Source organism: Columba livia, chromosome 3 (assembly GCF_036013475.1).
Source record: "Columba livia isolate bColLiv1 breed racing homer chromosome 3, bColLiv1.pat.W.v2, whole genome shotgun sequence".
Lineage (NCBI taxonomy): Eukaryota > Metazoa > Chordata > Aves > Columbiformes > Columbidae > Columba > Columba livia.
Genome location: NC_088604.1, coordinates 1 through 67473, shown reverse-complemented (window position 1 = coordinate 67473; position 67473 = coordinate 1). Strand labels below are relative to the sequence as shown.

The following is a 67473-nucleotide window of genomic DNA, read 5'->3' as shown; positions in this document are numbered from 1 at the left end:
AAGGGGGGGCGCAGAGACGCCGATCGAGCCGCGGGGGTTCGCGGTCGAGTCTGTGCGTGCCGGTGTCCGTCCCCCCGACGGGGGTGAGGTCCCCATTGGTGTGCAAACGACACCCCTCCCTCGATGGCTCCTTAGGAGGGTTAATCCCAGTCCTCGTTCTTTTGGCAGCGGTGGGTCTGTGACCTCGCGGGAAGCCCAGGCTGCTGCACAGAGCTCGTCGGGAGCGGGAGCCGCGGAGGCGGGGGGCCTCGACGAGCCAGAGCTGCGGCAGACGGAGGGGGGCGCGCGCGCTGCCCGGGGGCGGCGTCCGGCGGAGCCGAAGTGACCTGCGGCGGCAACGAGCGGGAGCCGCTCGGAGCTGGAGCGGCCGTTGGCCGCGTCTTCCCTGGGGAGGTGAGCGCGGGGAGCGCCCGTCCGCGCCCTTCCCGGGGGCGGCGGCGAGGCGGGGTCCCCCGGCTCTCCCGGGGCGGCCCCGCTGCCGGGGGGCGCGGGCGAGGCGGCGGCAGCGCCTCCTCGGTGCCGGGGGGCGGAGGGGAGAGAGACCTGCCGGCCGGAGCCGCGGGGCGCGCGGCCCCTCGGGCAGGGCGCTCCCGGTCTCTGGGCCGCAGGCCGGGGGCGGCAGACGGGTTCAGGTGCTCTGGCCTGCTTTTTAGCCAGCGTGGCCTTCTCCGCGCCGTGAAGAAAATCCCGCGCGGTCGATTCCGCTCGCCGCTCGGGAGATGCCGCGTCTCTGGGGCCGTGGACTGGGGAAGAACGTTTGCGAGTTGGAGGGCGGTACAAGATATTCCGCGGGGAAGCCGGAGAAGAGGCAAATTGGCTGCCAGTGGAGTTGCGTTCCTTCGGTTTAGGACGTTCAGCTTGTCCTTCCAGAGAAGGAGCAGTCGTGGGTAGGGCCGAGAGAGGCTTTTAGGCGCGTGATCGGAACTGAAGCCAAATGGCACTTGACGTTGCCGCCGTGGGTCTTGGCTTTCAGTGGTTTCCCCGCGGCTGCCTGGTGTTGGGGAGCTCGGAGCGGGCATTTTTTTTCCCCCAAGGAGAGGCTGTGCTTGAAACAGAACTTGCTTGAAGAAGACAGACGAGGCGGGTGAGGATGCAGAGCGGGCCAATCAGATCGCTCGGGAGGGCTGGAGGGGCGGAGCGCCGATAGGCGGGGAGAATGGCAATTGATGTGCGTAGGCAGCCAATGAGGTTGCCGGGGGGGCGGGCGTTGCGGTCTCCGTACTGCGCATGCCCAACTTGCGCAGTCCTCAGTCAGGTCCGACGCTGAGGCGGGCACCTGGGGGCGGAGCGCGGGAAGGAGCATCCAATAGGAGGACGGCGCGGCGGGGTGGAAAGCAGCCAATCAGAGCGCGCCGTCTCAATCCCGTTTGAACAGCTGCCTCCCTGGCAAACGCGTCCGTGGGGTCCCGGGGCGGGTAGCGGGAGTTAACGGGGAAACGGGGGTCGGGGCGAGGGAGGGGAGGCTGTGGAGCGCTCATTTTGGCCTCTCCGTCCCTTTTGCCTCTCTCTCCCTCTCTCTGTGTCTCCTTGTCTTGCTCCCTGTCCCTGTCTTTCTCTGGTAAGCTGACCTGCTCTTTGCCCTTCTTTTTTTGTGGAATCACAGGCTCCTTCTGCTTGGAAAAGACACGTGCAGTTTTAAATTTGGGTTTGAATTCTAGGGTTTTTTTTCCCCCCTTAGCGTAAGTGGACGGCACGTTGTCCTGTGGCTCAGTCCCCGTTCTGTTCCGTGGAGCCTTCAGTTTAGGATGTTCAGGTAAGACAGTTTGTCCTTCCAGAACAGGAGCAGTCACCGGTAGGACCGAGAGAGGCTTTTAAGCGCGTGATCGGAACTGAAGCCAAATGGCACTTGACGTTGCCGCTGTGGGTCTTGGCTTTCACTGGTTTCCCCGCGGCTCCCTGGTGTTGGGGAGCTCGGAGCGGGCACGTTTTTTTCCCCGAGGGGAGGCTGTGCTTAAAAAAGAACGTGTTTCCTCAGAGAAGTGCAAGTCCGCGTGCGTAAGACAGACAAAAACCCCAGCCAGCCTAGTCAAGTTCTGAGCGTGCGTCTGTCAGGCGGCTGCTTTACGTTGAGGAGCGCACAGCCGTGCAATGGTAAGGGCGAAGGGCAACGCAAGACAGAAGGGTTTTTCCTGCTGCGGGTGACCAGCCGCCCCCCTTTTCCGCGTGAAGCAGAGGAGCGCGGTTCGTTGTCGCCTTTTAAACGCGGCGGCGGCGGCGGCAAGCCGCGCGGCCGGAGGGCGGGGGGGGGGGGGGGCGGTCCCGGCAGGGCGGCGAGCCGGCGGGTGAGGATGCAGAGCGGGCCAATCAGATGGCGCGGGAGGGCTGGAGGAGCGGAGCGCTGGTTGGCTGCCTAGGCACGTCAGTTGCCTTTCTGTCTGCCAATCAGATTGCCGGGGGGGCGGGCGTCGAGGGCTGGGTACTGCGCATGCCCCAAAGAGCGAGCGCTGATAGGCGGAGAGATGCTGACTGGCGTGCCGCCCGCAGCCAATGATGTTGCCGAAGGGGCGGGCGTTGCGGCGTCCCTACTGCGCATGCCCCAGCCGCGATCGCTGATAGGCGGCGAGAGGGGTGATTGACGTGTCCCGGGGAGCCAACCGGGATGCGGCAAGGGGCGGGAGCTGCGGTCTCCCTACTGCGCATGCCCCAGCCGCGATCGCTGATAGGCGGCGAGAGGGGTGATTGACGTGTCCCGGGGAGCCAACCGGGATGCGGCAAGGGGCGGGAGCTGCGGTCTCCCTACTGCGCATGCCCCAGCCGCGATCGCTGATAGGCGGCGAGAGGGGTGATTGACGTGTCCCGGGGAGCCAACCGGGATGCGGCAAGGGGCGGGTGCTGCGGTCTCCCTACTGCGCATGCCCAAACCGCTAGCGCTGATAGGTCCGCGGTGTCTCGGTGCCGCGCCGTGGGGGGAGACCGGGAGCGAACGGGAACGGGGGTCGGGGCGGCTGCGGAGCGCTCGCTGCGGCCGGCGCCCGGGCATCGGGAGGCGGGCGGCTCAGGACCGCCCTTCGTGAGGTTTCCCGGAGGCGGCAGAAGGGCGGGGGGGAAGGAGGGGACAGCCGGGGACCTCCCGCCGCGGGCGTCTTCGGGGTGCGGCGGCTGTCGGTGCCCGCGGAGCCCGGCGGGACGGCGGGGGAGCGCGAGGGGAACGGAGCGGCGAAAGAGGCGGCAGGTGAGTGCGGCAGCGGCGAGGGTGACCGTGCCGTTGGAACGGGGGGAGCGGGAGGGGCCGGCGCGGCGCGGAGGCGTTCGGTTCCGGTTTCCCCCCCCCCCCGCCCTTACGGCCGCGCTGGCGAAGCTGCTGGGAGGCGTGCGGTCCGGAGCCGCGTCTCCCTCCGGTGCAGCGCCCGTGCCCGGTGCGGCAGCCCCTCCGGGAGCGGCGCAGCCCCCGTCGGTCGCGGGGACGGTTACAAGCAGAGCTAAGGCGCGGTTGCGGGCGGGCTGGGTGGCGTGGCGAGCGGGGCGCCGCTTCGGCGGGAGCTCGGGGCGAGCCCCGGCGGGTTCCGTGTCCTGCGGGCGCGGCTTTCGCGCCGCGGCTCTCTCTGTGCGCTTTTTTGTTTGGTCGCGTTTGTTTTTTGGGTTTTTTTTGGCGGGATTCCCGCGAAACGCGGCACGAGCGCTCGCCCGGGGCTGCCGCGGCGGGTCTCAGTGGCGCCGTCCTGTGGGCAAAGCGCGGTACTGCACCCGGCCGCCCCAACGCGGTGCCGCGGCGCGCCTCGGTGCTGCCGCCCTGTGGCGAAACTCGGGTACTGCAGCGCACGGCAAGGGGGGGGGCAGAGACGCCGATCGAGCCGCGGGGGTTCGCGGTCGGGTCTGTGCGTGCCGGTGTCCGTCCCCCCGACGGGGGTCAGGTCCCCATTGGTGTGCAAACGACATCCCTCCCTCGGTGCCTCCTTAAACGTTTAATGACGTAAATATTGCTCCTGCTAACGTTGTCGGCGCGGCTTCTTTCCTCAGGGGATCCGTCCGGCAGTCGGTGGCCCACGGTTGCTCGGCAACAGCAGAAGCGGATTGAAGGGACCGGCCGCTGGAGGATGCCGAAGCCTCCCGGGTCAGCGATGGGAGCAGCTTTGCGTAAAGCGAGGGGCACGTGAAGCCGTGCGTGCGGTGCCGACCGCCCAGCACGTAAGGGAAGCTAAAGCTTTACCTCCAGGGACTTCTGCCCAGAAAGCTGAAGCAATTGCTCTCGCGTGAGCTGTAGAGTTACGCAAAGAGAAGAAGATTAGTAGCTGCACTGATTCTAAGCAGGTTTCTTGAAGGGTGCGGGCCCTTGAAGCCGTTTGAAAAGAATAAAGTGTATTAACGGCACAAGGGAGGCAGATTAAACGTGATGCTCCGGTTGCTGGAAGCTGTGCTGTTGCTAGGAGAGTTGCCGTCACGCGTTGCAACGGGCCTCAGAAGGGAAACGCTGCTCAGGAAACTGGCCATAAATTGGCAGGCGCCGCTGTCAAACCAGCCACCGAGAGGACAGAGACCGGTACGGAAGCCGCGTCTCTGAGCCCAGGTGGCCGTGTCCTCCAGCCAACGTCAGGAAACTGTAACAAAGAGGATAAGCAATTAATAGGAGATTAATAGCCCGATCAGAATTAGGGTCCAAAGGAGCCGTCACCGGCGACGGGAGAGCAGCGGCGCCTCGCGGCGCGAGGAGCTGAAGCGCTCTGTCGAGATGGGACGAACAGGTAAGAGCGAATTTAGAAGCTCTGTGCGAACGAGGCAATGGGAAACGTGCCTAGAAAACCATCTTGATGGTGCACGCGGGGTACAGACAAGAGCAGCCGGACGAGGGAAACGTACCAGGACAACGCTGGCAAAGGGAGTTCTCCGAGCTGCCTGGAAAAGGGGGGTGTCGATACCGGCCGGCACGAACGGCTCCCTTCTCGGGTCGGCCGGAAGCGTTGCCGTGCCGGGGGGCGGCTGCCGGCCTGCGGGCCGGGGCTGCGGCTGTTTGGGGCGCTGCCCCCGCTTTGTTTTCCTCGGGGAGCCCCCCCACGCTCGGGGGCTTGTGGGACGTGCACGTGCGAATGACACGGTGTTCCCAGCTGCTCTGTTCTCTGCCTTGTTTTTTCAGGTGCCGGTCCCTGTTTTCTCTTCCCGCTTTTGAAGAGAAGCTGCCGAGTCAGCGTACGCTGCGGTGAAGTTCTACAAGATGCGGCCCTCAGGAACCGGTTGACGTGAGGGAAATGCTTTCTGACCGCCTGCGCGGTGAGGGGACGTTTTTCACCTTTTAGCTCCTTCTGCACGACAAGAGGGAGACGGAAGGTTAAGTAACACGTTGTTTAGGAGCTGAGAGCTTAGTTTGTATTTAACTAATAATTAAGAGACGTGTTGTCAGCGAGAAACTAAACGATTACAACTAACCTCGTCAAATGAAGTAAAGACAGGCCAGCCAGGCGTGGTGGTGGAGTTGCTCTCTATGTGAGAGAGCAGCTACAGTGTACTAAATTCTGCCCAGGAGCGGATGAGGAGCGAGTTGAGAGTGTATGGGTCAGGATCAAGGGGCAGGCTGGCAGGGGTGACACTGCTGTGGGCGTCTGTTACAGGCCACCAGATCAGGCTGAGGAAGTTGATGAGGCCTTCTATGGGCAGCTGAGAGCGGCCTCACGGTCACAGGCCCTGGTTGTTGTGGGGGATTTTAAGTTCCCTGGTGTTTGCTGGAAGGACCGTTCAGCCAGCCAGCCACAGTCCAGGAGGTTCCTGCCGTGCATCGGTGAGAACCGCCTCATGCAGGTGGTGGAGGAGCCGACTGGGAGAGGTGCACTGCTGGATCTCATCCTCGCTAGCAAGGAGGGTCTGGTCGAAGCAGGAAAGGTTGAGGGCTGCCTGGGCTGCAGTGACCACGAGAAGGTGGAGTTCAGCATCTTGGGTGGCAGGAACAGAACAGCAAGTAGAATTGCAACCCTGGACTTTAGCAGGGCTAACTTTGGCCTTTTCAAGCAATTGCTGGGGGAAATCCCACGGGCAAGACTGCTTGAAGGAAAAGGGGCCCGAGATAGCTGGGTTGCATTCAGAGATTGCTTCTTCCACGCTCAGGATCAGAGCATCCCCACACGAAGGGAGTCAAGGAAGGGAGCCAGGAGGCCTGCGTGGTTGAATAGGGATCTGTTGGGTATGCTCAAGCAGAAGAGGAGAGTTTGCAGGTCATGGAGGCAGGGGCTGGCCACTTGGGAGGAATATAAGGCTGCTGTTAGAGGATGCAGGAAGGCAGCTAGGATAGCCGAGGCCCCCTAGAATTACAGCTGGCGAGAGGGGTCAAGGACAGCAAAAAGAGCTTTTTCAAATACATAGCAGATAAAACTAACACCAGAGGCAATGTAGGCCCACTGATGAACGGGGTGGGTGCCCTGGTGGCAGAAGATACAGAGGAGGCAGAATTCCTGAATGCCTTCTTTGTCTCTGTCTACTCTGCCGGAGGCCGTCCTGGGGAGCCCTGTACCCCTGAGACCCCGGATGAAGCCAGGTCAGTGGAGGAGTTTGCTTTAGTCGATGAGGACTGGGTTAGGGAGCAATTAAATAGTCTGGACATCCATAAATCCACGGGTCCGGACGGGATGCACCCGCGGGTGCTGAGGGAGCCGGCTGAAGTCACTGCTGGACCGCTCTCCGTCATCTTTGCCAAGTCTTGGGAAACGGGGGAGGTGCCCGAGGACTGGAGGAAAGCAAATGTCACTGCAGTCTTCAAAAAGGGCAAGAAGGAGGACCCGGGTAATTACAGACCGGTCAGCCTCAGCTCTGTCCCTGGGAAAGTAATGGAACAGCTTCGTCTGGACAACAGAGCAGTGAGGTGGGTTGCAAACTGGCTTAAGGAGAGAAGCCAGAGAGCGGTAGTCAATGGTGCGGAGTCCAGCTGGAGGCCAGTATCCAGTGCAGTGCCTCAGGGGGCAGCGCTGGGGCCAATGTTATTCAATATATTCATTAACGATTTGGACGAGGGAATAGAGTGCACTATCGGCAAGTTTGCTGGTGACACCAAGCTGGGAGCAGTGGTGACACTGGAAGCTGTGCTGCCATCAGAGACCTGGACAGGCTGGAGAGCTGGGCGGGGAATAACCTGATGAAATTTGACAAGGGCAAGTGTAGAGTCGTGCATCTGGGCAGGAACAACCCCAGGTTCCAGTATAGGTTGGGAAATTACGTATTAGAGAGCAGTGTAGGGGAAAGGGACCTGGGGGTCCTGGTGGACAGCAGGGTGACCATGAGCCAGCCCTGTGCCCTTGTGGCCAGGAAGGCCAATGGCATCCTGGGGTGTATTAGAAGGGGGGTGGTTAGTAGGTGGAGAGAGGTCCTCCTTCCCCTCTGCTCCGCCCTGGTGAGACCGCATCTGGAATATTGTGTCCAGTTCTGGGCCCCTCAGTTCCAGAAGGACAGGGAACTGCTGGAGAGGGTCCAGCGTAGGGCAACAAAGATGATTAAGGGAGTGGAGCACCTCCCTTATGAAGAAAGGCTGAGGGAGCTGGGTCTCTTTAGTTTGGAAAAGAGGAGACTAAGGGGGGACCTCATTAATGTTTATAAATATATAAAGGGTGAGTGCTATGAGGATGGAGCCAGGCTCTTCTCGGGGGCAAACAATGATAGGACAAAGGGTAATGGGAGCCGGAGGAGGGGATTGCTTTGGGGGCTTCATCAGGGGTCTGGGACATGCAGAGGCAGGGGGCCCAGCGGCTGTGTGCCCCCAATCCAGGGTGCCCCCATAGCCATGACCTGGGTGCCGACAGCTGCCTCTGGCCATTGATTTCTTCGTTATTTGCGTCCCCTTCGCTCTCCCGCCACGCTGCAGCGATGCTGGTGGGAGGGGGCGTTAAGAAACCCCCCCCACCCAGCACCCACCCCTGTGCTGCTGCTCCTTCTCTCTAGATTTATATATATTAAATATATATTTTTAAAAAATGAGGGGAGAAAAGACCATCTAGAGGCTCTCAAGGGCCAGTGCCCTCCCCAGCAGTGTGTGCCCCCCACCCTAGAAATAATACCTAGAAAATTGTTCCAGTGCGATTCTCAGGGGAGCCCCCGCTCCCAACACCCTGGCCCGGGACCCCCCTGACCCCCCCACCTCCGCCAACCCAGTCTGGTCTCTGGCTGTCCATGGTGGCCGTGGCTTTCTGGGGGGCAGGGGGTGGTGGAGGCCGTGGGCGGTGGGTGAGGAGGGGGCAGCCAGGCGGGCTGGGGGTTGTGGGTGAGGAAGCCCAGTAGGGACTGAAGCTCCCGGGGGCACAGGCCATGGAGGTGATGGGGCTGATGCTGCTCTGTGGCTCTCGGGGGTTCGCAGCTTGGAGAACGTGGCCAGAGCGTTGGGGAAGTTGGGTGGCGTGGCCGGTGTGTTGCTGGGGGTGCACATCTGCGGGGGTGTCAGATCGGCCATGGATGGTTTTTGGAGTCCCAACCTGCCAACTCCCCATCACTGAAGATCTGGCTGCATCCCGCACCAGGGGATGCTCGAAGCCGAGCTCTGGTGGGTATTGGGGTACCCAGCGCTGCAGGGTCTGGGTGGCACCCCCAGAACGTGGGGGCTGCCTGGGGAGGATCTCCAGCCCAGGCAGGGCCAGCTCGGGCTGCGAAGAACAGTTTGGACCATCCAGGGTGCTTAGAGCGCTGGGGTGCAGCGGGTTTGGGGAGGGGACACTGCTCTGATGCCAGCTGCCCCGGGCAGGGATGAGGTGATGCAATGAGGACCAGCACGATGGGTGGGGAGAGTTTTGGGGTCCCTCAGGACCCTCTTCACCCGGCTCCCTGTCCCCTGCTCCACTTCGCACCCCATTAGGACACAGAAAGTCAGGCAGGGCCCCCGGGACACGAGGCGCTGGCCGGGCCCCTCGCGGTTCCCGGCACGGCCCCTGCTTTCTGAGCACTGAGCTGAATTTAGTGCCCTCCCCACCTCCCCCCCGGACAGACCCGGCCCTTTTTGAGGCCAGTCTTGCCAAAAACCCCAGGAGCTCACGATGAAAATGAGAAGTTAAATGATTCCTCACAACACCATTCAACACAAGAACCGAGAGGTTTTTGACACCTGCTTCCTTGTAGGTGTCCTACTGAGCACTAGCACAAAGCCAAGAGTGTTGCTCAGCAGCACCAACCGCGTCTGCCAGGAATTAATCTTCAACATGAACCAGGGGCAGCAGAAGGCAATCACCAGCACCACAGACAGCAAAGGAGAAGTCTGCAAGATCCCGTAAGGCTGGAATAGACTGTTGGCATCTGCTCTCCACGGCAAAAGTGGAGGAGAGCGTAGAGGGAAAAGAAATGAAAGTCATTGACAGTGAAAAATGCGTGGCGAAACACAGGAGGTTCTGACACAAGAAGACCCTCCCAGGAGCAAGCCATGACTTCTGGAGCCAGCATCTCTGGCCCGGGATGAACGCTTGCCCATTGCCGTGCGGCCACTTGGGGTGCAAAACTGGGGTTTGAGAGGGGCTGTTGCCCCCGGTGTCTTGCTCTGCCTGGAGATGTCTGTGCAGAGGTCCCTGGACAGGACGCCTCTTCCTCAGTCAGCGCTGGCAAAAACCATCTGGGGACACGCTCCGTCCTCTGGAACTCTTCCTTGTGTGACTCGCAGCTCACGTGTGACAGCGCTGCTCCAAACTTGGCCATCTCCAAGGACCGGCTTTCTTTGGGATGTGGGGTTCACTCTCAGAGGAATCATGGCAGCCCTGCTTTCTGTGTTGGGGTCTCCCTTTCAGCTATGGAGCAGCTTCAGTTTGCAGTGCAAAAGGATCTTGCAATGGCTGTGTAGCTAGCAGCAGCGTTTCTGAAGCATCAGAGGAGATGTCAGAGCCATGAGGCTGAGGGACGGGACTCCCAGCACAAGATTGCCCGTGTTTCAAAAGGGAGGCAGCCGTGCCAGCTGGAGAACCTCTCTCACAGCTCCATCCCCAGCAAAGAGCTGTCTCTAGAGCAGTTTGTGCTGCTTACAGGCAAGATCAGCCTTTGCATTTGAACCACCTTCTTGCAGAGGTGACAGGAAACATCCTCTGGTTTATGTCGTTCCAGCTGCAAAGGCCAGAGCAGTGTTCTTGAGGGAGCAAGCGATGAGCACATTTCCTGGTCAGCAGCCGCTGGCTCGTGCCAACGGTCAAGAGAGGCAGAAGAAATCCCTTCAGAACAGCTCCCTCTCAAAAGACACCCTTCTGCTTGATGAACCGCAGGGAAAGGCGTCCTAAACCAGGCACTTTGACCTTGTTTTCAGCCCAGGTTCCCAGTGCTGGTGCACTCGTGAGCCAGTCGCTGCCCATCTGCCACCAAGGGGAATCGCCTCCGAGGCCAACTGTGCCATGGGGAAAGGAAAGGGTGAGACGTCGGGAGAGTTTCATTTAGTGCACAACACGGATAAAGCCATTCTTTCTGCAATTAAAACTGAGGGTATTTAATTGAGTGAAATGAGATTTCATTCCCCATGACCTGTCTGATTGTACTTTGAATCTGGGCACGGGCTGCAGTGACCTGCCACAACATTTGAGGTGTCACCAGCTGCATTGTAGGTGGTAAAGTGGGAAAGGCAGGAGGGAGCCTCAGCATCTCCCATCCCGTGGGTGACTTCATCACAAAGGACCAGGGCGGCGCCCGCTGGCTCCTGGGGCGGCTGTTGCCAGGCAACAGAGACACTATATTGTCCCCTGTCACCTGTGCCCCTCGCCCATTTGGTCACTGGCCGTGGTGGGATCACTTGCCGTGGTGGGATCACTGTGGTGGTGGACTCATTTTGGCAGTTGGATTGCTTTCGTGGTGGGATCGCTATTGGTGGTTGCACCACTTTTGGTGGTAGGATCGCTACTGGTGGTTGAACCACTTCTGGTGGTTGAACTGCTGTTGGTGGTTTTATCACTTTCGGAACTTGGATCTGTTTGGCGACTGGATCACTTTCATCACTCGGATTGCTTTTGGCACTTGGATCTGTTTGGTGACTGGATCACTTTCTGTGGCAAGGAGGAGGAGGAGAAAGGCTGCTGGCTGCCCATCCCTCCAACATCATCTCCGGACAGAAGAGCTCCCGTCTTCCCACATCCAGTTCAGTGTTTTCGGGCAGAGCAGCAGCGATGGCCACACGTGGACTGCTGGAGATGCTGAACGCCGCCATGGGGACACCCCATTTGGGGGTTGTCGACTTGGTGGCACTGCACAAATTGCTTGAGGCCATCATCGGGCAGCTGGGCCAGCAGGAGCTGTCTGTCCTGGAGCCAGAGCAGAGCCCGACCCCCGGCCTGGCAAAGGATCAGGACAGCAAGGCCCAGCCTGGCCAGGAGAAGGAGGAGGATGGAGCCCTGGGCACAGGGCAGCACCTCTGGAAACCAAAGCAGCAGCTGGATGAGAAGGACACGCTGGAGGGGACCGGGAGCAACTCCAAGGTCTCCTCCGTGGCCAAGGAGGCCATGCCAAAAACAACGGAAGAGGAGAAGAGAGATGTCCCCAAGGTAGATGCTCTTGCTGGTCCCTGGGTGCTCCCCCACGAGACGCCCCCTCCTCCGGGCTCCGCGCTGCCGTCGTGCCGCCCTCAGCCCAAGGGCTGGGTTAAGCCCGAGCTCCCGCAGCAGAGCACAGCGGGGCCCAGGTCCCCAGGGACCCTCCCCTGGGCTCACCCCCCACCCGCTCTCCCAGAAAAGGGCTTCGCTCCAGGACCTGTGGGAGGAGATCAGCAAGTTTAAGGAGGCGCAGTCCAGCCTGGAACAGGACGTGCGGGAGATGAAGGAGGCCATGCAGGAGGCGCATTCTGGCCTGGAACAGGACATCCAGGAGGTGAAGGAGGCACATGTCGGCCTGGCAGAGGACATGCATGCCCTGCAGGAGGCGCATTCCGGCCTGGCGGAGGACATCCAGGAGATCCAGGAGACGCTTGGCCTGGTGAGCATCCCCTGGTGCCCCGGGAGGGAGCTGGGCCCTCGTCCCTCCCCGCTCCTGCTGCCCTGTCACACTGTGCCCCTGCCCCACGGCCATCGGTGTCACCAGCGTGAAGGGCAGCAGGAGGGAAGATGGGAAGGGTGTCCCAGGAGTTGCTAAGGCACTTTTGAACTAGAGAGCCCTCAAAACAGAACCATGGGAGGGGCAGGAGGGGAGATAAAGTTCTGCCCATGCAATTCAGCCGCGGTCCCCAGGCACAGCCCTGCCCAGCGTCCCTCTGCCTCGTGCCCCAGTTCACTCGGGGATACTCTTTAAATCCCGCTCCCACATCTGAGCGGGTGTCCCTCTCCTCGCCCAGCTCCAGGGGAAGCCCCGGGACGCTGCCGGGCTGCGCAGGGACAGGAGGCGGCTGCGTCCCCCGCTCCCTCGGGGACACCAGCCCTCCTGCCTCGGGGCACAGCCTGTGGGCTGGGGTGCTGGGCAGTGATGCTGGGGGTTCCATCCCTGGGGATCCCATCCCTCTGGTTCCATGGCCGGGCTGACCCCGTGATCACTTTGCATTTGGGCTCTCGTTTTCAACACGAGTCTGGCCATGCAAGATGGTGGTTTGGGGACGGGGACTGGGGACATGGCGGGGGGTTCTGGGGTCTGTCCTCTAGGCTGCCCAGCTGCCAGTAAACCTGCTGCCTTTTGCCTCTTCTTCCCAGGAGGGTGGTGGGGGCCAGTCTGCCCCCGCTGAGCCCACCCAGGTGGCCATGGACAGCCAGGCCAGGAGGAGCTCAGCACTGGAGCCAAAGGGACGTGGGACACAGCCTGGGATGGAGACCAGCAAGGGGACTGCAGGGTCTGGCTCCCCGGGGATGCAAGCAGGGATACAGGGGCAACCAGCGACCCCTGTGAAGTTGTCAGGCGCTCCCTCCATTCACAAGAGGTCTATTGGTGCCAACGCCACCACCTCGGGGATGCAGCCAGGATCCCCGGGCACCCAGGCCAGCACCTCCCTGGGGACACAACCAGGGGCCCCTGATGCCCAGGCCAGCACCGTGGGGATGCAGGCAGGATCCCCTGGGACCCACACCACCACCCCTGGGGTGCAGCCTGGGTCCTCCAGCTCCAAAGCCACCATCCCAGGGGATGCCCAAGAGCCGGCCAAGCCCTGGGGCTCCACCAGCACCTCAAGCTACGAGTCGGAGATGCGGGAGGTGCTGTCACAGGTTGGGCAGCTCGGCCAGCTCTGCGCTGGTCTGAAGGAACAGGTGGAGCAGCTTAAATCTACAAAAGCAGAAAGCACAGATCTTGAGGACGTGCGCCGGCTCTTCCCAAAGGGAGGTGAGAGCACGGGGGGGCTGGCGGGGTTGTTTGGTGTGGGGACACCCTGGGTCAGGGGCTCGTCATGCTCAGAGCCTGGCCCCACGGGTGAGACCCCCTCACCGACAGCACATCCCCTTGCACCATGTCCCTCTAGGCCGGCAGAGCATCACCAGCATCCTGGCCGACCTCAGGTGCCAGGTGTCCTTCCTGCAGGACATGGCCAGGGCCCTCCACGGGGAGAAGGAGAAGGTGAGCCGGCAGCAGTCCCCGAGGGGCTGTGGGGACAGCAGTTTGGGCAGGGAGGGGGCAGCTGAAGGCTCCCCGTGCCAGAATGACACAGGGGGCTGTGCCCTCACCCCCCCCACTGCCGTTCCCAGATCAGCAAGGTGGAGGATGCTCCCAGAAAGACGAGGGGGTCTGGAGCCGGTAGGAAAGCAGACGGCAGTGGCCAGATGACCCAACAGCCACGGTAAAAGGATGGGAGAGGGTTTCCTACCTGCAGGGCTGTGAGGGAGCCTGGGGTCTGGGAACATCCCAGTTTGGGGGCCGAGGGACACCCCCACGAAGGCTAAGCCTGCCCCTGCCCCTGTCTCGCTGTCCAGGCCCAAGGGACAGAAGGTCAAGGCAGAGCGCAAGGAGCTGGGGAAGCAGCAGGAGCCAACCCAGGCCGAGCTGGAGCAGTTTGCGGCCAAGTACGTGAATAAGTTGGTGATGGAGGCAGCACAGCAGCTGCAGGCAGAGGTGAGGCCCGGGGGCAGCGCTCCCAGCCCCCGCTGGCTCGGGGGGGGTCCTGGCGGGGTCCCGGCCACGTCCCCTGGCTGGATGGGGCCATGGAGCCTCCACGGCACCTGGGCTTGTGGGCGGCATCCAGCCCGGCTCAGAGCTGATTCCTCCTCCCCTGCCAGCAGGTGGACGAGCCGAGGACGACGGCGCAGAGCGGGGGACACGAACACGCAGGGTGCCACGTCTGCAGCCCGGACACCAGGGTGCTGCTGGGGAAGCTCCTCCAGCGCTGCGAGAAGCTCGAGGAGCAGGTGGAGTCCCTGGTCCAGAAGGCGGGCAGCAAGGTGGAGAGTCATCCGAAGTGGAGGAGACAGGTAAGGAGATGTGGTGTAGGGGGCTTGAGCTGCCAGGACCCCTCAGACATTTCAACATGGGGGAGCCCCTCGCTGCCCCCCTAATTGGCTTGTGAGAGTCAGCAGCACGGAAGGGAACTAAAGCCTTGGAGCAAATGTCCTGCTTGCACTGAGGGCCCGTGGCCACCAGCCAAAATACCCTGGGTCTGTCCCCGAGGGGCAGCCACCCCCTTGCTCAGCACCGCCTTGTCCTCTTAGTCCCTGCAGCAGGACGAGCAACTCAAGTGCCTCCAGGCCAGCATCATGCAGCTACAAAAGGACTATGAGAAGTTGAGCTCGGCCCTTGCAAACCTCCAGCAGGATCGTCAGCAGAAGCAGAATGACATCAAGGTGGGTGGCTGTAACCCGCAGGAGAGCCCAGGCTGGGACCCCAAGGGGTCTGTCCCCCTGCCACCCTGCTCGCAGCCCTGCACAGCTTCCCCATGCCCTTCCTGGAGGTTTCTGATGGGGTGGGGAGGCAGGGGGTGCTCGGCTGGCCGGGGGGCAGCTCCGACCCTGCCGTGGCATCACGGGCTGCTGTCTGCCTTGGAAGGCTCTGTCCCAGGCCCTGGGGAGGCTGGAGAAGAAGCAAGCAGACAAGGAGGAGATGCTGGTGCTGGGAATCGATGAGGTACGGGCTCGAGGGGCCCTGGTGCCAGCCAAGGGTGTCCCAGGCAGGGTGACAAACACCCCTTGTCCCTTGGGTGCTGGCTGGCAGAACCAGCCAGGGGGAGGGAGGATTTCCAGCCCGGCTGCGGGTCCCTTGCCAGGTCCCTCTGTGGCCCCGAGTCCCTTCGGCTGGTGGGACCAACGCCACGGGGGTGATGGGGTGAACAGGACCACGTAGCCACTTCTCCCTCTCCCGTTGTCCCTGCATCCTGTCCCCACCGCTCTCCTGCCTTTCCCCGTTGCTAGAAAGCAGACAAAGCCGCCCTGGCTGACAAAGTCAGTCGCAGCCAGCTTGAGGCGTGCGAGGAGCGGCTGACCAAGATGATGGAGGAGGTGACGAGCCAGGTGACGGGCCAGGAGAAGGGCTGGCACCAGTTCCAGCGAGAGCTGCAGAGACAGATGGACTGCAAGGTGAGGGCTCGTCCCCTCCACGCAGCACTGGCACCTTGGGGGCCTGGCAGCCTAAGGCAGCATCCTTGCGAGGGTCCCCCCTCCCGGCTGTGCCCCCGGGGACCGCCATGTCCCATCCTGGGGTAGCTGGCTGAGGGTGTCACCCGTCCACAGCTGGACCGCCGGGAGCTGGGGGCGTTCCGGCAGCAGCAGGAGGAGCGGTGGAAGAGCCTCAGCGGGCAGCTCCAGGAGAAGGCGCTGCAGGCAGAGCGTGACGATGCCGCTGGGATTAGGAAGTGAGTGCGATGGGGACAGTGGTGGCTTTGGCAGTGCTGGCCCTGTTCCTGCTGGCTGTCCCGGCTCGTGCCGGTGTGGTACCTGGCGTGGGAGCCACGTGGGCAGCGCCCCTGGGGATGCTGAGCAAGTGGCTGTGCCTTGTGCTCCTGGAGCTGCAGCTTCGCAGCGATAGAGGCGGCACAATGAGGGGGCACGTGCGGGAGGAGCCCTCCTGAACCAGTCTTGGGGGGTGGGTGCAGAGGCGTTTTGTGGCAGGTGTGCAGGTGGGGCTGTGCCCCCCAGGAGCTCCCCAGCCCTTTTCTCCCCGCTCCAGGCAGCTGCTGCCCGGTTTCCATTGCCTGTCCTGCGACCGGCCCCTCAACATGCTGGCACCTGGACCGTGAGTAACTGCCCCCTGAACATGGAGCACCCCCCGACCCCTCCTGGCGTCGAGTGACACACGGGGTGCCACCTGCCGGGCACTGAGCACCCCCATGTCCTGTCCCACAGGGAGCGGACGGGCGAGTGTAGATACCCCACTGTTCCGCGGAGCTGCGGAGGCCAACACACCGTCACGCCCCCGCGTTTCCAGCCCCAACCGCCCAGCACCCCACGGCCATCCAAACCCAGTGCCCGCAGCCCCAACAAGGTAGGGATGACAGAGGTGGGGAGGGGGATCTGAGCCTGTGGGGGGATCCATCCGTGCCTCAGTTTCCCCGGGGAGAGCTGGCTGGGGGAGGGTTGCTGGGGGATGCGGAACGGGGCCCCGTGTTTGGGTCACACGCTCTCCCCTTCTCAGAAGGACGCGATGCAGCTGTCGGGCCAGGACGGCACTGATGGGAACCAGCAGGACGAGCAGCTCTCCATGATGGGGGGCTCTGAGCTGCCCACAATGCCAAGGGCCACCCCAGACACCCCGACCTCCAGGAACCGGCCAAGTATGGCCCTGTCAGGGCACCGGGGGGCAGAGGACACCCCGCTGTCTGGGGGGACGGGTCTGTGCCCACAGCTGGGCGGGGTGGGAGGGGGGTCTGGGGTCTGGGCTGGGCTGTGGGGGCAGCACTGGCTGCTGGGGCAGCCGGTCCTCGTGGTGGAGCTGGAGGGAGCTGGGGGCACATGGGGGGTGGTGCTGGGCAGTGTGGGACAAGAGCCTGTGTGCTTCAGGGTGGGGGCAGGACCCTGTTGGTGGGTGTCTGTGGCTGACCCTGCCCCTCGCCCCCAGGCACCCGCTCCTCGCTGAGATCAGCCGTGCTGCAGCACCTACCAGTCTCGTCTCCCAGACGCTTCACCCTGGCACCGCAGCTGCTGCCGCCCATCCCGCCCCCCCGCCGTGAACCAACCCCCTGACAGCCGGGCAGGACGGGGTCCCGGCCCCGGTCCCACCGCCCCGGGCACTGAGCAGGCAGCGGCTGCAATAAATGGCGATGGGAAACCAAGCACCGGTGTGGTCTGAGAGGAGTCCCTGGGGCAGGATGGCAGAAAGCCCCGCTGTGTTTGCTTTTTCAGGAGAAAAATAAGTGCTAAAAAGGCGCTTTGGGGGTGCCCAGGTGGATCCAGTTGGTATCCAGGCCCCCCCAGAAGGAGCACGGGGAGCAAACCAGTGGGCACCAGGGCAGAGCCAGCAGAGGCCCATCCTGCCCCCGGGTGGGGCTGAGGTGTCCATGGGCTTCAGAAACACCCCTGGGACTAACTGGGGGGACGGGGTGAGGGGGGAACCAGGGGGCTGTGCAAGAAGCCGGGCTGGCTGTCGGCAGCCGGAGGAGGGGAGCGCTTTGCGCTTTGCTCTGGGTCGGGGGATCCAGAACTGGGGGGACGCAGCAGCTTCGTGCCCCGCCCCGGGGTGCCCACGGCCGCCATGTCGCAGATGTATTGTTAACCCCGTCTCCCCCCCACTTCCCCCTTTTGCCCCTCCCTCTCCCCCCTTCCCACTCAGGACAGGCGATCCGGAGGGAAAGAAGGACACAGAGAAGAGAGTTGGAAAAACTGGCAATGTTTTACTAATGCTATATTAAGAGCAGAGAAAATAATACAAAACCAATCCTGAAAGTCTCAGCAACTGCAGAGCCGGCACCTGAAGTCCTGGACTGGACTCTGCAGCCAACCGGAGCTGGATTCAGTCTCTCAGTAGGCCTCAGTACGCAGGGACGACTAGCAAGGTCCTCTCCTAATGTCACCATAAGCAGAAGGGACGAAAAGGGGCAAAGAGGACAAGATCCTCATGATCTGCCACTTGTATATGAAGTATTCATGTGAAGGGGATGTTATACACGGTTGGTCAGTTTGTTGGTCACCTGTTTCTTGTTGCTCCTCTTGCAAGATGTGAATCTGTCCTTATCAACAAGTAAGCATTCCATTGCAATGTTTATCAAAACATGTATGTGTCTGGTTCTCCAGGAAAAGGCAGCTAATATGAAGCTTTAGCTGACAGGCAAATTCATGCTGTCTGCCTATCAGATTGCCGGAGGGGCGGGCGTCGAGGGCTGGGTACTGCGTGCCGCCCGCAGCCAATGATGGTGCGGAAGAGGCGGGCGTTGCGGTGTCCCTACTGCGCATGCTCCAGTTGCGAGCGCTGATAGGCGGAGAGGGAGATGATTGACGTGTCCCGGGGAGCCAACCGGGATGCGGCAAGGGGCGGGTGCTGCAGTCTCCCTAGTGCGCATGCCCAAACCGCGAGCGCTGATAGGTCCGCGGTGTCTCGGGGCCGGGGCCGGAGGGGGAGACCGGGAGCGAACGGGAACGGGGGTCGGGGCGGCTGCGGAGCGCTCGCTGCGGCCGGCGCCCGGGCATCGGGAGGCGGGCGGCTCAGGGCCGCCCTTCGTGAGGTTTCCCGGAGGCGGCAGAAGGGCGGGGGGGAAGGAGGGGACAGCCGGGGACCTCCCGCCGCGGGCGTCTTCGGGGCGCGGCGGCTGTCGGTGCCCGCGGAGCCCGGCGGGACGGCGGGGGAGCGCGAGGGGAACGGAGCGGCGAAAGAGGCGGCAGGTGAGTGCGGCAGCGGCGAGGGTGACCGTGCCGTTGGAACGGGGGGAGCGGGAGGGGCCGGCGCGGCGCGGCGCGGAGGCGTTCGGTTCCGGTTCCCCCCCCCCCAGCCCTTACGGCCGCGCTGGCGAAGCTGCTGGGAGGCGTGCGGTCCGGAGCCGCGTCTCCCTCCGGCGCAGCGCCCGTGCCCGGTGCGGCAGCCCCTCCGGGAGCGGCGCAGCCCCCGTCGGTCGCGGGGACGGTTACAAGCAGAGCTAAGGCGCGGTTGCGGGCGGGCTGGGTGGCGTGGCGAGCGGGGCGCCGCTTCGGCGGGAGCTCGGGGCGAGCCCCGGCGGGTTCCGTGTCCTGCGGGCGCGGCTTTCGCGCCGCGGCTCTCTCTGTGCGCTTTTTTGTTTGGTCGCGTTTGTTTTTTGGGTTTTTGTTGGCGGGATTCCCGCGAAACGCGGCACGACCGCTCGCCCGGGGCTGCCGCGGCGGGTCTCAGTGGCGCCGTCCTGTGGGCAAAGCGCGGTACTGCACCCGGCCGCCCCAACGCGGTGCCGCGGCGCGCCTCGGTGCTGCCGCCCTGTGGCGAAACTCGGGTACTGCAGCGCACGGCAAGGGGGGGGGCAGAGACGCCGATCGAGCCGCGGGGGTTCGCGGTCGGGTCTGTGCGTGCCGGTGTCCGTCCCCCCGACGGGGGTCAGGTCCCCATTGGTGTGCAAACGACATCCCTCCCTCGGGGCCTCCTTAAACGTTTAACGACGTAAATATTGCTCCTGCTAACGTTGTCGGCGCGGCTTCTTTCCTCAGTGGATCCGTCTGGCAGTCGGTGGCCCGCGGTTGCTCGGCAACAGCAGAAGCGGATTGAAGGGACCGGCCGCTGGAGGATGCCGAAGCCTCCCGGGTCAGCGGTGGGAGCAGCTTTGCGTAAAGCGAGGGGTACGTGAAGCCGGGCGTGCGGTGCCGACCGCCCAGCAGGTAAGGGAAGCTAAAGCTTTACCTCCAGGGACTTCTGCCCAGAAAGCTGAAGCAATTGCTCTCGCGTGAGCTGTAGAGTTACGCAAAGAGAAGAAGATTAGTGGCTGCACTGATTCTAAGCAGGTTTCTTGAAGGGTGCGGGCCCTTGAAGCCGTTTGAAAAGAATAAAGTGTATTAACGGCGCAAGGGAGGCAGATTAAACGTGATGCTCCGGTTGCTGGAAGCTGTGCTGTTGCTAGGAGAGTTGCCGTCACGCGTTGCAACGGGCCTCAGAAGGGAAACGCTGCTCAGGAAACTGGCAATAAATTGGCAGGCGCCGCTGTAAAACCAGCCACCGAAAGGACAGAGACCGGTACGGAAGCCGCGTCTCTGAGCCCAGGTGGCCGTGTCCTCCAGCCAACGTCAGGAAACTGTAACAAAGAGGATAAGCAATTAATAGGAGATTAATAGCCCGATCAGAATTAGGGTCCAAAGGAGCCGTCACCGGCGACGGGAGAGCAGCGGCGCCTCGCGGCGCGAGGAGCTGACGCGCTCTGTCGAGATCGGACGAACAGGTAAGAGCGAATTTAGAAGCTCTGTGCGAACGAGGCAATGGGAAACGTGCCTAGAAAACCATCTTGATGGTGCACGCGGGGTACAGACAAGAGCAGCCGGACGAGGGAAACGTACCAGGACAACGCTGGCAAAGGGAGTTCTCCGAGCTGCCTGGAAAAGGGGGGTGTCGATACCGGCCGGCACGAACGGCTCCCTTCTCGGGTCGGCCGGAAGCGTTGCCGTGCCGGGGGGCGGCTGCCGGCCTGCGGGCCGGGGCTGCGGCTGTTTGGGGCGCTGCCCCCGCTTTGTTTTCCTCGGGGAGCCCCCCCACGCTCGGGGGCTTGTGGGACGTGCACGTGCAAATGACACGGTGTTCCCAGCTGCTCTGTTCTCTGCCTTGTTTTTTCAGGTGCCTGTCCCTGTTTTCTCTTCCCGCTTTTGAAGAGAAGCTGCCGAGTCAGCGTACGCTGCGGTGAAGTTCTACAAGATGCAGCCCTCAGGAACCGGTTGACGTGAGGGAAATGCTTTCTGACCGCCTGCGTGGTGAGGGGACGGTTTTCACCTTTTAGCTCCTTCTGCACGACAGGAGGGAGACGGAAGGTTAAGTAACACGTTGTTTAGGAGCTGAGAGCTTAGTTTGTATTTAACTAATAATTAAGAGACGTGTTGTCAGCGAGAAACTAAACGATTACAACTAACCTCGTCAAATGAAGTAAAGACAGGCCAGCCAGGCGTGGTGGTGGAGTTGCTCTCTATGTGAGAGAGCAGCTACAGTGTACTAAATTCTGCCCAGGAGCGGATGAGGAGCGAGTTGAGAGTGTATGGGTCAGGATCAAGGGGCAGGCTGGCAGGGGTGACACTGCTGTGGGCGTCTGTTGCAGGCCACCAGATCAGGCTGAGGAAGCTGATGAGGCCTTCTATGGGCAGCTGAGAGCGGCCTCACGGTCACAGGCCCTGGTTGTTGTGGGGGATTTTAAGTTCCCTGGTGTTTGCTGGAAGGACCGTTCAGCCAGCCAGCCACAGTCCAGGAGGTTCCTGCCGTGCATCGGTGAGAACTGCCTCATGCAGGTGGTGGAGGAGCCGACTGGGAGAGGTGCACTGCTGGATCTCATCCTCACTAGCAAGGAGGGTCTGGTCGAAGCAGGAAAGGTTGAGGGCTGCCTGGGCTGCAGTGACCACGAGAAGGTGGAGTTCAGCATCTTGGGTGGCAGGAACAGAACAGCAAGTAGAATTGCAGCCCTGGACTTCAGCAGGGCTAACTTTGGCCTTTTCAAGCAATTGCTGGGGGAAATCCCACGGGCAAGACTGCTTGAAGGAAAAGGGGCCCGAGATAGCTGGGTTGCATTCAGAGATTGCTTCTTCCACGCTCAGGATCAGAGCATCCCCACACGAAGGGAGTCAAGGAAGGGAGCCAGGAGGCCTGCGTGGTTGAACAGGGACCTGTTGGGTGTGCTCAAGCAGAAGAGGAGAGTTTGCAGGTCATGGAGGCAGGGGCTGGCCACTTGGGAGGAATATAAGGCTGCTGTTAGAGGATGCAGGAAGGCAGCTAGGATAGCCAAGGCCCCCTAGAATTACAGCTGGCGAGAGGGGTCAAGGACAGCAAAAAGAGCTTTTTCAAATACATAGCAGATAAAACTAACACCAGAGGCAATGTAGGCCCACTGATGAACGGGGTGGGTGCCCTGGTGGCAGAAGATACAGAGGAGGCAGAATTCCTGAATGCCTTCTTTGTCTCTGTCTACTCTGCCGGAGGCCGTCCTGGGGAGCCCTGTACCCCTGAGACCCCGGATGAAGCCAGGTCAGTGGAGGAGTTTGCTTTAGTCGATGAGGACTGGGTTAGGGAGCAATTAAATAGTCTGGACATCCATAAATCCACGGGTCCGGACGGGATGCACCCGCGGGTGCTGAGGGAGCCGGCTGAAGTCACTGCTGGACCGCTCTCCGTCATCTTTGCCAAGTCTTGGGAAACGGGGGAGGTGCCCGAGGACTGGAGGAAAGCAAATGTCACTGCAGTCTTCAAAAAGGGCAAGAAGGAGGACCCGGGTAATTAGAGACCGGTCAGCCTCACCTCTGTCCCTGGGAAAGTAATGGAACAGCTTCGCCTAAACAACAGAGCAGTGAGGTGGGTTGCAAACTGGCTTAAGGAGAGAAGCCAGAGAGCGGTAGTCAATGGTGCGGAGTCCAGCTGGAGGCCAGTATCCAGTGCAGTGCCTCAGGGGACAGCGCTGGGGCCAATGTTATTCAGTATATTCATTAACGATTTGGACGAGGGAATAGAGTGCACTATCGGCAAGTTTGCTGATGACACCAAGCTGGGAGGGGTGGCTGACACGCCAGAAGGCTGTGCTGCCATCCAGCGGGACCTGGACAGGCTGGAGAGTTGGGCGGGGAATAACCTGATGAAATTTGACAAGGGCAAGTGTAGAGTCCTGCACCTGGGCAGGAACAACCCCAGGTTCCAGTATAGGTTGGGAAATTACGTATTAGAGAGCAGTGTAGGGGAAAGGGACCTGGGGGTCCTGGTGGACAGCAGGGTGACCATGAGCCAGCCCTGTGCCCTTGTGGCCAGGAAGGCCAATGGCATCCTGGGGTGTATTAGAAGGGGGGTGGTTAGTAGGTGGAGAGAGGTCCTCCTTCCCCTCTGCTCCGCCCTGGTGAGACCACATCTGGAATATTGTGTCCAGTTGTGGGCCCCTCAGTTCCAGAAGGACAGGGAACTGCTGGAGAGGGTCCAGCGTAGGGCAACCAAGATGATTAAGGGAGTGGAGCACCTCCCTTATGAAGAAAGGCTGAGGGAGCTGGGTCTCTTTAGTTTGGAGAAGAGGAGACTAAGGGGGGACCTTATCAATGTTTATAAATACATAAAGGGTGAGTGCCACGAGGACGGAGCCAGGCTCTTCTCGGTGGCAAACAACGATAGGACAAGCGGTAATGGGATCAAGCTGGAACACAAGAGGTTCTGCTTAAATTTGAGAAGAAACTTCTTCTCGGTGAGGGTGGCAGAGCCTGGCCCAGGCTGCCCAGGGGGTTTGTGGAGCCTCCTTCTCTGGAGACATTCAAAACCCGCCTGGACGTGCTCCTGTGCGACCTCACCTGGGCGTTCCTGCTCCACGGGGGGATTGGACTGGATGATATTTTGAGGTCCCTTCCCGTCCCAAACATACTGTGATACTGTGAAGAATGCGGCTTAGCAGCGCTGCTGACTCTGCCGTCCCGTTCCCTTCCCCGTTTCAGCCGGCGAGGCGGCCGGAGGACCCGCTCTGTGCGGCCGCGGGGCCCGCGGAGTCGAGGGCTCTGTCGGCGCGCCCCGGGGGTTTCTCTGGAGAGACTCCTCGTCTCGGTCGCGTCGCGGCGGGGACGGACGAGGACCTCTGGCGAGGGGTCTTTCTGCGCTGGGAGCCGGGACCGGGCACGCGCTCGCGGGGCGTCCGTAAGTCGCGGCACGGAATTTAGGCAGGATAGCGCGCACGGGCTTGCGAGCGCCTTACAGGCGTGCGGTGGTTGCTCGTGCGGCCAGCTTTTGGTGTCGGTTGTTCCGGCGCTCCGTCGCGGTGTAGAGCCGGCCCCGTACGTAGCGGTGAGGCGTACCGCAGTTCGGTTTGATTCTCGGATAGGCCTCGGCTCTGACTGTGCACTCGAACGCCAAAACCTACAGCGGAAGCTGCGGTGGCTTTAGCGTGCAAGGGGCGCGAGCGCCGTGAAGCCGCCCGTGTGGCCGAGCGTCCCGATCGCGGCGCTGAGCGTTAGACGGACTTGAGCCGCGTGCCGGAATTGTTTTGTTTTGGAGAGGGCGGGATAAACTTGGAGCACAACTTGTGAGGGCGGTACGTCGTGGGCAGGTTTTAGTATTGCCTGTGGAGTGCCGCTAGAAGCGTTCGTAGTTCTTGCTTGTCTCTGTTACAAGATGAGCCGTGTCGTCCTGCGTGACGCGTAACGGGAGGACGGCGCGGTAGCGGTGCTCTGCACAAGAGCCCGTTGTGGGTATTTTAGCTTGCGGGAAAGGGATTGGGGAACCACCTGGTGGGAATGCGAGGAGAGCAGCCCTGGCGGAATCTGAGGAGCCGAGGCCGTTGTATAAATTGGACAAGGAAGGAAAGGCTGCGGGCACAGCGCGGTGCTGCACCCGGCCGCCCCAACGCGGAACTCTAATGTGGAATTCCTGTGTTTCAGAGGGGGAGCTGTGACTGCCCCGTGCTCAGCAGACCCCCCAGCCCGGGTGGGGGGAGCAGCGCCGGAGCGGGAGACGCGGCTCCGTCCTCCGTCCCCAGCGTGCCGGGGGGCGGCTGCCGGCCTGTGGGACGTGGCTGCGGCTGTTCGGGGCGCTGCCCCCCCATGTTGGGGCGCTCTGGTATGTACATAGGTAAATGGCGTTTTAAAGTAATGTGCTGCCCGCTGGGGCTGTTTTCCTTTTCTACCTTTTTTTTTTTGAGTGAATAAATGGGGGGACTCGGGGGGTGACGATGACGTTACTGGAGGAGCAGGCCAGTGAGAGATGGGGCTTTCAGCCCCAAAATGCCTGAACAATCATGGGTGGGGTGTTTAGTGGTACTGTGGGGAGGAGAAATGTCTCCCTGTCCGTTGCAGAGAAAACAGAACAATCCCACATCAAAGCTGTCCTAGAGAAGTACTTGCTGTTTGTCATTGCGGTTCTAGAGCAGCCCGATGTGCTGTTAAAGGTTGTGGTGGTGCGGGTCAGGGATCCCCAGGCTGTGCCGAGACCGCAGGACGGCTGCTGGTGGAACAAAGTCAAGGACAGCTTCTCAGAGTAAGAACCTCTCTATTTGTTCTCCTCGGGACACATCCCTTTGCCTCTGGACCCCTCACAAGCTCACTCGCCACCTTGTTCCCTCAGAAACCCGTTTCCTCCCAGTTCCTCTGCGATTGCCCTGCCTGCCTTTGGGTCCCTGCAGGCTCGTTGGTGGCATCACGGTGCCTGTTTGACCTTTTGCCCCGTTAAATTCCCCTCTTTTCTCTCTTCCCCTCAAAACTTCCCCAGTTGCTCTTGTCACATCCCAGAGGCCTCATTTTCCCCTCTTGTCTCCTCTCAGGACCCCCCATCTGTTGGCCCCTGTCGAGGGTTTAGATTGCGGGGTGACAGTAAAACCCTGGCAGATGTATTGTTAACCCCATCTCCCCCCCACTTCCCCCTTTTGCCCCTCCCTCTCCCCCCTTCCCACTCAGGACAGGCGATCCGGAGGGAAAGAAGGACAGAGAGAAGAGAGTTGGAAAAACTGACAGTGTTTTACTAATGCTATATTAAGAGTAGAGAAAATAATACAAAACCAATCCTGAAAGTCTCAGCAACTGCAGAGCCGGCACCTGAAGTCCTGGACTGGACTCTGCAGCCAGCCGGAGCTGGATTCAGTCTCTCAGTAGGCCTCAGTACGCAGGGACGACTAGCAAGGTCCTCTCCTAATGTCACCATAAGCAGAAGGGACGAAAAGGGGCAAAGAGGACAAGATCCTCATGATCTGCCACTTGTATATGAAGTATTCATGTGAAGGGGATGTTATACACGGTTGGTCAGTTTGTTGGTCACCTGTTTCTTGTTGCTCCTCTTGCAAGATGTGAATCTGTCCTTATCAACAAGTAAGCATTCCATTGCAATGTTTACCAAAACATGTGTCTGGTTCTCCAGGAAAATGCAGCTAATATGAAGCTTTAGCTGACAGGCAAATTCACTGAAAGAGAAACTTGTTTTTTAATGAAACCAGGACAGCCCCCTCCCCAATCCCCTCAGGACTCCTCTGATTCCCATCTGCTCCTCTCAGGACAGCTGAGCTTGTCTTTTGGGGCCCCTGAGAGCCCCCATTTACCTTCTTTTACCTACCTTTGTTGTTGTTCCCAGCCTGTCCTGGTGTTTTCCATCCTTCAGGACTTCCTTATTACTGTTGTGAGAGTCCGAGAGAAAAGGAGGAGTGTCTGTGACTTACAACTGTCGTTGTTGATCTACAGTGTTTTAGAGACGGATTCTTGCAGGATCTATTTCTGGTTCGTCCTTCACTCCTCCCCAGACCGCAGCGCTGGTCCGAGTTCCCCAGCACACGTGTGTGTGTCCAGCCGGGTACGCTGGGGGAGCGCGTCAGGGCGGGCAGACGGCTGAATGGACGCGCTGTCAGCGACTGCGGAACGAGCTGGGGCTGCTTTGACCGTGTCCAGCCTTGTGCGTGTGGTTTGTTTTCACTTGCAGGCTGAAACAGCAGTTTCCTTAATTAAAAACACCCCAACATGTGCCCCGGCCCCCAACAAAAATAACGCCAAAAATGCCACTGAAAGAAACACAGGGAGTTTTTAAAAAATTTCCTTTAGCTTTCTCTCCCCTCCACCCCTACCCTGCTGCGTTCAGTGCAGTGAATGACCGTGAGGAGATGGCTGTGGGTCTGGCTGTTGAAGGGTGTGTGAAGGAGAAGGAGGTGTGTGTAGAGCAGGATTGGTGGTGGAGGTGAGTGCAGCTGGTTTGGGTGTGGGGCTGTAAATTCTTTTTGGAGGCTTCCTAGTTTCTGGTGTCACCTGCGGGGTGAAGTGTGACTCTGTGCAGGTTTGAAAGGTGCAACGTGCAGAGCTCCCTCATTTGCCACCAGATCTCCCAATCACAGAGACAGCGTCGCTGTGCAGCTGCTAAGGACAGCGCGTCTCGTGCAGAACAGCATCCTTTGTGCTCCGTGTGCGTGTTCCTCCTTTGAAATGAAGTTGGGCCGCCCGGTGTTCCACGTTACGTGTGGTACCTGCTGGGCTGAGTCTCCTCCCCGCGCTCCGGTCGGTTCCGTCGCGCTGCCGCAGCCCCGGCAGCACCGCGGCGTTCGCTGGACGCGTTGTTGGCGGAGCCGGCACCGACAATCTTGACACGTCGAGGCGCTGCGGTGGGTTTGCCTGGAAATTCCAAGGTCCTGGTGTTCTATTATTTGAACTACTTACTTACTGTAAGACATTTAGAATTAAAACTTAAATAAGAGCAACCAGAATAGTCTTTGGGAGTGAATAATGCCTGTCATCTACTCTAGCTGTTACTCAAAACTCTGCAGACAGTAATTATCCCCAATTTATGTAGTAAAATTTAAAAGAGTGGAATATAAATACTGGAGCGCTAATTGGAAGTAATACCTGTAGAGAAAAAAAACCTCTAGTTTATATCTATAATAAAAAATAATGTGTGCTAGTTAATCCGCCTGGTAGTAATGTAATGATAAAAATGTTAAAGTGTAAATAGATGAAATTATATAGGCATGAGCAAGAAGTAAATTTAATTTCAGCTATTACTTGGTGAACTAGGCAGCAGTTGTTCCCAATCTGAATGCTAGTTTAAAAAACACATTGTTTGGAATTCCTTTTAACTGATAAAGGCAGAAAACTAATGTGGAGTCATTGGTAGCTTCATTTGAACAACCGTTATGAAATAAACCGCAGACACGAATGACTGCATAGGAAACAAAGTGAGGAAGCTTTAGATTTTAAACAGCATTGGAAAGTGATCGGGAGTGTTTAGTATTTAAATTATAACAGAGCCACGAGATGGGAGGCAACAAAGCTCAGAACCAAACAGAGTCAAAATGTTACATTTCTTTTTTTAAAGAGAAGTATAAAGGAACCACGAAGTAGTGGCTGTTTATAAACAGAGGTATTAAAAAGTTCCCAGGCAGTAATGATTCCCAACAGAACACTAAAAGATATTTAGATGTAAAATAATATTAGAAAACAGTTATGACAGTCTGAATTTAACCACAGCTTTTTTGGGGTTGTGCAAAAACATGACCGCTATTAATTACCTCTGAGTTAAAATAAAAAGACATCAAACTAGATGTGATTAACAACAGCTCATTTTAATTTTTCAGTGTGCTATCCAGTCCGGCTTCTCCCTCCAAGGGCGTGGTCTGAGAAAGCCACACCCCCAACTCCCCCCCGTCCAAGCTCCGCCCCTGCCAGTCTGTGCCCTCCCCGAGGCGCGTGTCCCTTACAGACCCCTCCCAGCAGCATAATGCATCGAAGCCCCGCCCATGGCCCCACCCCTAAACTCAGCCCCTGCTAAACCACGCCCCCTCAGAGCACGTGCTGTACAGAGCCCACCCTACTCTCGGCTCCACCCCTCCCTTCCTAAGCTACGCCCTCTTTGGGCGTGTCCTTCTCCCAACCCCAAGCGGCTCCTCCTATGGGGGTGTGACACACGGAGGCCCCACCCCCTGCCCAGTTCCCCCAGGTGGGCCTCCCAATGGGCGTGTCCTCCCAGTCCCCGCCCCTCGGCACGGATCCCACCCCCGTGGGTGGGGCTACACCCAGCTGCGCGCGCTGCCCCTCCCACCCATACGTGACCCTAAGTAACCCCATGGCAGCCCTATGGCTGCCCCACAGGTACCGCTACAGCAGCCCTGCTCCTGCCCCGCAAGAGCTCCAGACACGCCTCTGCAGAGCCCCCACAGCAGCCACTTCAGTGCTCCACAGCTATCACCGCAGCCGCCCCATCCCGCCCCACGGCCGCCGCTGCGGGACCCCTGGAGCCCCCGGCCCCACACCCGCCCCGCAGCCCCACAGCGCGCGGTCTCGCGGCCGCGGTGCCGGTGAAGCCACGTGCCGGCCGCGGCCGGAGGAGCCGCCGGTTTTCCACCCCGCACCCCCCGATCGTTGCTGCCGCGGCCGGAGGAGCCGCCGGTTTCCCCCCCCACATCCCCCGATCGCTGCTGCCGCGGCCGGAGGAGCCGCCGGTTTTGCCCCCACATCCCCCGATCGCTGCTGCTGCCGGAGGAGCCGCCGGTTTTCCTCCCCCCACACCCCCCGATCGCTGCTGCCGCGGCCGGAGGAGCCGCCGGTTTCCCGCCCCCACACCCCCCGATCGCTGCTGCCGCGGCCGGAGGATCCGCCGGTTTCCCGCCCCCACACCCCCCGATCGCTGCTGTTGCCGCGGCCGGAGGAGCCGCCGGTTTTCTGCCCAGCCCCAACTCTCCTCCTTCCACCTCAATCGCCGCTGCATGCCACCGCTATGTCTTCTCTTCCGCCATCTTGTTTCCCCCTTCTGCGCTCATTCGCTATTTTATACCGAGGGAGGGAGGAGGCGCTCGCTGATTGGCGGACAGTGTCAGCCTCGGAAGTCGTCCATTGGCTCATCCCCACGAGGGGTTCTCCGAGGGGGTGGGAGAAAGGCGCTGATTGGTCACCGTGTCGCTGAGGGGAGGAAGGCACTGATTGGTCACTTTCCGCCGAAGTTCGCCCTCCCAGTAACAGGCGCTGATTCGCTAGCGCCCCTGAGGTAGAAAAGGCGCTGATTGGTCGGCGTTTTCTCGCCGACGTTAGCCCACAGCAACGAAGCGCTGATTGGGCAGCGCGGCTGACGGGGCGGCTCGGCCATTGGCAGGAGGGCGGGCGGGGGGCGGGACCGGGCGGGACAACGAGGTAATAAATGGGGCGGCGCAGAACGCGCGCAGGACCAGAAAGGCGGAGGCGGCAGCGGCAGCGCGAGCTCATCGGGCCCCCCCCCCCCCCCCCCTCCCCCGCGGCGGGAAACCGGAGAACGGCAGGAACGGCGGCCGGAATCAGTTAACGGGGCGGGTCAGGGCGGTAATTATCGTGCGGGTGTTAATTGGGGCTCGGCGGGTTAATGAGTGACCGGCGGGCTGGGGTGTATCTGGGGGTTTTGATTGGAACTGGGGTTTTAAAGCCGCGGGTTTGGGGGGGTGGGGGGGCGGGGGCGATTAAGGCTCCCGGAGCCGCTTTAGCGGCTTAAATAGTTGTGTTGAACGCGGGAGGAGCCGGTTCGGGGCTTTTCTCAGCAAGCGGGGCTGGTTTGGGTCTAATTCGGCTTTTAAAAGATGTTTTGACGTATTTTTGGGTGCCGATTTGTGCCAGAAGGCGCCTTTGAAACCTGTTTATTGAGGGTTTATCAGGAGAATTAAAGTTTAAAGCTCGGGGAGATTTGGGGCTTTTCCCCGGGATTTTGAGTCCAAATCGGTTTTTTTAGAGCCCTTATTTATTTAAATTGTTATGTTTAAAGGGTTTATTTGAGGTTTTATTTGGAACATTTTGGGCGGGTTTGATGCTCCTAAGATTTAATTGTTGGTTTATTATTTGATTTATTATTTCACTGCGGTGCGGGGCTCCTGAAGACGCTGAGTTGTTTCAATTATTTAGCGCTGTGAGGACCCGTTTTGGGGCCGTTTGCGTCTAAATCGGCTTTTTGAAAGGTTTATTTAATGCGTTTAAAGTTTGAGGGGCCGATTTGCGACTTTAAAGCTTTTTGAATCTACTTATTGATAAGAATTTACACAATAGATTAATAGTTAAAGCCCGGGGGGAGATTTGGGGCTGTTTCCCAGGATTGCGAGTCCAAATGCTTTTTTTTCTGTTAACCGCTTATTAATTTAAATTATTATATTTAAACGGGGCTTTTTGAGGTTTTATGAGGGTTTTTTTGAGCATTTTGGGCGGTTCTGAGGCTCCTAAAGCCGCTTAATTGTTTAAATTATTAATTGTTAAAATAATGTAAGTAGTTGTTGAAATAAGTGTGTAAGTTATTGTATTTAAAGCCGGGAGGGGCATTTCGTTGCTTTTTGGGGGGTTTTAGGGCTGAATTCACTTCATTGAACGTGTCTAGAGCTGGGGGTCCCAGATCTGGTGCTGATTTGGCCCCAAAAAAAGCTTTAAAAATCTATTTATTTATATAATTTACTGAATTAATATTTAAGCGGGAACATGTTCGGCTTTTTTAACCCGCCGCCATTTTGTCTCCCCCGTCCCGCTCTCCCTCACGCTGAGGGGGCCGAGGAGACGCTCGCTGATTGGCCGGTGCCGTCTGGCGGGAAAGCCTCCCCCGGCTCAGCCCCGCTCGGCTGTCTCCGAGGGAGAGAAAGGCGCTGATTGGTCGCTGCCTCTGAGGAGAGAAAGGCGCTGATTGGTCGCCGCCTCCCTAAACCCACGTAATTGTTTACATTCCATTTTAAAATTTATTTCTATATTTTAATTTAATTTAACTTATTTTTAATTTAATTTAAATTTAAATTATTAAAGTTAATTTTAATTTAATAGTAAATATATAGACTAAATCTATATAGCAATATGCTACTATAAACGATATAATATGATGAATAGTAGAAATATATAATATATAATCTGATATAATTAACTGATCAACTAATACTCATTGATATTATGTAATGAAATTTATAATTAATATATAATGGCATAATGATATCTATAATATACTATTGTAATGATATTCATTAAATATTAATATATATTATATATTATGTATAACTACTATGTAATGTATCTAATCTATTTTTACATATATATCTTATTATATAAAGCTGTGAGGGACCATATTTGGGCGGGTTTTTGAGATTTTTAAGGCTGTTTGGTCTCAAATTCAATTTACTTCATTTTGGGGCTGTTTTTAGGATAATTTGTGCTCAAAGAAGCTTTCAAGATCCATTTTTTTGGCAGTTAATTTGCTCACTCGGTTAATGTTGAAGCGGGGGGATTTGGGGCTGTTTCCCAGGACTGTGACACAAATAACGGCCCCTTCCTTCCCTTCCCCACTGCAGCTCCTGCGCAGAGAACAGCGAAGGCAGCCTGGCCACGCCCCCTCCGGCTGACCGCGCCCCCCGCTCCGGCTGACCGCGCGTGCCCCCCCCGCAACTCGGCTGACCGCGTGCCCCCCCCAACTCCGGCTGACTGTGCCCCCCCGCCCCCCGGCTGATCCCGTGCCCCCCCCACTGCACTCCTGCTGACTGTGCGCCCCCCCCACCTCCTCCAGCTGGCCACATCTCCACTGCACACCATGGCGGGGATGGGGTGGGGGGGATCACAAGGGTCTATGGGGCGGTGTGGGGGTCAGGGCGGCTGTGAGGTCAATGGGGTTGTTGTGGGGTGAAACACCCCTGAAGAGGCTGAACCCCCTGCAGGTGAGTGACCCACACAGTGCCCCACAGTGCCCCATAGCACCTCCACTCTGCCCTATGGATCCACAACACTGCCCCACAGCACCCTATAGCTCCTGCTTGCTATCCCACAGCACCCCATGGCTTCTCCACTCTGCCCCATATGTCTACAGCAGTGCCACAGAGTACCTCATATGTCTTCCACTCTGCCCCATGGGTGCAGAGTGCTGCCCTACAGCACCCTATAGCTCCTGTACTCTGCCCCACAGATCCACAGTGCTGTCCCACAGCACCCTATAGCTCATCTGGCCTATAGACCCACTGTACTGCCCTACAATGCCCCATGGCTCCTACACTCTGCCCCATAGACCCACAACACTGCCTCACAACACCCCATTGCTCCTGCACTCTGCCCCATGGATGCCCAGTACTGCCCCACAGCACCATATAGGTCCTGTACTCTGCCCCATATATCCACAGGAGTGCCCTGCAGCACCCCATGGCTCCTGCACTCTGCCCCATGGATGCCCAGTACTGCCCAACAGCACCATATAGGTCCTGTACTCTGCCCCATACATCCACAGGAGTGCCCCCCAGCACCCTATGGCTCCTGCATTCTGACCCATGGATGCCCAGTACTGCCCCACAGCACCATATAGGTCCTGTACTCTGCCCCATACATCCACAGGAGTGCCCCCCAGCACCCCATGGCTCCTGCACTCTGCCCCATGGATGCCCAGTACTGCCCCACAGCACCATATAGCTCCTGTACTCTGCCCCATACATCCACAGGAGTGCCCCCCAGCACCCCATAGTGACTCTGCTCTTCCCCATAGACCCACAGTGCTGCCGCACAGGACTCTACTCTGCCCCTTAGACCCAGAGAGCTGCCCCACAGCAGCCTGTAGGTGCTGCATTCTGCCCCATTGGTGCAAAGTGCTGCCCCACAGCACCCCACACTTCTGTCCACCTGACCACCCTTCCCTCCTGACTGCGCCTGCACTGCCCACTATGGGTGGGTCACAAGAGTCTATGGGGCGGTGTGGGGGTCAGGGGGCTGTGGGGTCAATGGGGTTGTTGTGGTGTGAAACACCCCTGAAGAGGCTGAACCCCCTACAGGTGAGTGACCCACACAGTGCCCCACAGCAGCCCATAGCCCCTCTGCCCTATAGAGTCACTGCACCCCATAGCTGCTTTTACTCTGCCCCATAAATGGACAGCAGTGCTCCACAGCACCCTAAGTCTCCACTGTGCCCCATAGACACACAGTGCTGTCCCACAGCACCCCATATCTTGTTCACTCTGCCCTATAGACCCACAGTGTAACCCTACAGCACCCCATAGTTCCTCTGCCCTATAGATCAACAGCACTGTCCCAGAAAACACCATAGCTTCTTCCCACTAGCCCATAGGCCAGCAATTCTGCCCTACAGCGCACTAGCTCCTGCACCCTGCCCCATAGACCCACAGCAGTGCCCCACAGATCCAGTCTGCCCTATACAGCCACAGCACTGCTCTGCAGCACCATATACTTCCAGCACTCTGCCCCATTGATGTGTAGCACCCCACAGCTTCTGCATTCCACCCATAGATCGACGTTCCTGGGTCCCCTCACCCCACCAGCTGTCCTGGGTTGCGATGCTGCACGGGGCCCTGTGCACAACAAAATGAGGACAGCATGGCTGCTGGGCGCCACCCTGCTTGGAATCCAAGATGGCTGGGGGGGAGGGCTGGCAGCCATGCTGGCACTGCTGGAGGGGCTGTTGGTCTGTGCAGTGCTCAGGCGGCAGCTCCCGGCTGTATCGGCTGCTCCTGTGGCCCTGCACCCTGCCCATGGGAACAAGGTGGCTGCCCTGATGGGCGTGGCCATCTCGGCTGCTGTGTCCCTGCTGGTGGGCGGGGCCATGACTGTCATGGCTGCCAAGCCTGTGCTGGAAGGGTGGGGCTGAGGTGGGCGGGGCCTGCCTAGGGCGGCCATTCTGGGGTGGGGCCCAAGGTGGGTGGTGGGGCCTGTGGCTCTGTTTACCCCTGACGGCCATCTTGGAAAAGGGCAGCGCTGTGCCGCTGCCATCCTGACGTTGCTCCCCCAGGGCCATGTTGGGGGATTTTTAACCTGGTTTTGGGGCCAATTCTCACCCAATAAAATTAAATGATGTAAAAAAACCTTAAGCATTTGGTTTCTTCCATTTCCAGTGAAGGATTTGGGGGTGGGGTTTAGGGTTGAGGGTGGGGCTGAAGATGTGGGCGGGGCCACTGCCAACCCCACCTCCCTCCCAAGCTCTCCCCAATGTGCCTTCCCAAAGGGGTGTGCCCTAATCAGGCCCCACCCCCTTTCCAAGCACCTCACCCTCCCAGCTGGGCTCCTCCCCCTTGACCCACACTTCCACCCCCATTGGTGGGCTCCCTGCAGGGGGTGTGGCCTACAGACCTACAACTCCTTCCCCTCCCCTGCTGAGCCATGTACCCGACAGGGCATGACAGGGGCAGACAAAGCTCAAGAAAGACCAACAGAGCCAGGCAGGGCCTGAGAGAGCTTGAGAAAGTCCGACAGAGCCCGACAGGGCCCGAGAGAGTTTGACGGATCCTCACAGAGCCTGACAAAGCTTGGCAGAGCCCAACAGGACCCGTCAGGGCCTGACAAATCTTGTCAGTTCCCGATAGAGACTCAATGTGTATGACAGAGCCCTGGGGGTCTCAACAGAGCCTGAGAAATCTTGACAGGGCTCAGCAGACCCCAAGAGGTCTCGACAGGGCCCTACAGAGCCCATCAAAGCCTGACAGATCCTGACAGACCCAAGAGGTCTCACAGGGCTTCACAAAAACCAACAGTGTCTGACAGAGCCCGACAGGAGTGCAGGTGCTGTCACTTCCAGTGAGGGTCCAGGTGATTTGATAAGGGTGGTGGGTGGGGCCTGGGGTGATTGACCCCTCCCCTTTCCCAGGGGATTGTGGGAAGGGGTGGGCGGGGCTCAGGGTATTTGAGCCCCAGTCCCCAGGTGGGGAGCTCATTCTGCTGCTGGGCTGCTTGGGTGCTGGTTCTCTGCTGCTCCTTTAGCAGTCGGCAGCTTTTGAGCTGTTTAAGCTGCATGGACAGATGTGTTTGGAGAAGTGGAGATGTCTGCTTGAGGTAGGACCTTCAGGAGCAGAAGAGTTTCAATTGCAGCTGTAGTTGAAAGTATGTTTGTAACTATTTTTCATTTATTGCATCAATTCCTGGTACTTGGTGTTTTCCATAAATTCCTGATTGCAATGAAGATGGGGTGTTAATTCTTGGTTTGTATTGGTGTGTAACAAGTTGCTGATACAATCTCTACTCCTAGGATGCTCAGGTTATCTACCAGGGGTTAGGATGAGCATCTCGTATCTGTAGGTGGAGTTTTAGCATTTCTGAAGGAAGCAGCAGGACCATAAGGCAGAGTGTCTTTCAAGCTACGGGGTGGCTCATGGCCTCCCTGAACACCCACAGAACAGTGTGTTGTCCACAGAACCTTTGCAGTGTGCGGTGGACCCCGGTAGATCATTCAAATGTAACTCCCAGAACTCAGTCAAGGTGAACGATGGCTAGGGAACTAGTATGGACAACCATGATCTGAGTGCTTATTATTGTGTATGTCTTTTCGTATTGTGGGTGATTGTCGAGGGTTAAGATTGCGGGGTGACAATAAAACCCTGGCAGATGTATTGCTAACCCCCTCTCCCCTCCTCCCCACACTTCCCCCTCCCTCTCCCCCCTTTTCACTAAGGAGAGGCGATTGGGAGGAAAAGAAGCACAGAGTGAAGAGAGTTGGAAAAAAATTAAAGATGTTTTACTAATGCTACTAATAAGAATAGAGAAAATAATACAAAATATACAAAACCAATCTTGAAAGTCTCAGCAACTGCAGAGCCGGCAACCAAAGTCCTGGACTGGACTCTGCAGCCAACCGGAGCTGGATTCAGTCTGTCACTAGGCCTCAGTTCGCAGGGACGACTAGCAAGGTCCTCTCCTAATGTCGGCCATAAGCAGAAGGGAAAAGGGAAAAGCACATGAGATCCTCGTGATCTCCCACTTTTATATGCAGTATTCACGTGAAATGGATGTTATACACAGTTGGTCAGTTTCTTGCTCACTTGTTTCTCGTTGCCCCTCTCGCGAGATGTCCATCTGTGCTTATCAATAAGTTTGCATTCCATTGCTAGGTTTACCAAAACATGTGTCTGGTTCTCCAGGAAAACGCAGTTAATATGAAGGCTCTAGCTGACAGGCAAATTCACTGAAACTTGTTTTTAGGAAAACCAGGACATTCCACCCCTTATAATATGCCATTCACTGAATGCTTAAACCTTATCAGTACAATCTATCAATACAATCTAATTACTCACTACTACTATATATATATATACATATGTACCTATATACACAGGAGTAATTAATCAGTAGACCATCCTTTAAAAAGTTCATTAAGTTCATTTTGTCACGACAGTCTCCCAGGGCAGGAAAAATGGTACGAGTGCATCTCATGACCACTGTTTGTGGGTTAAAGACATCAACTTCGAAGAAGTTGTCAGGCGCCACTCGAGGAAGCTAGCTCTGGTTTCGTCATCACTGTTTTGATCTGAAAAACACTTATTAAACATTGTTAGCATGGCAATTCACATAATGCAGTTCAGTATTGCGTATTTTCACCTAAACTCAAATCCCCTTGAGGTACACACCGAACTTCTCCATCCTTAAGCATCACCCACCAGGTGCTGCCAGGTCCCTGGGCAAAAACAATCCCACGAATGTGCTTGCCTTTGCCTGAGCCAGGATTAACCCAGACTGCCTTTCCTAACATGTTTTTCATGTGTACTACAGGGACTTTATCTCCTTCTACAGTCCGTAGCATTTCTGACTGGGCAGGCCCGGCTCGATTGGTTGATCCCCTGGTGTTGACCAACCAACTGGCTTTTGCTAAATGTGAATCCCAGTTTTTAAAGGTTCCACCACCAAGTGCCTTTAGTGCAGTTTTAACAAACCATTGTACCTTTCAATTTTCCCAGAGGCTGGTGCATGATATGGAATATGATATACCCACTCAATACCATGTTCTTTGGCCCAATTGTCTATAATACTGTTTTTGAAATGAGTACCATTGTCTGATTCAATTCTTTCTGTCGTACCGTGTCGCCAAAGGACTTGCTTTTCAAGGCCCAAGATGGTATTTCGGGCTGTAGCATGAGGTACGGCATATGTTTCCAACCATCCAGTGGTTGCTTCCACCATTGTAAGTATATAACGCTTACCTTGACGTGTTTGTGGAAATGTAATATAATCAATCTGCCAAGCTTCTCCATACTTATACTTTAACCATCTCCCCCCAAACCATATAGGCTTTAACCGTTTCGCTTGTTTGATTTCGGCGCAAGTCTCACATTCATGAATAACCTGTGAAATAGTGTCCATAGTTAAATCCACCCCTCGATCGCGAGCCCATTTATATGTTGCATCTCTACCTTGATGCCCTGAAGCATCATGGGCCCACCGAGCTAGGAAAAGTTCACCTTTATGTTGCCAGTCCAAGTCCACCTCAGCTACTTTAATCTTAGCAGCTTGATCTGCTTGTTGGTTGTTTCGATGTTCCTCGGTGGCTCGACTTTTAGGCACATGAGCATCTACGTGCCGAACTTTCACAGGCAGGCTCTCTAGCCGAGCAGCAATGTCTTGCCACAGTGTGGCAGCCCAAATGGGTTTACCTCTGCGCTGCCAGTTGCTTTTCTTCCATTGCTGTGGCCACCCCACAAGGCATTTGCTACCATCCATGAGTCAGTATAGAGATAAAGTATTGGCCACTTCTCTCGTTCAGCAATGTCCAAAGCCAGCTGGATGGCTTTCACTTCTGCAAATTGACTAGATTCACCTTGTCCTTCAGTGGCTTCTGTAACTTGCCGTGTGGGACTCCACACAGCAGCTTTCCACCTTCGATGTTTTCCTACAAGACGACAGGATCCATCTGTGAACAGTGCATACTGCTTATCAGTCTCTGAAAGAGTATTATACGGTGGTGCTTCTTCAGCACGTTTTACTTCCTCATCATCTGGAGACATCCCAAAGTCTTTGCTTTCTGGCCAGTCTGTAATCACTTCTAAGATCCCTGGGCGACTGGGATTTCCAATTCGAGCTCGTTGCGTGATCAATGCAATCCATTTACTCCACGTAACTTCGGTTGCATGATGTGGAGAGGGAACCGTCCCTTTGAACATCCAGCTCAGCACCGGCAGTCGAGGTGCCAGGAGGAGCTGTGCTTCAGTACCGATCACTTCTGAAGCAGCTCGAACTCCTTCATATGCTGCTAGTATCTCTTTTTCAGTTGGAGTATAGTTGGCCTCAGATCCTTTGTATCCTCGACTCCAAAAACCTAAGGGTCGACCTCGCGTTTCTCCTGGTGCTTTCTGCCAGAGGCTCCAGGTAAGTCCATTATCTCCGGCTGCAGTATAGAGCACATTTTTAACATCTAGTCCAGTCCGAACTGGTCCAAGGGCCACCGCATGAGTTATCTCACGCTTCATTTGTTCAAAGGCTTGTCGTTGTTCAGGGCCCCACTCAAATTGGTTCTTTTTATGAGTCACTCGATAGAGAGGGCGCACAATCTGGCTGTAGTCAGGAATATGCATTCTCCAAAAACCTACAACGCCCAAGAAAGTCCGTGTCTCCTTTTTATTAGTAGGTGGAGACATTGCTGCAATTTTGTTGATCACATCCATTGGGATCTGACGACGGCCATTGTGCCATTTTATTCCTAAAAACTGGATCTCTCGTGCAGGTCCCTTGACCTTGCTTCGTTTTATGGCAAAACCAGCATCCAAAAGAATCTGAATTATTCTCTCACCTTTCTCGAAGACTTCTTTCGCTGTGTCACCCCATACGATGATGTCATCAATATATTGCAAGTGTTCTGGAGCTTTACCTTGCTCCAGCGTGGTCTGGATCAGTCCATGGCAGATGGTGGGACTGTGTTTCCACCCCTGGGGCAAGCGATTCCACGTGTACTGGACGCCTCTCCAGGTAAAAGCAAACTGCGGCCTGCACTCTGCTGCTACAGGAATAGAGAAAAATGCATTAGCAATGTCAATTGTAGCATACCACGGAGCTGCCTTTGACTCCAGTTCAAATTGCAGTTCTAGCATGTCAGGCACAGCAGCACTCAGTGGTGGTGTAACTTCATTCAGGCCACGATAGTCTACAGTTAGTCTCCACTCGTCACTAGACTTACGCACTGGCCAGATTGGGCTGTTAAAAGGTGAGCGAGTCTTACTGATCACACCCTGGCTTTCCAATTGACGGATCAACTTCTGAATAGGAATCAAAGAGTCTCGGTTGGTGCGATATTGCCGGCGATGCACTGTCGTGGTAGCAATTGGCACCTGCTGATCGTCAACCATCAGCAGTCCTACAACAGAAGGATCATCTGAAAGACCAGGCAAATCAGACAGCTGTTCAATTTTCTCAGTGTCCACAGCTGCTATACCAAATGCCCACCTATACCCTTTTGGGTCCTTAAAATACCCTCTCTTGAGGTAGTCTATGCCAAGGATGCACGGAGCATCTGGACCAGTCACAATGGGATGCTTTTGCCAGTTTTTTCCAGTTAGGCTCATTTCAGCCTCTACAACAGTCAGTTCCTGGGATCCCCCAGTCACTCCAACAATATTGATGGATTGCGTTCCTTTATAATTAGAAGGAATTATTGTGCACTGAGCACCAGTGTCCACTAAAGCTTTGTACTCCTGGGGGTGTGTTGTACCAGGCCATAGTATTTGTACAGTCCAATATACTCTGTTATCCCTTTCCTCCACCTGGTTGGAGGCAGGGCACCTCTAATTTCTGTTTTGCACAGTCTCTGGGTGTGAATTAGAGGTTCCTTCAAGAGCATCAGAATCTCTTCTGCTCCTTTTGTAAACTGGAGCAGCCACCTTCCTAGGAGTTTTTCCTTTTATCTCACGTACTCGTTCCTGAAGTTCTGAGGTAGGTCTTCCATGCCACTTATTCATGTTTTCTCCCTGCTCATGTAGGAAGAACCACAGTGAACCTCTTTTTGTGGGCTGCCTCTGTCCTCTCTCTCGAGATTGGAAACGCCTTTTCCTAATAGCTGAAACATAGGTTTGTGCAGGTCGTGAATGGTATGTGTCTTCGCTGAGTTCTTTGATTTCTTGCAATATCTTTTCAAACCGGTCATCAGATTTTTCACACAGTTTCTCTACAGCGGAGACACAAGCCCGTAGAGAACCAGCAAGGCTGTCCTCAAAGTTCCGAAGCTGCTCAATCACTTCATTAATCTCTTGTTGACCTCTAGCTGACCAGACCATTCCTGCCAATGACTTAGCATATGCAGGGGGTGCACTTTGTACAAATCTGCGCCACAGAGATCGTGTACAATTGATTCTATCTGGGTCTGTCCCCTCTTGGTTGTCTGATCCAAAATAGATGATCTCTCGCACAGCTAATTCTCTCAGGAACTGAATACCTCTCTCCATAGTATTCCATTTCCCTAACTTGGATATACAATTTCCTTGTAGGGAAATCTTACTTTCATAGCTGCCAGGAGTCGGGTCCAGAGACTAGTGGCATTAGACCCTCTTGAAATTGCCCTACCAATGGTGGAATCTCTTGACAGAGATCCCAGCTGCCTGGCTTCACCACCTTCCAATTCAATTGTTTCTGCCCCATTGTCCCAGCATCGGAGCAGCCAGGTTAAAATATTCTCGCCTTCACGACGACTAAAGTCTTTTCTCATATCTCTCAGCTCACCTGGAGAAAAGGACCGAGTGGTGGTCACTTCATCTCCTCCCTGTCCTGATGATGCACCTTGGGTTGATGTTGGCCCTGTGCCATCATCTGCTGCACGGGTAGTCTTTCTAGTGACTTTCTTACAACCAGCAACTGATGCTGATATGGGTTTACCATCATTTGATTTATTTCCAGAGTCTGAATGACTGTCACAGTGGTTACAGCAGCAACAGTGCCCAGTGTGTGAAGAAGGGGGGGCTGCCTTGTTAGCCTTTGAGGCTGGAGAAGTAATGTTATCTGCAGCGCCCTTGGCAGAGGAGCTCTGCGGAGGAGCTGTAGCTTCAGCCTGCGAAGCCGCCGTTGGGGGGGCAGTGGCCGCAGCGGCAGCTTTGGCTGTTTTGCTCTTTCTCGAGCGGCTCGGAGTGCTTTTTGCTAAAGCTTCCGAAGACGCACCGCAAATCTCAGGACAACAAAGAGATGCAAACCTCCTGTTGAACGCCATTTCTCTTAACAGAAGCACAAACTGACACACATTCAGCAAACCAGATAACACCATCACAGTTCTATCAAAACTCCAAGGATATTCAAAGTTCTCTAAAACATTTGTGAACTGTCCTAGCGAAAAAACGAAAGTATTGTTAGTCAGCCTTTCTAAAGATTCGCCTGACCAATTAGCAAACACAGAGCCGTACTGCTCTTTAATCTCTCCTGGAGGCTTTTCAAGGTAAAGCAGAAGCGAGTAGAAATTCATTAGCGGCTGCAGTATAATGAAATAAACCAGTGACAAACCACACAGTATCATCATGACCATTGTCCAGTTCCTTGTTGTTATATAATGAATACTTCGATTTAAAAAGAAAGCCCAACACAGATATGGAATCAGTGAGCACAGTGTAGAAAATAACTGATACAACTTATGCCATAACATCTTTAAATCAGTGTAATTCACTTTGCCTTAATACAACTAAATAATATCCAAAGCAAACGGACGCCTGAGTATCACAACTCTATGAGTTGGCACCGTGCCAAGAAAACTGAAAGGTACGTCAGAGCAGTAGAAAAGCCAAAAATCTTCAAATTTACCCCTTTCTCGTGCCCCACGTTGGGCGCCAATTTATCTGTCGAGGGTTTAGATTGTGGGGTGACAATAAAACCCTGGCAGATGTATTGCTAACCCCCTCTCCCCCCCTCCCCACACTTCCCCCTCCCTCTCCCCCCTTTTCACTAAGGAGAGGCGATTGGGAGGAAAAGAAGCACAGAGTGAAGAGAGTTGGAAAAAAATTAAAGATGTTTTACTAATGCTACTAATAAGAATAGAGAAAATAATACAAAATATACAAAACCAATCTTGAAAGTCTCAGCAACTGCAGAGCCGGCACCTGAAGTCCTGGTCTGGACTCTGCAGCCAACCGGAGCTGGATTCAGTCTCTCAGTAGGCCTCAGTTCGCAGGGACGACTAGCAAGGTCCTCTCCTAATGTCGGCCATAAGCAGAAGGGAAAAGGGAAAAGCACACGAGATCCTCGTGATCTCCCGCTTTTATATGAAGTATTCACATGAATGGGATGTTATACACAGTTGGTCAGTTTCTTGCTCACTTGTTTCTCGTTGCCCCTCTCACGAGATGTTCATCTGTGCTTATCAATAAGTTTGCATTCCATTGCTAGGTTTACCAAAACATGTGTCTGGTTCTCCAGGAAAATGCAGTTAATATGAAGCTTTAGCTGACAGGCAAATTCACTGAAAGAGAAATTTTTTTTTTAGCAAAACCAGGACAGTGATGAAGGGGAAAGTGGCAACTTCCTGGTTTGTCCCAAGCACTACAGTTCTTTTGCTTCTCGCCGTCGTAGGCGTCACCAGCGCTGAGGGTTTGTGACCGCGCCAGCGGCAGGACACGCCGACCGGACCGCCCTGGAGCTCAGCAGGAGGTGGGTGTCGCGGACGGACTCGGCGTTTGCCCCGTGGCGCCGTGTGCCGGCGTGGCTTAGCGAGCGCGTGCTTTCTCGTGCTCCTGCAGGCGCTGAAGAGGAACCCGGCGACGCGGGAAGACGGCCGTTGGCGCACGTGGCGTTTTCCTCTGCCGAAGATGGGTTCGGTCCCTCGGCCCTCTGAAAGCTAAGTGGAGGCGCGAGGGCTGGGAAGGGGCCGGGAATGGCAGGGACGGGGGGTTTAGCTCTGCTAAGGGCAAGGGCCGTCCAGGAACCGCGCCCTTGGCGCGGGTCAAGGGCCCGGGGACCTTTACGGTGCGATGCCAGCGTGTGCCGGGCAGGGCAGCTCCAGCCTGCGTCTGCGTTGTGGTGTAGTTCGGGAAGCCTGCCTTGCGCCTGTCAGCCGATCCTATTTTAGCTCGTGGGAAAGGGATTGGGGAACCACCTGGTGGGAATGCGAGGAGAGCAGCCCTGGCGGAATCTGATGAGCAGAGGCCGTTGTATAAATTGGACAAGGAAGGAAAGGCTGCGGGCAAAGCGCGGTGCTGCACCCGGCCGCCCCAGTGCAGTGCCGCGGCGCGCCTCGGTGCTGCCGCCCTGTGGCGAAACTCGGGTACTGCAGCGCACGGCAAGGGGGGGGGCAGAGACGCCGATCGAGCCGCGGGGGTTCGCGGTCGGGTCTGTGCGTGCCGGTGTCCGTCCCCCCGACGGGGGTCAGGTCCCCATTGGTGTGCAAACGACACCCCTCCCTCGATGGCTCCTTAGGAGGGTTAATCCCAGTCCTCGTTCTTTTGGCAGCGGCGGGTCTGTGACCTCGCGGGAAGCCCAGGCTGCTGCACAGAGCTCGTCGGGAGCGGGAGCCGCGGAGGCGGGGGGCCTCGACGAGCCAGAGCTGCGTCAGACGGAGGGGGGCGCGCGCGCTGCCCGGGGGCCGCGTCCGGCGGAGCCGAAGTGACCTGCGGCGGCAATGAGCGGGAGCCGCTCGGAGCTGGAGCGGCCGTTGGCCGCGCCTTCCCTGGGGAGGTGAGCGCGGGGAGCCCGGCCTCTCTCTCCCTCGGGGATTAAACCCGCGCCCGTCCGCGCCCTTCCCGGGGGCGGCGGCGAGGTGGGGTCCCCCGGCCCTCCCGGGGCGGCCCCGCTGCCGGGGGGCGCGGGCGAGGCGGCGGCAGTGCCTCCTCGGTGCAGGGGGGCGGAGGGGAGAGAGACCTGCCGGCCGGAGCCGCGGGGCGCGCGGCCCCTCGGGCAGGGCGCTCCCGGTCTCTGGGCCGCAGGCCGGGGGCGGCAGATGGGTTCCGGTGCTCTGGCCTGCTTTTTAGCCAGCGTGGCCTTCTCCGCGCCGTGAAGAAAATCCCGCGCGGTCGATTCCGCTCGCCGCTCGGGAGATGCCGCGTCTCTGGGGCTGTGGACTGGGGAAGAACGTTTGTGAGTTGGAGGGCGCTACAAGATATTCCGCGGGGAAGCCGGAGAAGAGGCAAATTGGCTGCCAGTGGAGTTGCGTTCCTTCGGTTTAGGACGTTCAGCTTGTCCTTCCAGAGAAGGAGCAGTCGTGGGTAGGGCCGAGAGAGGCTTTTAAGCGCGTGATCGGAATTGGAGCCAAATGGCACTCGACGTTGCCGCCGTGGGTCTTGGCTTTCAGTGGTTTCCCCGCGGCTGCCTGGTGTTGGGGAGCTCGGAGCGGGCATTTTTTTTCCCCCAAGGAGAGGCTGTGCTTGAAACAGAACTTGCTTGAAGAAGACAGACGAGGCGGGTGAGGATGCAGAGCGGGCCAATCAGATCGCTCGGGAGGGCTGGAGGGGCGGAGCGCCGATAGGCGGGGAGAATGGCAATTGATGTGCGTAGGCAGCCAATGAGGTTGCCGGGGGGGCGGGCGTTGCGGTCTCCGTACTGCGCATGCCCAACTTGCGCAGTCCTCAGTCAGGTCCGACGCTGAGGCGGGCACCTGGGGGCGGAGCGCGGGAAGGAGCATCCAATAGGAGGACGGCGCGGCGGGGTGGAAAGCAGCCAATCAGAGCGCGCCGTCTCAATCCCGTTTGAACAGCTGCCTCCCTGGCAAACGCGTCCGTGGGGTCCCGGGGCGGGTAGCGGGAGTTAACGGGGAAACGGGGGTCGGGGCGAGGGAGGGGAGGCTGTGGAGCGCTCATTTTGGCCTCTCCGTCCCTTTTGCCTCTCTCTCCCTCTCTCTGTGTCTCCTTGTCTTGCTCCCTGTCCCTGTCTTTCTCTGGTAAGCTGACCTGCTCTTTGCCCTTCTTTTTTTGTGGAATCACAGGCTCCTTCTGCTTGGAAAAGACACGTGCAGTTTTAAATTTGGGTTTGAATTCTCGGGTTTTTTTTTCCCCCATTAGCGTAAATGGACGGCACGTTGTCCTGTGGCTCAATCCCCGTTCTGTTCCGTGGAGCCTTCAGTTTAGGATGTTCAGGTAAGAAAGTTTGTCCTTCCAGAAAAGGAGCAGTCACTGGTAGGACCGAGAGAGGCTTTTAAGCGCGTGATCGGAACTGAAGCCAAATGGCACTCGACGTTGCCGCTGTGGGTCTTGGCTTTCACTGGTTTCCCCGCGGCTCCCTGGTGTTGGGGAGCTCGGAGCGGGCACGTTTTTTTTCCCCGAGGGGAGGCTGTGCTTAAAAAAGAACGTGTTTCCTCAGAGAAGTGCAAGTCCGTGTGCGTAAGACAGACAAAAACCCCAGCCAGCCTAGTCAAGTTCTGAGCGTGCGTCTGTCAGGCGGCTGCTTTACGTTGAGGAGCGCACAGCCGTGCAATGGTAAGGGCGAAGGGCAACGCAAGACAGAAGGGTTTTTCCTGCTGCGGGTTGTAATAAGTGATGGTCAAAATTTTTAATGTTGAACAAATCGAGTGGGATTCAATTGTATTATGCATATTATTGTAAGCAGTAACTGTGCTTGTGCGAGTTTGATTATGTTTTGTAGAACCTTGTAGTAGTAGTTAAAGACAATGCCATAAATAACAGGACTACCAGGTGGTGCCATAAATAACAGGACTACCGGATGGTGTCATAGATAACAGGACTCCCGGATGGTGCCACAGATAATAGGACTCCCAGATGGTGTTACAGATAACAAAGCGCTCGGATGTTGCAACAGATAACTAAAGTTCCAGAGGCGGAAATTCCCAGCACGTAAACGAACGCATAACGTATATAAGCACATACGAAAGGTTGATTTGGTGTGCCTGTTGGTGGAACTGAGCTTCCCCCGGTCACCCAGCGCTGTTTTGCCTAATTACCGCTTGCTAAATAAAATCGATTGATTGACGCAGAATCGATTTATTGGCTCTTATTTATAACAGGGTGACCAGCCGCCCCCCTTTTCCGCGCGGCCGAAGGGCGCGGGGGGGGGTCCCGGTAGGGCGGCGAGCCGGCGGGTGAGGATGCAGAGCGGGCCAATCAGATGGCGCGGGAGGGCTGGAGGGCTGGAGGAGCGGAGCGCTGGTTGGCTGCCTAGGCACGTCAGTTGCCTTTCTGTCTGCCAATCAGATTGCCGGGGGGCGGGCGTCGAGGGCTGGGTACTGCGCATGCCCCAAAGAGGGAGCGCTGATAGGCTGAGATATGCTGATTGGCGTGCCGCCCGCAGCCAATGATGTTGCCGAAGAGGCGGGCGTAGTGGTGTCCCTACTGCGCATGCCCCAGCCGCGATCGCTGATAGGCGGCGAGAGAGGTGATTGACGTGTCCCGGGGAGCCAACCGCGATGCTGCAAGGGGCGGGTGCTGCTGTCTCCCTAGTGCGCATGCCCAAACCGCGAGCGCTGATAGGTCCGCGGTGTCTCGGTGCCGGGCCGGGGGGGGGGGGGAGAGACCGGGAGCGAACGGGAACGGGGGTCGGGGCGGCTGCGGAGCGCTCGCTGCGGCCGGCGGAGCCCGGCGGGACGGCGGGGGAGCGCGAGGGGAACGGAGCGGCGAAAGAGGCGGCAGGTGAGTGCGGCAGCGGCGAGGGTGACCGTGCCGTTGGAACGGGGGGAGCGGGAGGGGCCGGCGCGGCGCGGCGCGGTGGCGTTCGGTTCCGGTTCCCCCCCCCCCCGCCCTTACGGCCGCGCTGGCGAAGCTGCTGGGAGGCGTGCGGTCCGGAGCCGCGTCTCCCTCCGGCGCAGCGCCCGTGCCCGGTGCGGCAGCCCCTCCGGGAGCGGCGCAGCCCCCGTCGGTCGCGGGGACGGTTACAAGCAGAGCTAAGGCGCGGTTGCGGGCGGGCTGGGTGGCGTGGCGAGCGGGGCGCCGCTTCGGCGGGAGCTCGGGGCGAGCCCCGGCGGGTTCCGTGTCCTGCGGGCGCGGCTTTCGCGCCGCGGCTCTCTCTGTGCGCTTTTTTGTTTGGTCGCGTTTGTTTTTTGGGTTTTTTTTGGCGGGATTCCCGCGAAACGCGGCACGACCGCTCGCCCGGGGCTGCCGCGGCGGGTCTCAGTGGCGCCGTCCTGTGGGCAAAGCGCGGTACTGCACCCGGCCGCCCCAACGCGGTGCCGCGGCGCGCCTCGGTGCTGCCGCCCTGTGGCGAAACTCGGGTACTGCAGCGCACGGCAAGGGGGGGGGCAGAGACGCCGATCGAGCCGCGGGGGTTCGCGGTCGGGTCTGTGCGTGCCGGTGTCCGTCCCCCCGACGGGGGTCAGGTCCCCATTGGTGTGCAAACGACATCCCTCCCTCGGGGCCTCCTTAAACGTTTAATGACATAAATATTGCTCCTGCTAACGTTGTCGGCGCGGCTTCTTTCCTGAGGGGATCCGTCTGGCAGTCGGTGGCCCACGGTTGCTCGGCAACAGCAGAAGCGGATTGAAGGGACCGGCCGCTGGAGGATGCCGAAGCCTCCCGGGTCAGCGATGGGAGCAGCTTTGCGTAAAGCGAGGGGTACGTGAAGCCGGGCGTGCGGTGCCGACCGCCCAGCAGGTAAGGGAAGCTAAAGCTTTACCTCCAGGGACTTCTGCCCAGAAAGCTGAAGCAATTGCTCTCGCGTGAGCTGTAGAGTTACGCAAAGAGAAGAAGATTAGTAGCTGCACTGATTCTAAGCAGGTTTCTTGAAGGGTGCGGGCCCTTGAAGCCGTTTGAAAAGAATAAAGTGTATTAACGGCACAAGGGAGGCAGATTAAACGTGATGCTCCGGTTGCTGGAAGCTGTGCTGTTGCGAGGAGAGTTGCCGTCACGCGTTGCAACGGGCCTCAGAAGGGAAACGCTGCTCAGGAAACTGGCAATAAATTGGCAGGCGCCGCTGTAAAACCAGCCACCGAGAGGACAGAGACCGGTACGGAAGCCGCGTCTCTGAGCCCAGGTGGCCGTGTCCTCCAGCCAACGTCAGGAAACTGTAACAAAGAGGATAAGCAATTAATAGGAGATTAATAGCCCGATCAGAATTAGGGTCCAAAGGAGCCGTCACCGGCGACGGGAGAGCAGCGGCGCCTCGCGGCGCGAGGAGCTGACGCGCTCTGTCGAGATCGGACGAACAGGTAAGAGCGAATTTAGAAGCTCTGTGCGAACGAGGCAGTGGGAAACGTGCCTAGAAAACCATCTTGATGGTGCACGCGGGGTACAGACAAGAGCAGCCGGACGAGGGAAACGTACCAGGACAACGCTGGCAAAGGGAGTTCCCCGAGCTGCCTGGAAAAGGGGGGTGTCGATACCGGCCGGCACGAACGGCTCCCTTCTCGGGTCGGCCGGAAGCGTTGCCGTGCCGGGGGGCGGCTGCCGGCCTGCGGGCCGGGGCTGCGGCTGTTTGGGGCGCTGCCCCCGCTTTGTTTTCCTCGGGGAGCCCCCCCACGTTCGGGGGCTTGTGGGACGTGCACGTGCGAATGACACGGTGTTCCCAGCTGCTCTGTTCTCTGCCTTGTTTTTTCAGGCGCCTGTCCCTGTTTTCTCTTCCCGCTTTTGAAGAGAAGCTGCCGAGTCAGCGTACGCTGCGGTGAAGTTCTACAAGATGCAGCCCTCAGGAACCGGTTGACGTGAGGGAAATGCTTTCTGACCGCCTGCGCGGTGAGGGGACGTTTTTCACCTTTTAGCTCCTTCTGCACGACAAGAGGGAGACGGAAGGTTAAGTAACACGTTGTTTAGGAGCTGAGAGCTTAGTTTGTATTTAACTAATAATTAAGAGACGTGTTGTCAGCGAGAAACTAAACGATTACAACTAACCTCATCAAATGAAGTAAAGACAGGCCAGCCAGGCGTGGTGGTGGAGTTGCTCTCTATGTGAGAGAGCAGCTACAGTGTACTAAATTCTGCCCAGGAGCGGATGAGGAGCGAGTTGAGAGTGTATGGGTCAGGATCAAGGGGCAGGCTGGCAGGGGTGACACTGCTGTGGGCGTCTGTTACAGGCCACCAGATCAGGCTGAGGAAGTTGATGAGGCCTTCTATGGGCAGCTGAGAGCGGCCTCACGGTCACAGGCCCTGTTGTTGTGGGGGATTTTAAGTTCCCTGGTGTTTGCTGGAAGGACCGTTCAGCCAGCCAGCCACAGTCCAGGAGGTTCCTGCCGTGCATCGGTGAGAACTGCCTCATGCAGGTGGTGGAGGAGCCGACTGGGAGAGGTGCACTGCTGGATCTCATCCTCGCTAGCAAGGAGGGTCTGGTCGAAGCAGGAAAGGTTGAGGGCTGCCTGGGCTGCAGTGACCACGAGAAGGTGGAGTTCAGCATCTTGTGTGGCAGGAACAGAACAGCAAGTAGAATTGCAGCCCTGGACTTCAGCAGGGCCAACTTTGGCCTTTTCAAGCAATTGCTGGGGGAAATCCCACGGGCAAGACTGCTTGAAGGAAAAGGGGCCCGAGATAGCTGGGTTGCATTCAGAGATTGCTTCTTCCACGCTCAGGATCAGAGCATCCCCACACGAAGGGAGTCAAGGAAGGGAGCCAGGAGGCCTGCGTGGTTGAATAGGGATCTGTTGGGTATGCTCAAGCAGAAGAGGAGAGTTTGCAGGTCATGGAGGCAGGGGCTGGCCACTTGGGAGGAATATAAGGCTGCTGTTAGAGGATGCAGGAAGGCAGCTAGGATAGCCGAGGCCCCCTAGAATTACAGCTGGCGAGAGGGGTCAAGGACAGCAAAAAGAGCTTTTTCAAATACATAGCAGATAAAACTAACACCAGAGGCAATGTAGGCCCACTGATGAACGGGGTGGGTGCCCTGGTGGCAGAAGATACAGAGGAGGCAGAATTCCTGAATGCCTTCTTTGTCTCTGTCTACTCTGCCGGAGGCCGTCCTGGGGAGCCCTGTACCCCTGAGACCCCGGATGAAGCCAGGTCAGTGGAGGAGTTTGCTTTAGTCGATGAGGACTGGGTTAGGGAGCAATTAAATAGTCTGGACATCCATAAATCCACGGGTCCGGATGGGATGCACCCGCGGGTGCTGAGGGAGCCGGCTGAAGTCACTGCTGGACCGCTCTCCGTCATCTTTGCCAAGTCTTGGGAAACGGGGGAGGTGCCCGAGGACTGGAGGAAAGCAAATGTCACTGCAGTCTTCAAAAAGGGCAAGAAGGAGGACCCGGGTAATTACAGACCGGTCAGCCTCACCTCTGTCCCTGGGAAAGTAATGGAACAGCTTCGCCTAGACAATAGAGCAGTGAGGTGGGTTGCAAACTGGCTTAAGGAGAGAAGCCAGAGAGCGGTAGTCAATGGTGCGGAGTCCAGCTGGAGGCCAGTATCCAGTGCAGTGCCTCAGGGGTCAGCGCTGGGGCCAATGTTGTTCAATATATACATTAACGATTTGGACGAGGGAATAGAGTGCACTATCGGCAAGTTTGCTGATGACACCAAGCTGGGAGGGGTGGCTGACACGCCAGAGGCTGTGCTGCCATCAGAGACCTGGACAGGCTGGAGAGTTGGGCGGGGAATAACCTGATGAAATTTGACAAGGGCAAGTGTAGAGTCCTGCACCTGGGCAGGAACAACCCCAGGTTCCAGTATAGGTTGGGAAATTACGTATTAGAGAGCAGTGGAGGGGAAAGGGACCTGGGGGTCCTGGTGGACAGCAGGGTGACCATGAGCCAGCCCTGTGCCCTTGTGGCCAGGAAGCCAATGGTACCTGGGGTGGGTTATAAGGGGGTGGTCAGTAGATCGAGAGAGGTCCTCCTGCCCCTCTGCTCCGCCCTGGTGAGACCGCATCTGGAATATTGTGTCCAGTTCTGGGCCCCTCAGTTCCAGCAGGACAGGGAACTGCTGGAGAGGGTCCAGCGTAGGGCAACCAAGATGATTAAGGGAGTGGAGCATCTCCCTTATGAAGAAAGGCTGAGGGAGCTGGGTCTCTTTAGTTTGGAGAAGAGGAGACTAAGGGGGGACCTTATCAATGTTTATAAATACATAAAGGGTGAGTGCCATGAGGATGGAGCCAGGCTCTTCTCGGTGGCAAACAACGATAGGACAAGGGGTAATGGGATCAAGCTGGAACACAAGAGGTTCCGCTTAAATTTGAGAAGAAACTTCTTCTCAGTGAGGGTGGCAGAGCCTGGCCCAGGCTGCCCAGGGGGTTTGTGGAGCCTCCTTCTCTGCAGACATTCAAAACCCGCCTGGACGTGCTCCTGTGCGACCTCACCTGGGCGTTCCTGCTCCACGGGGGGATTGGACTGGATGATCTTTTGAGGTCCCTTCCCGTCCCAAACATACTGTGATACTGTGAAGAATGCGGCTTAGCAGCGCTGCTGACTCTGCCGTCCCGTTCCCTTCCCCGTTTCAGCCGGCGAGGCGGCCGGAGGACCCGCTCTGTGCGGCCGCGGGGCCCGCGGAGTCGAGGGCTCTGTCGGCGCGCCCCGGGGGTTTCTCTGGAGAGACTCCTCGTCTCGGTCGCGTGGCGGCGGGGACGGACGAGGACCTCTGGCGAGGGGTCTTTCTGCGCTGGGAGCCGGGACCGGGCACGCGCTCGCGGGGCGTCCGTAAGTCGCGGTACGGAATTTAGGCAGGATAGCGCGCACGGGCTTGCGAGCGCCTTACAGGCGTGCGGTGGTTGCTCGTGCGGCCAGCTTTTGGTGTCGGTTGTTCCGGCGCTCCGTCGCGGTGTAGAGCCGGCCCCGTACGTAGCGGTGAGGCGTACCGCAGTTCGGTTTGATTCTCGGATAGGCCTCGGCTCTGACTGTGCACTCGAACGCCAAAACCTACAGCGGAAGCTGCGGTGGCTTTAGCGTGCAAGGGGCGCGAGCGCCGTGAAGCCGCCCGTGTGGCCGAGCGTCCCGATCGCGGCGCTGAGCGTTAGACGGACTTGAGCCGCGTGCCGGAATTGTTTTGTTTTGGAGAGGGCGGGATAAACTTGGAGCACAACTTGTGAGGGCGGTACGTCGTGGGCAGGTTTTAGTATTGCCTGTGGAGTGCCGCTAGAAGCGTTCGTAGTTCTTGCTTGTCTCTGTTACAAGATGAGCCGTGTCGTCCTGCGTGACGCGTAACGGGAGGACGGCGCGGTAGCGGTGCTCTGCAAAAGAGCCCGTTGTGGGTATTTTAGCTCGCGGGAAAGGGATTGGGGAACCACCTGGTGGTAATGCGAGGAGAGCAGCCCTGGCGAAACCTGAGGAGCCGAGGCCGTTGTATAAATTGGACAAGGAAGGAAAGGCTGCGGGCACAGCGCGGTGCTGCACCCGGCCGCCCCAACGCGGAACTCTAATGTGGAATTCCTGTGTTTCAGAGGGGGAGCTGTGACCGCCCCGTGCTCAGCAGACCCCCCAGCCCGGGTCGGGGGAGCAGCGCCGGAGCGGGAGACGCGGCTCCGTCCTCCGTCCCCAGCGTGCCGGGGGGCGGCTGCCGGCCTGTGGGACGTGGCTGCGGCTGTTCGGGGCGCTGCCCCCCCATTTTTGGGCGCTCTGGTATGTACATAGGTAAATGGCGTTTTAAAGTAATGTGCTGCCCGCTGGGGCTGTTTTCCTTTTCTACCTTTTTTTTTTTTGAGTGAATAAATGGGGGGACTCGGGGGGTGACGATGATGTTGCTGGAGGAGCAGGCCAGTGAGAGATGGGGGCTTTCAGCCCCAAAATGCCTGAACAATCATGGGTGGGGTGTTTAGTGGTACTGTGGGGAGGAGAAATGTCTCCCTGTCCGTTGCAGAGAAAACAGAACAATCCCACATCAAAGCTGTCCTAGAGAAGTACTTGCTGTTTGTCATTGCGGTTCTAGAGCAGCCCGATGTGCTGTTAAAGGTTGTGGTGGTGCGGGTCAGGGATCCCCAGGCTGTGCCGAGACCGCAGGACGGCTGCTGGTGGAACAAAGTCAAGGACAGCTTCTCAGAGTAAGAACCTCTCTATTTGTTCTCCTCGGGACACATCCCTTTGCCTCTGGACCCCTCACAAGCTCACTCGCCACCTTGTTCCCTCAGAAACCCGTTTCCTCCCAGTTCCTCTGCGATTGCCCTGCCTGCCTTTGGGTCCCTGCAGGCTCGTTGGTGGCATCACGGTGCCTGTTTGACCTTTTGCCCCGTTAAATTCCCCTCTTTTCTCTCTTCCCCTCAAAACTTCCCCAGTTGCTCTTGTCACATGCCAGAGGCCTCATTTTCCCCTCTTGTCTCCTCTCAGGACCCCCCATCTGTTGGCCCCTGTCGAGGGTTTAGATTGCGGGGTGACAGTAAAACCCTGGCAGATGTATTGTTAACCCCGTCTCCCCCCCACTTCCCCCTTTTGCCCCTCCCTCTCCCCCCTTCCCACTCAGGACAGGCGATCCGGAGGGAAAGAAGGACAGAGAGAAGAGAGTTGGAAAAACTGACAGTGTTTTACTAATGCTATATTAAGAGTAGAGAAAATAATACAAAACCAATCCTGAAAGTCTCAGCAACTGCAGAGCCAGCACCTGAAGTCCTGGACTGGACTCTGCAGCCAACCGGAGCTGGATTCAGTCTCTCAGTAGGCCTCAGTTTGCAGGGACGACTAGCAAGGTCCTCTCCTAATGTCACCATAAGCAGAAGGGACGAAAAGGGGCAAAGAGGACAAGATCCTCATGATCTGCCACTTGTATATGAAGTATTCATGTGAAGGGGATGTTATACACGGTTGGTCAGTTTGTTGGTCACCTGTTTCTTGTTGCTCCTCTTGCAAGATGTGAATCTGTCCTGTCAACAAGTAAGCATTCCATTGCAATGTTTATCAAAACATGTATGTATCTGGTTCTCCAGGAAAAGGCAGCTAATATGAAGCTTTAGCTGACAGGCAAATTCATGCTGTCTGCCTATCAGATTGCCGGAGGGGCGGGCGTCGAGGGCTGGGTACTGCGTGCCGCCCGCAGCCAATGATGGTGCGGAAGAGGCGGGCGTTGCGGTGTCCCTACTGCGCATGCCCCAGTCGCGAGCGCTGATAGGCGGAGAGGGAGATGATTGACGTGTCCCAGGGAGCCAACCGGGATGCGGCAAGGGGCGGGTGCTGCAGTCTCCCTAGTGCGCATGCCCAAACCGCGAGCGCTGATAGGTCCGCGGTGTCTCGGTGCCGCGCCGTGGGGGGAGACCGGGAGCGAACGGGAACGGGGGTCGGGGCGGCTGCGGAGCGCTCGCTGCGGCCGGCGCCCGGGCATCGGGAGGCGGGCGGCTCAGGGCCGCCCTTCGTGAGGTTTCCCGGAGGCGGCAGGAGGGCGGAGGGGAAGGAGGGGACAGCCGGGGACCTCCCGCCGCGGGCGTCTTCGGGGCGCGGCGGCTGTCGGTGCCCGCGGAGCCCGGCGGGACGGCGGGGGAGCGCGAGGGGAACGGAGCGGCGAAAGAGGCGGCAGGTGAGTGCGGCAGCGGCGAGGGTGACCGTGCCGTTGGAACGGGGGGAGCGGGAGGGGCCGGCGCGGCGCGGCGCGGAGGCGTTCGGTTCCGGTTCCCCCCCCCGCCCCCCCCCGCCCTTACGGCCGCGCTGGCGAAGCTGCTGGGAGGCGTGCGGTCCGGAGCCGCGTCTCCCTCCGGCGCAGCGCCCGTGCCCGGTGCGGCAGCCCCTCCGGGAGCGGCGCAGCCCCCGTCGGTCGCGGGGACGGTTACAAGCAGAGCTAAGGCGCGGTTGCGGGCGGGCTGGGTGGCGTGGCGAGCGGGGCGCCGCTTCGGCGGGAGCTCGGGGCGAGCCCCGGCGGGTTCCGTGTCCTGCGGGCGCGGCTTTCGCGCCGCGGCTCTCTCTGTGCGCTTTTTTGTTTGGTCGCGTTTGTTTTTTGGGTTTTTGTTGGCGGGATTCCCGCGAAACGCGGCACGACCGCTCGCCCGGGGCTGCCGCGGCGGGTCTCAGTGGCGCCGTCCTGTGGGCAAAGCGCGGTACTGCACCCGGCCGCCCCAACGCGGTGCCGCGGCGCGCCTCGGTGCTGCCGCCCTGTGGCGAAACTCGGGTACTGCAGCGCACGGCAAGGGGGGGGGCAGAGACGCCGATCGAGCCGCGGGGGTTCGCGGTCGGGTCTGTGCGTGCCGGTGTCCGTCCCCCCCCGACGGGGGTCAGGTCCCCATTGGTGTGCAAACGACATCCCTCCCTCGGGGCCTCCTTAAACGTTTAATGACATAAATATTGCTCCTGCTAACGTTGTCGGCGCGGCTTCTTTCCTCAGTGGATCCGTCCGGCAGTCGGTGGCCCACGGTTGCTCGGCAACAGCAGAAGCGGATTGAAGGGACCGGCCGCTGGAGGATGCCGAAGCCTCCCGGGTCAGCGATGGGAGCAGCTTTGCGTAAAGCGAGGGGTACGTGAAGCCGGGCGTGCGGTGCCGACCGCCCAGCAGGTAAGGGAAGCTAAAGCTTTACCTCCAGGGACTTCTGCCCAGAAAGCTGAAGCAATTGCTCTCGCGTGAGCTGTAGAGTTACGCAAAGAGAAGAAGATTAGTAGCTGCACTGGTTCTAAGCAGGTTTCTTGAAGGGTGCGGGCCCTTGAAGCCGTTTGAAAAGAATAAAGTGTATTAACGGCACAAGGGAGGCAGATTAAACGTGATGCTCCGGTTGCTGGAAGCTGTGCTGTTGCTAGGAGAGTTGCCGTCACGCGTTGCAACGGGCCTCAGAAGGGAAACGCTGCTCAGGAAACTGGCAATAAATTGGCAGGCGCCGCTGTAAAACCAGCCACCGAGAGGACAGAGACCGGTACGGAAGCCGCGTCTCTGAGCCCAGGTGGCCGTGTCCTCCAGCCAACGTCAGGAAACTGTAACAAAGAGGATAAGCAATTAATAGGAGATTAATAGCCCGATCAGAATTAGGGTCCAAAGGAGCCGTCACCGGCGACGGGAGAGCAGCGGCGCCTCGCGGCGCGAGGAGCTGACGCGCTCTGTCGAGATCGGACGAACAGGTAAGAGCGAATTTAGAAGCTCTGTGCGAACGAGGCAGTGGGAAACGTGCCTAGAAAACCATCTTGATGGTGCACGCGGGGTACAGACAAGAGCAGCCGGACGAGGGAAACGTACCAGGACAACGCTGGCAAAGGGAGTTCCCCGAGCTGCCTGGAAAAGGGGGGTGTCGATACCGGCCGGCACGAACGGCTCCCTTCTCGGGTCGGCCGGAAGCGTTGCCGTGCCGGGGGGCGGCTGCCGGCCTGCGGGCCGGGGCTGCGGCTGTTTGGGGCGCTGCCCCCGCTTTGTTTTCCTCGGGGAGCCCCCCCACGTTCGGGGGCTTGTGGGACGTGCACGTGCGAATGACACGGTGTTCCCAGCTGCTCTGTTCTCTGCCTTGTTTTTTCAGGCGCCTGTCCCTGTTTTCTCTTCCCGCTTTTGAAGAGAAGCTGCCGAGTCAGCGTACGCTGCGGTGAAGTTCTACAAGATGCGGCCCTCAGGAACCGGTTGACGTGAGGGAAATGCTTTCTGACCGCCTGCGCGGTGAGGGGACGTTTTTCACCTTTTAGCTCCTTCTGCACGACAAGAGGGAGACGGAAGGTTAAGTAACACGTTGTTTAGGAGCTGAGAGCTTAGTTTGTATTTAACTAATAATTAAGAGACGTGTTGTCAGCGAGAAACTAAACGATTACAACTAACCTCATCAAATGAAGTAAAGACAGGCCAGCCAGGCGTGGTGGTGGAGTTGCTCTCTATGTGAGAGAGCAGCTACAGTGTACTAAATTCTGCCCAGGAGCGGATGAGGAGCGAGTTGAGAGTGTAAGGGTCAGGATCAAGGGGCAGGCTGGCAGGGGTGACACTGCTGTGGGCGTCTGTTGCAGGCCACCAGATCAGGCTGAGGAAGTTGATGAGGCCTTCTATGGGCAGCTGAGAGCGGCCTCACGGTCACAGGCCCTGTTGTTGTGGGGGATTTTAAGTTCCCTGGTGTTTGCTGGAAGGACCGTTCAGCCAGCCAGCCACAGTCCAGGAGGTTCCTGCCGTGCATCGGTGAGAACTGCCTCATGCAGGTGGTGGAGGAGCCGACTGGGAGAGGTGCACTGCTGGATCTCATCCTCGCTAGCAAGGAGGGTCTGGTCGAAGCAGGAAAGGTTGAGGGCTGCCTGGGCTGCAGTGACCACGAGAAGGTGGAGTTCAGCATCTTGTGTGGCAGGAACAGAACAGCAAGTAGAATTGCAGCCCTGGACTTCAGCAGGGCTAACTTTGGCCTTTTCAAGCAATTGCTGGGGGAAATCCCACGGGCAAGACTGCTTGAAGGAAAAGGGGCCCGAGATAGCTGGGTTGCATTCAGAGATTGCTTCTTCCACGCTCAGGATCAGAGCATCCCCACACGAAGGGAGTCAAGGAAGGGAGCCAGGAGGCCTGCGTGGTTGAATAGGGATCTGTTGGGTATGCTCAAGCAGAAGAGGAGAGTTTGCAGGTCATGGAGGCAGGGGCTGGCCACTTGGGAGGAATATAAGGCTGCTGTTAGAGGATGCAGGAAGGCAGCTAGGATAGCCGAGGCCCCCTAGAATTACAGCTGGCGAGAGGGGTCAAGGACAGCAAAAAGAGCTTTTTCAAATACATAGCAGATAAAACTAACACCAGAGGCAATGTAGGCCCACTGATGAACGGGGTGGGTGCCCTGGTGGCAGAAGATACAGAGGAGGCAGAATTCCTGAATGCCTTCTTTGTCTCTGTCTACTCTGCCGGAGGCCGTCCTGGGGAGCCCTGTACCCCTGAGACCCCGGATGAAGCCAGGTCAGTGGAGGAGTTTGCTTTAGTCGATGAGGACTGGGTTAGGGAGCAATTAAATAGTCTGGACATCCATAAATCCACGGGTCCGGATGGGATGCACCCGCGGGTGCTGAGGGAGCCGGCTGAAGTCACTGCTGGACCGCTCTCCGTCATCTTTGCCAAGTCTTGGGAAACGGGGGAGGTGCCCGAGGACTGGAGGAAAGCAAATGTCACTGCAGTCTTCAAAAAGGGCAAGAAGGAGGACCCGGGTAATTACAGACCGGTCAGCCTCACCTCTGTCCCTGGGAAAGTAATGGAACAGCTTCGCCTAGACAATAGAGCAGTGAGGTGGGTTGCAAACTGGCTTAAGGAGAGAAGCCAGAGAGCGGTAGTCAATGGTGCGGAGTCCAGCTGGAGGCCAGTATCCAGTGCAGTGCCTCAGGGGTCAGCGCTGGGGCCAATGTTGTTCAATATATACATTAACGATTTGGACGAGGGAATAGAGTGCACTATCAGCAAGTTTGCTGATGACACCAAGCTGGGAGGGGTGGCTGACACGCCAGAGGCTGTGCTGCCATCAGAGACCTGGACAGGCTGGAGAGTTGGGCGGGGAATAACCTGATGAAATTTGACAAGGGCAAGTGTAGAGTCCTGCACCTGGGCAGGAACAACCCCAGGTTCCAGTATAGGTTGGGAAATTACGTATTAGAGAGCAGTGGAGGGGAAAGGGACCTGGGGGTCCTGGTGGACAGCAGGATGACCATGAGCCAGCCCTGTGCCCTTGTGGCCAGGAAGCCAATGGTACCTGGGGTGGGTTAGAAGGGGGTGGTCAGTAGATCGAGAGAGGTCCTCCTGCCCCTCTGCTCCGCCCTGGTGAGACCGCATCTGGAATATTGTGTCCAGTTCTGGGCCCCTCAGTTCCAGCAGGACAGGGAACTGCTGGAGAGGGTCCAGCGTAGGGCAACCAAGATGATTAAGGGAGTGGAGCATCTCCCTTATGAAGAAAGGCTGAGGGAGCTGGGTCTCTTTAGTTTGGAGAAGAGGAGACTAAGGGGGGACCTTATCAATGTTTATAAATACATAAAGGGTGAGTGCCATGAGGATGGAGCCAGGCTCTTCTCGGTGGCAAACAACGATAGGACAAGGGGTAATGGGATCAAGCTGGAACACAAGAGGTTCCGCTTAAATTTGAGAAGAAACTTCTTCTCAGTGAGGGTGGCAGAGCCTGGCCCAGGCTGCCCAGGGGGTTTGTGGAGCCTCCTTCTCTGCAGACATTCAAAACCCGCCTGGACGTGCTCCTGTGCGACCTCACCTGGGCGTTCCTGCTCCACGGGGGGATTGGACTGGATGATCTTTTGAGGTCCCTTCCCGTCCCAAACATACTGTGATACTGTGAAGAATGCGGCTTAGCAGCGCTGCTGACTCTGCCGTCCCGTTCCCTTCCCCGTTTCAGCCGGCGAGGCGGCCGGAGGACCCGCTCTGTGCGGCCGCGGGGCCCGCGGAGTCGAGGGCTCTGTCGGCGCGCCCCGGGGGTTTCTCTGGAGAGACTCCTCGTCTCGGTCGCGTGGCGGCGGGGACGGACGAGGACCTCTGGCGAGGGGTCTTTCTGCGCTGGGAGCCGGGACCGGGCACGCGCTCGCGGGGCGTCCGTAAGTCGCGGTACGGAATTTAGGCAGGATAGCGCGCACGGGCTTGCGAGCGCCTTACAGGCGTGCGGTGGTTGCTCGTGCGGCCAGCTTTTGGTGTCGGTTGTTCCGGCGCTCCGTCGCGGTGTAGAGCCGGCCCCGTACGTAGCGGTGAGGCGTACCGCAGTTCGGTTTGATTCTCGGATAGGCCTCGGCTCTGACTGTGCACTCGAACGCCAAAACCTACAGCGGAAGCTGCGGTGGCTTTAGCGTGCAAGGGGCGCGAGCGCCGTGAAGCCGCCCGTGTGGCCGAGCGTCCCGATCGCGGCGCTGAGCGTTAGACGGACTTGAGCCGCGTGCCGGAATTGTTTTGTTTTGGAGAGGGCGGGATAAACTTGGAGCACAACTTGTGAGGGCGGTACGTCGTGGGCAGGTTTTAGTATTGCCTGTGGAGTGCCGCTAGAAGCGTTCGTAGTTCTTGCTTGTCTCTGTTACAAGATGAGCCGTGTCGTCCTGCGTGACGCGTAACGGGAGGACGGCGCGGTAGCGGTGCTCTGCAAAAGAGCCCGTTGTGGGTATTTTAGCTCGCGGGAAAGGGATTGGGGAACCACCTGGTGGTAATGCGAGGAGAGCAGCCCTGGCGAAACCTGAGGAGCCGAGGCCGTTGTATAAATTGGACAAGGAAGGAAAGGCTGCGGGCACAGCGCGGTGCTGCACCCGGCCGCCCCAACGCGGAACTCTAATGTGGAATTCCTGTGTTTCAGAGGGGGAGCTGTGACCGCCCCGTGCTCAGCAGACCCCCCAGCCCGGGTCGGGGGAGCAGCGCCGGAGCGGGAGACGCGGCTCCGTCCTCCGTCCCCAGCGTGCCGGGGGGCGGCTGCCGGCCTGTGGGACGTGGCTGCGGCTGTTCGGGGCGCTGCCCCCCCATTTTTGGGCGCTCTGGTATGTACATAGGTAAATGGCGTTTTAAAGTAATGTGCTGCCCGCTGGGGCTGTTTTCCTTTTCTACCTTTTTTTTTTTTGAGTGAATAAATGGGGGGACTCGGGGGGTGACGATGATGTTGCTGGAGGAGCAGGCCAGTGAGAGATGGGGGCTTTCAGCCCCAAAATGCCTGAACAATCATGGGTGGGGTGTTTAGTGGTACTGTGGGGAGGAGAAATGTCTCCCTGTCCGTTGCAGAGAAAACAGAACAATCCCACATCAAAGCTGTCCTAGAGAAGTACTTGCTGTTTGTCATTGCGGTTCTAGAGCAGCCCGATGTGCTGTTAAAGGTTGTGGTGGTGCGGGTCAGGGATCCCCAGGCTGTGCCGAGACCGCAGGACGGCTGCTGGTGGAACAAAGTCAAGGACAGCTTCTCAGAGTAAGAACCTCTCTATTTGTTCTCCTCGGGACACATCCCTTTGCCTCTGGACCCCTCACAAGCTCACTCGCCACCTTGTTCCCTCAGAAACCCGTTTCCTCCCAGTTCCTCTGCGATTGCCCTGCCTGCCTTTGGGTCCCTGCAGGCTCGTTGGTGGCATCACGGTGCCTGTTTGACCTTTTGCCCCGTTAAATTCCCCTCTTTTCTCTCTTCCCCTCAAAACTTCCCCAGTTGCTCTTGTCACATGCCAGAGGCCTCATTTTCCCCTCTTGTCTCCTCTCAGGACCCCCCATCTGTTGGCCCCTGTCGAGGGTTTAGATTGCGGGGTGACAGTAAAACCCTGGCAGATGTATTGTTAACCCCGTCTCCCCCCCACTTCCCCCTTTTGCCCCTCCCTCTCCCCCCTTCCCACTCAGGACAGGCGATCCGGAGGGAAAGAAGGACAGAGAGAAGAGAGTTGGAAAAACTGACAGTGTTTTACTAATGCTATATTAAGAGTAGAGAAAATAATACAAAACCAATCCTGAAAGTCTCAGCAACTGCAGAGCCAGCACCTGAAGTCCTGGACTGGACTCTGCAGCCAACCGGAGCTGGATTCAGTCTCTCAGTAGGCCTCAGTTTGCAGGGACGACTAGCAAGGTCCTCTCCTAATGTCACCATAAGCAGAAGGGACGAAAAGGGGCAAAGAGGACAAGATCCTCATGATCTGCCACTTGTATATGAAGTATTCATGTGAAGGGGATGTTATACACGGTTGGTCAGTTTGTTGGTCACCTGTTTCTTGTTGCTCCTCTTGCAAGATGTGAATCTGTCCTGTCAACAAGTAAGCATTCCATTGCAATGTTTATCAAAACATGTATGTATCTGGTTCTCCAGGAAAAGGCAGCTAATATGAAGCTTTAGCTGACAGGCAAATTCATGCTGTCTGCCTATCAGATTGCCGGAGGGGCGGGCGTCGAGGGCTGGGTACTGCGTGCCGCCCGCAGCCAATGATGGTGCGGAAGAGGCGGGCGTTGCGGTGTCCCTACTGCGCATGCCCCAGTCGCGAGCGCTGATAGGCGGAGAGGGAGATGATTGACGTGTCCCAGGGAGCCAACCGGGATGCGGCAAGGGGCGGGTGCTGCAGTCTCCCTAGTGCGCATGCCCAAACCGCGAGCGCTGATAGGTCCGCGGTGTCTCGGTGCCGCGCCGTGGGGGGAGACCGGGAGCGAACGGGAACGGGGGTCGGGGCGGCTGCGGAGCGCTCGCTGCGGCCGGCGCCCGGGCATCGGGAGGCGGGCGGCTCAGGGCCGCCCTTCGTGAGGTTTCCCGGAGGCGGCAGGAGGGCGGAGGGGAAGGAGGGGACAGCCGGGGACCTCCCGCCGCGGGCGTCTTCGGGGCGCGGCGGCTGTCGGTGCCCGCGGAGCCCGGCGGGACGGCGGGGGAGCGCGAGGGGAACGGAGCGGCGAAAGAGGCGGCAGGTGAGTGCGGCAGCGGCGAGGGTGACCGTGCCGTTGGAACGGGGGGAGCGGGAGGGGCCGGCGCGGCGCGGCGCGGAGGCGTTCGGTTCCGGTTCCCCCCCCCGCCCCCCCCCCGCCCTTACGGCCGCGCTGGCGAAGCTGCTGGGAGGCGTGCGGTCCGGAGCCGCGTCTCCCTCCGGCGCAGCGCCCGTGCCCGGTGCGGCAGCCCCTCCGGGAGCGGCGCAGCCCCCGTCGGTCGCGGGGACGGTTACAAGCAGAGCTAAGGCGCGGTTGCAGGCGGGCTGGGTGGCGTGGCGAGCGGGGCGCCGCTTCGGCGGGAGCTCGGGGCGAGCCCCGGCGGGTTCCGTGTCCTGCGGGCGCGGCTTTCGCGCCGCGGCTCTCTCTGTGCGCTTTTTTGTTTGGTCGCGTTTGTTTTTTGGTTTTTTTTTGGCGGGATTCCCGCGAAACGCGGCACGACCGCTCGCCCGGGGCTGCCGCGGCGGGTCTCAGTGGCGCCGTCCTGTGGGCAAAGCGCGGTACTGCACCCGGCCGCCCCAACGCGGTGCCGCGGCGCGCCTCGGTGCTGCCGCCCTGTGGCGAAACTCGGGTACTGCAGCGCACGGCAAGGGGGGGGGGCAGAGACGCCGATCGAGCCGCGGGGGTTCGCGGTCGGGTCTGTGCGTGCCGGTGTCCGTCCCCCCCCGACGGGGGTCAGGTCCCCATTGGTGTGCAAACGACATCCCTCCCTCGGGGCCTCCTTAAACGTTTAATGACATAAATATTGCTCCTGCTAACGTTGTCGGCGCGGCTTCTTTCCTCAGTGGATCCGTCCGGCAGTCGGTGGCCCACGGTTGCTCGGCAACAGCAGAAGCGGATTGAAGGGACCGGCCGCTGGAGGATGCCGAAGCCTCCCGGGTCAGCGATGGGAGCAGCTTTGCGTAAAGCGAGGGGTACGTGAAGCCGGGCGTGCGGTGCCGACCGCCCAGCAGGTAAGGGAAGCTAAAGCTTTACCTCCAGGGACTTCTGCCCAGAAAGCTGAAGCAATTGCTCTCGCGTGAGCTGTAGAGTTACGCAAAGAGAAGAAGATTAGTAGCTGCACTGGTTCTAAGCAGGTTTCTTGAAGGGTGCGGGCCCTTGAAGCCGTTTGAAAAGAATAAAGTGTATTAACGGCACAAGGGAGGCAGATTAAACGTGATGCTCCGGTTGCTGGAAGCTGTGCTGTTGCTAGGAGAGTTGCCGTCACGCGTTGCAACGGGCCTCAGAAGGGAAACGCTGCTCAGGAAACTGGCAATAAATTGGCAGGCGCCGCTGTAAAACCAGCCACCGAGAGGACAGAGACCGGTACGGAAGCCGCGTCTCTGAGCCCAGGTGGCCGTGTCCTCCAGCCAACGTCAGGAAACTGTAACAAAGAGGATAAGCAATTAATAGGAGATTAATAGCCCGATCAGAATTAGGGTCCAAAGGAGCCGTCACCGGCGACGGGAGAGCAGCGGCGCCTCGCGGCGCGAGGAGCTGACGCGCTCTGTCGAGATCGGACGAACAGGTAAGAGCGAATTTAGAAGCTCTGTGCGAACGAGGCAGTGGGAAACGTGCCTAGAAAACCATCTTGATGGTGCACGCGGGGTACAGACAAGAGCAGCCGGACGAGGGAAACGTACCAGGACAACGCTGGCAAAGGGAGTTCCCCGAGCTGCCTGGAAAAGGGGGGTGTCGATACCGGCCGGCACGAACGGCTCCCTTCTCGGGTCGGCCGGAAGCGTTGCCGTGCCGGGGGGCGGCTGCCGGCCTGCGGGCCGGGGCTGCGGCTGTTTGGGGCGCTGCCCCCGCTTTGTTTTCCTCGGGGAGCCCCCCCACGTTCGGGGGCTTGTGGGACGTGCACGTGCGAATGACACGGTGTTCCCAGCTGCTCTGTTCTCTGCCTTGTTTTTTCAGGCGCCTGTCCCTGTTTTCTCTTCCCGCTTTTGAAGAGAAGCTGCCGAGTCAGCGTACGCTGCGGTGAAGTTCTACAAGATGCAGCCCTCAGGAACCGGTTGACGTGAGGGAAATGCTTTCTGACCGCCTGCGCGGTGAGGGGACGTTTTTCACCTTTTAGCTCCTTCTGCACGACAAGAGGGAGACGGAAGGTTAAGTAACACGTTGTTTAGGAGCTGAGAGCTTAGTTTGTATTTAACTAATAATTAAGAGACGTGTTGTCAGCGAGAAACTAAACGATTACAACTAACCTCATCAAATGAAGTAAAGACAGGCCAGCCAGGCGTGGTGGTGGAGTTGCTCTCTATGTGAGAGAGCAGCTACAGTGTACTAAATTCTGCCCAGGAGCGGATGAGGAGCGAGTTGAGAGTGTATGGGTCAGGATCAAGGGGCAGGCTGGCAGGGGTGACACTGCTGTGGGCGTCTGTTGCAGGCCACCAGATCAGGCTGAGGAAGTTGATGAGGCCTTCTATGGGCAGCTGAGAGCGGCCTCACGGTCACAGGCCCTGTTGTTGTGGGGGATTTTAAGTTCCCTGGTGTTTGCTGGAAGGACCGTTCAGCCAGCCAGCCACAGTCCAGGAGGTTCCTGCCGTGCATCGGTGAGAACTGCCTCATGCAGGTGGTGGAGGAGCCGACTGGGAGAGGTGCACTGCTGGATCTCATCCTCGCTAGCAAGGAGGGTCTGGTCGAAGCAGGAAAGGTTGAGGGCTGCCTGGGCTGCAGTGACCACGAGAAGGTGGAGTTCAGCATCTTGTGTGGCAGGAACAGAACAGCAAGTAGAATTGCAGCCCTGGACTTCAGCAGGGCTAACTTTGGCCTTTTCAAGCAATTGCTGGGGGAAATCCCACGGGCAAGACTGCTTGAAGGAAAAGGGGCCCGAGATAGCTGGGTTGCATTCAGAGATTGCTTCTTCCACGCTCAGGATCAGAGCATCCCCACACGAAGGGAGTCAAGGAAGGGAGCCAGGAGGCCTGCGTGGTTGAATAGGGATCTGTTGGGTATGCTCAAGCAGAAGAGGAGAGTTTGCAGGTCATGGAGGCAGGGGCTGGCCACTTGGGAGGAATATAAGGCTGCTGTTAGAGGATGCAGGAAGGCAGCTAGGATAGCCGAGGCCCCTAGAATTACAGCTGGCGAGAGGGGTCAAGGACAGCAAAAAGAGCTTTTTCAAATTACATAGCAGATAAAACTAACACCAGAGGCAATGTAGGCCCACTGATGAACGGGGTGGGTGCCCTGGTGGCAGAAGATACAGAGGAGGCAGAATTCCTGAATGCCTTCTTTGTCTCTGTCTACTCTGCCGGAGGCCGTCCTGGGGAGCCCTGTACCCCTGAGACCCCGGATGAAGCCAGGTCAGTGGAGGAGTTTGCTTTAGTCGATGAGGACTGGGTTAGGAGCAATTAAATAGTCTGGACATCCATAAATCCACGGGTCCGGATGGGATGCACCCGCGGGTGCTGAGGGAGCCGGCTGAAGTCACTGCTGGACCGCTCTCCGTCATCTTTGCCAAGTCTTGGGAAACGGGGGAGGTGCCCGAGGACTGGAGGAAAGCAAATGTCACTGCAGTCTTCAAAAGGGCAAGAAGGAGGACCCGGGTAATTACAGACCGGTCAGCCTCACCTCTGTCCCTGGAAGTAATGGAACAGCTTCGCCTAGACAATAGAGCAGTGAGGTGGGTTGCAAACTGGCTTAAGGAGAGAAGCCAGAGAGCGGTAGTCAATGGTGCGGAGTCCAGCTGGAGGCCAGTATCCAGTGCAGTGCCTCAGGGTCAGCGCTGGGGCAATGTTGTTCCTATATATACATTAACGATTTGACGAGGGAATAGAGTGCACTATCGGCAAAGTTTGCTGATGACACCAAGCTGGGAGGGGTGGCTGACACGCCAGAGGCTGTGCTGCCATCAGAGACCTGGACAGGCTGAGAGTTGGGCGGGGAATAACCTGATGAAATTTGACAAGGGCAAGTGTAGAGTCCTGCACCTGGGCAGAACAACCCCAGGTTCCAGTATAGGTTGGGAAATTACGTATTAGAGAGCAGTGGAGGGGAAAGGACCTGGGGGTCCTGGTGGACAGCAGGGTGACCATGAGCCAGCCCTGTGCCCTTGTGGCCAGGAAGCCAATGGTACCTGGGGTGGGTTATAAGGGGGTGGTCAGTAGATCGAGAGAGGTCCTCCTGCCCCTCTGCTCCGCCCTGGTGAGACCGCATCTGGAATATTGTGTCCAGTTCTCGGGCCCCTCAGTTCCAGCAGGACAGGGAACTGCTGGAGAGGGTCCAGCGTAGGGCAACCAAGATGATTAAGGGAGTGGAGCATCTCCCTTATGAGAAATGGCTGAGGGAGCTGGGTCTCTTTAGTTTGGAGAAGAGGAGACTAAGGGGGACCTTATCAATGTTTATAAATACATAAAGGGTGAGTGCCATGAGGATGGAGCCAGGCTCTTCTCGGTGGCAAACAACGATAGGACAAGGGGTAATGGGATCAAGCTGGAACACAAGAGGTTCCGCTTAAATTTGAGAAGAAACTTCTTCTCAGTGAGGGTGGCCAGAGCCTGGCCCAGGCTGCCCAGGGGTTTGTGGAGCCTCCTTCTCTGCAGACATTCAAAACCCGCCTGGACGTGCTCCTGTGCGACCTCACCTGGGCGTTCCTGCTCCACGGGGGGATTGGGACTGGATATCTTTTGAGGTCCCTTCCCGTCCCAAACAACTGTGATACTGTGAAGAATGCGGCTTAGCAGCGCTGCTGACTCTGCCGTCCCGTTCCCTTCCCCGTTTCAGCCGGCGAGGCGGCCGGAGGACCCGCTCTGTGCGGCCGCGGGGCCCGCGGAGTCGAGGGCTCTGTCGGCGCGCCCCGGGGGTTTCTCTGGAGAGGACTCCTCGTCTCGTCAGCGTGGCGGCGGGGACGGACGAGGACCTCTGGCGAGGGGTCTTTCTGCGCTGGGAGCCGGGGACCCGGCACGCGCTCGCGGGGCGTCCGTAAGTCGCGGTACGGAATTTAGGCAGGATAGCGCGCACGGGCTTGCGAGCGCCTTACAGGCGTGCGGTGGTTGCTCGTGCGGGCCAGCTTTTTGGTGTCGGGTTGTTCCGGCGCTCCGTCGCGGTGTAGAGCCGGCCCCGTACGTAGCGGTGAGGCGTACCGCAGTTCGGTTTGATTCTCGGATAGGCCTCGGCTCTGACTGTGCACTCGAACGCCAAAACCTACAGCGGAAGCTGCGGTGGCTTTAGCGTGCAAGGGCTGCGAGCGCCGTGAAGCCGCCCGTGTGGCCGAGCGTCCCGATCGCGGCGCTGAGCGTTAGACGGACTTGAGCCGCGTGCCGGAATTGTTTTGTTTTGGAGAGGGCGGGATAAACTTGGAGCACAACTTGTGAGGGCGGTACGTCGTGGGCAGGTTTTTAGTATTGCCTGTGGAGTGCCGCTAGAAGCGTTCGTAGTTCTTGCTTGTCTCTGTTACAAGATGAGCCGTGTCGTCCTGCGTGACGCGTAACGGAGGACGGCGCGGTAGCGGTGCTCTGCAAAGAGCCCGTTGTGGGTATTTTAGCTGGCGGGAAAAGGATTGGGGAACACACTGGTGGTAATGCGAGGAGAGCAGCCCT

General features: G+C 58.1%; 3 protein-coding genes across 10 annotated transcripts; all 3 read left to right on the top strand.

Moving 5' to 3' along the window:
- Positions 1–10013: 10013 nt before the first annotated feature.
- On the top strand, positions 10014–17020 carry LOC135578940 (uncharacterized). 4 transcript variants are annotated; one of them, XM_065055314.1, is made up of 15 exons: positions 10014–11399; positions 11584–11826; positions 12531–13152; positions 13289–13383; positions 13512–13603; positions 13737–13875; positions 14043–14231; positions 14469–14600; positions 14803–14880; positions 15165–15329; positions 15483–15604; positions 15919–15984; positions 16095–16233; positions 16384–16522; positions 16807–17020. In XM_065055314.1, exons 1-15 carry the CDS (start codon positions 11025–11027, stop codon positions 16929–16931), a joined length of 2721 nt encoding a protein of 906 aa, XP_064911386.1. In that variant the 5' UTR covers positions 10014–11024; the 3' UTR covers positions 16932–17020. The 4 variants fall into 4 exon arrangements, with proteins under 4 accessions (XP_064911386.1, XP_064911387.1, XP_064911385.1 ...); XM_065055315.1 differs by having other exon boundaries at positions 14040–14231; positions 16387–16522; XM_065055313.1 differs by having other exon boundaries at positions 14040–14231.
- A 248-nt stretch (positions 17021–17268) lies between these two features.
- Positions 17269–43691, top strand: LOC135578941 (collagen alpha-1(I) chain-like). Of its 2 annotated transcripts, none has more exons than XM_065055317.1 (3): positions 17269–20597; positions 42510–42587; positions 42677–43691. In XM_065055317.1, exon 1 carries the CDS (start codon positions 18173–18175, stop codon positions 19307–19309), a length of 1137 nt encoding a protein of 378 aa, XP_064911389.1. In that variant the 5' UTR covers positions 17269–18172; the 3' UTR covers positions 19310–20597; positions 42510–42587; positions 42677–43691. The 2 variants fall into 2 exon arrangements, 1 of the variants encoding a protein (XP_064911389.1); XR_010471029.1 differs by lacking the exon at positions 17269–20597 and adding an exon at positions 35366–35465.
- A 10418-nt stretch (positions 43692–54109) lies between these two features.
- Positions 54110–62733, top strand: LOC135578939 (collagen, type I, alpha 1a-like). 4 transcript variants are annotated; one of them, XM_065055310.1, is made up of 5 exons: positions 54110–54220; positions 55019–55147; positions 56130–59289; positions 59883–60060; positions 60368–62733. In XM_065055310.1, exon 5 carries the CDS (start codon positions 61550–61552, stop codon positions 62678–62680), a length of 1131 nt encoding a protein of 376 aa, XP_064911382.1. In that variant the 5' UTR covers positions 54110–54220; positions 55019–55147; positions 56130–59289; positions 59883–60060; positions 60368–61549; the 3' UTR covers positions 62681–62733. The 4 variants fall into 4 exon arrangements, with proteins under 4 accessions (XP_064911382.1, XP_064911384.1, XP_064911383.1 ...); XM_065055312.1 differs by having other exon boundaries at positions 56130–56320; positions 59883–62733; XM_065055311.1 differs by having other exon boundaries at positions 56130–59152; positions 59883–62733.
- Positions 62734–67473: the final 4740 nt, after the last annotated feature.

Excerpts from the sequence above, each read along its gene's own strand:
- LOC135578940 (XM_065055313.1), top strand. The coding sequence starts at position 11,025 with ATGGCCACACGTGGACTGCTGGAGATGCTGAACGCCGCCATGGGGACA. Across the intron at positions 13,384-13,511 it reads TCCACGGGGAGAAGGAGAAG|ATCAGCAAGGTGGAGGATGC; the intron begins GTGAGCCGGCAG and ends TGCCGTTCCCAG. Across the intron at positions 15,985-16,094 it reads AACATGCTGGCACCTGGACC|GGAGCGGACGGGCGAGTGTA; the intron begins GTGAGTAACTGC and ends CCTGTCCCACAG.
- LOC135578939 (XM_065055312.1), top strand. The coding sequence starts at position 61,550 with ATGATTGACGTGTCCCAGGGAGCCAACCGGGATGCGGCAAGGGGCGGG.
- LOC135578941 (XM_065055317.1), top strand. The coding sequence starts at position 18,173 with ATGATTGACGTGTCCCGGGGAGCCAACCGGGATGCGGCAAGGGGCGGG.